Source organism: Magnolia sinica, chromosome 10 (genome assembly GCF_029962835.1).
Source record: "Magnolia sinica isolate HGM2019 chromosome 10, MsV1, whole genome shotgun sequence".
Classification (NCBI taxonomy): domain Eukaryota; kingdom Viridiplantae; phylum Streptophyta; class Magnoliopsida; order Magnoliales; family Magnoliaceae; genus Magnolia; species Magnolia sinica.
Window position 1 is genome coordinate 23,595,048 of NC_080582.1, and position 72,089 is coordinate 23,667,136.

A 72,089-nucleotide genomic window follows, 5' to 3' on the forward strand; every position below is an offset into this window, starting at 1 on the left:
GATCATCGGTGGTCTGTGGGCCCCACCATGATGTATGCTTTTCATCCATGCCATCCATATATTTTTCGAGATCATTTTATGGTATGAGACCAAAAATGAGGCATATCCAAATCTCAAGTGTACCACATTACAGGAAACAGTGTTGAATGAGCGTCAACCATTAGAAATCCTCCCCCGTCTAAGTTGGGGCCCACTGTGATGTTTGTGAGAAATCCTCCCTGTATAAGTTCATTCATAGGGTCACAAAGACCTAGATGAAGAGGAAAAACAAATTTCATAATGATCGAAAACTTTTGTAATCCCTAAAAGGGTTTCAATGGTAAACGTTCAATTCCCCACTGCCTAGTACAGTGTAGTCCACTTGATAGTTAGATCTATCTTATTTTTCGTATCAAGCCTTAATATGAGCTCACCAAATAGATGGACGGTTTGGATATAACAAAGACCTCTTGATGGGATCCACAAAAGAAACACAGAAAAAAACAAAAATAAAAAACACAGACTGCGGTGGCACTATGCAGTGGCAGTTTTTTTTTTTTTTTTTTTTTAATTTTTACAGGGAGAACTTTTTCTCCCTTACATTTTTCTCTAATACATAATTATGTAAATATGTATATATAAGTATATAAAAATATTTTTCTATCTTTTAATTCATTTCTTTACTAATGTATTTAACAAGCATATCTCCTAAATTAGAATGATTTTTTTTTTTTTACACATTCACACACACCCCCACACACTCACACTAGTGGAATTTCACCACCTATGGATACTCGAATGCTTAACTGGGTGTTGAAACTCCTAAGAGTCTACCACCCGAGCAAGAGTAAGGATCCAAACTAGAATGATTTACTCAACGTACCACATGATTTTGGGGTAGGAGAAGCTAATTTAGCCAACCAACCTAGTTATTTTCCAAGATTTCATCGGGTGGATGGTCAAAAATCCATTTCAGCGGGGTAAATAAGAAATTGAGTGGGGCAAACTAGAAATTGAGCGGGGCTAGCATGAAAAAGAGCTGGACAAGCATGAAAATGAGTGGGGCAAACACGAAAAAGAGCGGGACAAGCATGAAAATGAGCAGGGCAAACTAGGAAATGAGCGGGGCAAACTAGGAAAATCAGCGGGGCAAACTAGGAAATCAGCGAGGTCAAATAGAAAATCAGCGAGGCAAACTAGAAAATCAGCGGGGCAAACTAGGAAATCAGTAGAGGAAACATGAAAATCAGCGGGGCAAACTAGAAAATCGGCGGGATAAACCAAGAAATCAATGGGGCAAACATGAAATTGAGTGGGGCAAACATGAAATTCAGCGGGGTAAACTAGACAATCAGCGGGGCAAACTTAACAGATAATTTCATGGCTTAAGCTGATAAATCTAAACATATCCAATGTTCAAATGGACTACACTAAATGAAATTTTGAATTGAACTTCTAATGTTGATCATTTCTTAGGGGCTACAGAAGTTTTAGATCAAGCTTATAATTGTTTTTTCTATTAATCCATGTCTGTATAATCTTATGAATGGGTTTTATAACAAACAAACATCACTGTTGGGCCCACTATGGTTTCAACGGTGGAAATCATTATGCCCACTATTTCCCATGGTATGATCCACTTGATCTTTTGATACGCTTCAATTTGGGGCTAAACCGTTAAAATTAGATGGAAAAATGGATGGACGGCGTGGATATACTACAAACATTCAATGTGGGCCCAACTGAGTTTACTTAATACAATGGGGGCGTACTGACTAACTCAGTTGGGCCCACATTGAATGTATGTAGTATATCCACGCCGCCCATCCATTTTTTCATCTAATTTTAGCGGTTTAGCCCCAAATTAAAGCATATCAAAAGATCAAGTGCATCATACCATGGGAAACAGTGGGCATAATGATTTCCACTGTTGAAACCATAGTGGGCTCAACAGTGATGTTTGTTTGTTATAAAACCTATTCATAAGATTATACAGACATGAATTAATAGAAAAAACAATTATAAGCTTGATCTAAAACTTCTGTAGCCCCTAAGAAATTATCAACATTAGAAGTTCAATTCAAAATTTCATTTGGTGTGGTCCATTTAAACATTGGATACCTTTAGATTTATCGGCTCAAGTCATAAAATTATCTGTTAAGTTTGCCCTGCTGATTGTCTAGTTTACCCCGCTGAATTTCATGTTTGCCCCGCTGATTTCCTAGTTTGCCCTGTTGATTTTCTAGTTTGTATCGCTGATTTTTTAGTTTACCTCATTGATTTTCTAGTTTGCCCCACTGATTTTCTAGTTTCCCCCGCTCAATTTCATATTTGCCCCGCAGATTTTTATGTTTCCTCCGCTGATTTCCTAGTTTGCCTCGCTAATTTTCTAGTTTCCCCCGCTGATTTCCTAGTTTGCCCTGCTGATTTTCTAGTTTGCCCTGCTCAATTTCATGTTTACCCCGTTGATTTTCATGTTTGTCCCGCTCAATTTCATGTTTGCCCCATTAAATTTTTAGTTTGCCCCGCTCAATTTCATGTACGACTGAAAGTTTGGCGGGTTCAACCCGATCGACGCATGACCAACCCGACATTAGGTTGGGCTCGAGCAGGATATATTGGGTCTGATCTCAAGCTTGGGCTATACAAACACTAACCCGATAAAACTTAGGTTGAGGTCTCAGGTTGCCCGACCCAACCCGTCCATCTATTTGGCGAGCTCATATTAAGGCTTGAGACAAAAAATAAGACAAATCAAACTATCAAATGGACCACACTGTAAAATGCAGTGGGGAATTGAACGTCTACTATTGAAACCCTTTTAGGGGTGACTGAAGTTTTAGATTATTATGAAATTTGTTTTTCCTCTTCATCCAGGTCTTTGTGACCCTATGAATGAACTTAGACAGGGAGGATTTCTCACAAACATCACAGTAGGCCCCAACTTAGATGGGGAGGATTTCTAATGGTTGACGCTCATTCAACACTGTTTCCTGTAATGAAAATCAGTGGGGCAAACTAGGAAATCAGCGGAGCAAACATGAAATTGAGCGGGGGAAACTAGAAAAATCAGTGGGGCAAACATGTTCAATATCCCTCCGTTGAAAATGGATGGGTACTGAACATGATGTATTACAAATAAAACATCATTGTGAGGCGTAGCAAGCGTAGTCGGATTGCGTACTGAGTTAGTTAGTATGCTCCCATTGTACTAAGTAAACTCAGTTGGGCCTACCTTGAATGTATGTAGTATATCCACGCCGTCCATCCGTTTCTCCATCTAATTTTAGCGGTTTAGCCCCAAATTGAAGCATATCAAAAGATCAAGTGGATCATACCACATAAAACAGTGGGCATAATAATTTTCACCGTTGAAAACATAGTGGGCCCAACAGTGATGTTTGTTTGTTATCAAACCTATTCATAAGATCATACAGACATGGATTAATAGAAAACACAATTATAAGCTTGATCCAAAACTTCTATGGCCCCTAAGAAATGATCAACATTAGAAGCTTAATTCAAAATTTCATTTGGTGTGGTCCATTTGAACATTGGCTACGTTTAGATTTATCGGCTTAAGCCATGAAATTATCTGTTAAGTTTGCCCCGCTGATTGTCTAGTTTGCCTGCTGAATTTCATGTTTGCCCCGCTCAATTTCATGTTTGCCCCACTGATTTCCTAGTTTGCCACGCTGATTTTCTAGTTTGTCCCGCTCAATTTTATGTTTTCCCTGCTGATTTCCTAGTTTGCCTCACTGATTTTCTAGTTTGTCCTGCTGATTTTCTAGTTTTCCTCGCTCAATTTCATGTTTGTCCCGCTGATTTTCTAATTTCCCCCGCTCAATTTCATGTTTGCCTCGCTGATTTCCTAGTTTGCCCCCACTGATTTTTTAGTTTGCCCCGCTGATTTTTTAGTTTCCGCCGCTCAATTTCATGTTTGCCCCGCTGATTTCCTAGTTTACCCTGTTGATTTTCTAGTTTCCCCCGCTGAATTTCATGTTTGCCCTGCTGATTTCAGTCCTATTTTTTTCACCCATTTCCACTGCGTTGCTTTCACTATTGCAGTTTTCACCTCGTTTCTTTCACCCCTTTCCACTGGGTTGCTTTCACTGTTGCAGTTTTCACCCCCTTTCTTCACTCTGTTCCAGTAAGGGCCTGTTTGGCCGGGTGAATCCCATGGGATTAGGAGGGATGGGATGGATTTTAAGGTAATGATGGTGATGTTAGTGGATTGGAAAAAGATCCATGGGATTGCTAAATCCCAGGACAAGTTCACTGAGTCTGTTTGGCACGCCCGGCATATCCCGGGATTTTACCTTCCAATTCGTCCAACCAAGGGATGGGATCAATTTTAAGGTAATAATGGTGATGTTAGTGGATTGTTTTAAGATCCATGGGATTGCTGATACATGTCCTTTTAAATGTAGACCTATGTTTGCCTCGCTCAACTTCATGTTTGCCCTGCTGAATTTCCACTTTGACCGCGAAGTGATTGAAATTGACCACGAACTGAATGAAATGGATTTTCGACCATCAACCCGATGGAATCTTGGAAAATAACTAGCTTGGTTGGCTAAATTAGCTTCTCCTACTCCAAAATCATATGTGGTAAGTTAAGTAAATCATTCTAGTTTAGGAGATATGCTTGTTAAATAAATAGACAAAGAAATGAATTAAAATATAGAAAAATATTTTTATATACTTATATATACATATTTACATAATTATGTATTATAGAAAAATGTAAGGGAGAAAAATTTCTCCCTGTATATATAAAAATAATAATTTTCCAGACGGCTGCAGCACTACCGCCAGTTCCGCAGCAATGCGGTACACCCACGGCAGTGTGTAGATTTTTTTCTATGTTGCTTTTGTGGGTCCCATCATGAGGTCCGGGTTATATCCAACCCGTCCATCTATTTGGCGAGCTCATATTAAGGCTTGAGACGAAAAATAAGATAGATCTAACTATCAAGTGGACCACACTGTAAAAGGCAGTGGGGAATTGAACGTCTACCATTGAAACCCTTTTAGGGGTTACAGAAGTTTTGGATCATTATGAAATTTATTTTACCCCTTTAACCAGATCCTTGTGACTCTATGAAAGAACTCAGACGGAGAGGATTTCTCACAAACAACACAGTGGGCCCCACCTGAGTTCCCATCGCCGGACCGTCCGTCAGCGCTCGTCTCTGCACGCCAGCCAGAGGAAGGCAGGGGTATTTTCGTCCTCAACTTCGGTGACCGTACGAGGAGGTCCAAGTGCGTACGTTAAGTTTGTAGTGCTTCGTAAAAACCACCAGATAAAAGGTAGTGCCCACAGTAGTAAATTTCTCTTAACCAACTAACGTTTTAGCGGGTGGTACTCTTACCGTGTCGGGGGCATACCTTGATCATTTTTTCTTATATCCATGCCGTCCATTCATTTTTCAGCTCATTATAGGACCTGCCAGCATAACTTAAGAAAATCCAAATCTCAAGTGGACCCACCACTGAAAACAATGGTGAATGACTATTAAAAACCTATTGGGCCTAAAAAGAAATCTGTGAAGGGTATAGATGGAAAATTAATATTATTGTTTGCATTACAGTCCGGTGGACCTTATCAACAGGTTGGATGGCAAATAAATATTACTGTCTGCATTACAGTGGGCCTTAAGGAAGACTGAGTGAAGGATACCTCGTTTCAACAATGACGTCTTGGTAATGATTCCCTGGTGGGGGTGGCTAACTGTGAACTGACAATGGAGTGTACTAACAAGCTAACAAACAAAAAAATAAACAGTGGGTACGAAGATTTTAACTGTAAGCGTCCAATCCTGATGGTTTCCTAATGGTGTGGTTCACCTAAGATTCGAATCTACGTAATTTTTACCTAATTTTTTATACCATATTCTAAAATGGGCTGGAAAAATAATGGACCGCATAAATTTACATAACATCATCAAGGTGGACCCTAAGGGTAAGGGTAATATATGGTTTTGTCACCGACGACTTTTCCGACTGCTAAAAGCTGTCAAGGAAACCACCACGATTTTCAGTGTCCAGTCATCCATCTGGGCTGTCCATTAAGTGCGGAACACTTCCATGGGGGCTATCATCCAAAAATTAGACCGATTGGGTGTTCCAATCCATCCTTTCCGTGTAAAAGATCCTGACCGTTAATATTAAATGCAAGGATCAGTGACAAGGCGTCTATCTTGACGTGGACGGTCAAGATCATACGCCTACGTCTATAAATGACTCGCGCTTACATTGTGACTTACTCACTCATATCTCTCAAGGAAAATGACTAAAGCATCGACCGTGCTTGCTTTGATGAAATTTGTCCTGATCATGCTCCTACTGCTTGGGCGACCAGCCCAAGCACAACGACCACCCCGTCCGCCACCCCGTCCGCCGCCTAGTCCGAGACCATTGCCTAGTCCGAGACCACCACCATGCTGTAGCCCAAAAGAAAAAGGCGAGTAGAGTAGAGAGAGAGAGGGAGTGAGGTGGGGAATGAAGACTCTAGGTTTTGTGTGGTTTTTTATTTTCTTTTCTTTATGTTCTTGTAAGAAAATATATTAGTTAAATGTTTGCAATGAAAACTCATTTTCCCTCTCAATCTCTCTTCTTTATCTACTTCTCTATTATTATTATTATTTTTTTTTAAAAGAATGAGATAATGTTTACCACCAATTATGAGAAAAATGGGTCAACCAATAAAAGGTCAGGTCGGAGGGGCTAAGCAAATCCAATCAAACAGTTGACTCGGTTTAAGACCACTTCCAAGTTCCGACCAAAGAACCAGCTCGAACTCGGCTCCACGACCACCATCAAGGGTGAGTCGGGGAGCCTAAGGTCGACTAAGCAACGCCCACCCTTCGCAAAGCAACCAAGTCGGCACAATATCGTCCTCAAAGGTTTCGACCTTACTCCAACTGACCTTACCTGACATCCTAACTGAAGATCTCGGGAGACTATCGCAACACAGATCTCTCTGAGATCTTAGAGAATATCTACGACGTACTCGGGATTCGAATCCCTCTACAGTACGTCCCTACTAAATAGGGAGATCTCCTCCACATCACCGTCTCTCCTCAACTATAAATAGGAGCATCTCTAATGGTGAAAAGTACATACTATTTCTAATCCAAAACTCCTCAGTCAACCAGACCCAGATTCCTTATCTAACTTAGGCATCGGAGGTCCCGTGCACTAGCAAGGGTATCCTTTGTCTATCTCTCGTGCAGGTACACGAAGGTCCAAAGAATGCTACTCAGATTTTTGCATCAACACTATCATCCCATGTTTTTGTATCCTATCACTGTCAAGATTTCTAGAGTTTACAGGAGCATTATGTTATAGTTGTGATCAGACAAATAACGGAAATCCCAAACAAGAAAACTAATATACCACGTACGATCTTGTCAGAACGCCATAGCATTATAACAAAGCAGAAATGAAAATCGTTGTTATTTTCCCCGCATCTTTTCAGAAAGTAGAATCATCTACAAAACAGTGCTCTGTCCACTTTTTGATATGTAGTGTATTCGTTTTCCAGTTGCACTACCTGCAGTAAGCACACTTGTTTTTTTAAATTTTGAGAGAAAATCACCCATTACTACTTATGTGTTGATCCGATGGGGTAAACACATGGGGCTTACAATGGTGTTTGTGAGAAATGCACGTGTATGTGTTTTATCCATGCGGTTCATCTATTTTTCTAGATAATTTTAGAACATGAGCCCAAAAATGTGTCAGATCCAAATCTCGGGCAGACCACACCACAGGAAAACAGTGGTGATTGAATGTCAACCATTAAAGACTTCCTATAGCCCATATTTTTATCAATCCAACCTGTTGATCAGTTCACACGGACCTGGAGGAAGGGAAAATACATGTTAATAAAAACTTTTGTAGCCCCCAAGAAGTTTTTAATGGTGGGCATTCAATCACCACTGTTTCCTATTGTGTGGTCCACAGATTTGGATCTGCCTCATTTTTGGGCCCATTCCCTAAAATGATCTGGAATATGGATGGACGGAATACTTAAAACACATACATCATGGTGGGCCCCACAGAGCACATGCTTTGATCCAAGCCATTCTTCAAGTATGATACACTCTGCATGCATGGGACAATGCACGTGTGCCACACTTGATCATCGTACTACCATGCTTTTTAGTATATGTTCACTATCCCCAACCTGACGAATGGCCCAGATCTCTAACTAGGGCAGTTCACGAGTCAAGCTAGCTCGAAAAGCTCGATCAATTCGGCCCGAGCCAGCTCGGATTGACTCGGCTTGAAAGGTCGACTTGGGGCAAGTCGAGCTTATTTTCTAAAGCTCGAGTTGAGTTCGAGCCGAGTTCAACCATGGTGCATTTCAACTCAACTCGACTAGACTCGAAGAATATATTTTAATAGTGAAATGACAAAAATGCCATTAAAGGCTGCACACATCCCATTTGCAAGGGTAAAATTAGAGCTGTACATGAGCCGAATTGAGCTTGGCCCAGCTCGGCTAGCAGGCTAACCCAAAATTCAGGCCGGTTGCTCATCAATTGGGCATGCGCCTGTGTGAGAAATGCCGTGAGAAAAATGGCACACCATCCATGTTCAACACTAAAAACAGACCTGATTACTGAAGCAGCCTGATTTTCAGGCCATTTGTGATGGGGTCCACAATCATTTGGGATCTCAAACGTACTCCATGGGCACCTGTGCAACAATCATCTTGAAATTTCCCACTTATAATAGGCTCACATGCACATGTCACTCCTATGCTTCCATCACAGAGATACTTATGATAGAAAACAGAGAGAAATGCATGATGAGTGGGCCAGCCTAACATTTTTTAGCCTGGTATATACACATCACGGACCACCTGATGAACAGCTAAGATCTTGCACATGTGCACTGCACTGGCATGTGACCTCAAGTAACCTCTGCATTCCTCCACAACAGATTTCTTGAAAGGAATGGAAGATTTAAAAGAATAAATACATGAGCATGGAAATTCAATGTCTTAAACAGTCCATATCTTCATGTGTACAGACAATAATTACAGCTGCATCTCCTGATGTCAAAGCCTTGTAATTAACAAAAATAGCCATATAGCTCTGGCCCATCTACAAAGGGTTTGCACATAACATCTTCAGTTTCACTTCCCCAAAATAGCTGAGAATTCATTCTAGTGGTAGTCTAAAGATATTTAGGTGCATTTTTTTCAGTCTCCCAGAAGCAACACTCATGTGAAAACTCTGTAAACAAAGTCATTCTCGTGGTATGTGGGAAGCTAAAGCCCAGACATGGGCAGTTGTAAAGAGCTACTAGCGCACCGGATGAATCGTCTGGTCCACATGATCGATGGCTCAATCTCGTCTTGATGAAAATATCCTCAGCAGTAGCATTGTTTTGTTCAGGTAGACCAATCTGTGAGCCAAAGTGCTATGTATCAATATCGCACCATGTATCGCATAACGAAGTGTAGTCAGAGGGGAAGGATAGGGGAAATGTTAAGAAAATTGTGGAATTTTTCAATGCAACTTGAGAGATGTTAAAAGACATTGATTACACACTTAAAACATAAAGAAAAATAAACTAAGGTGTAGTAGTTTTCCATTTTTTTAAGGGACAAAACTCAGCGTTATCTGCCATAAGTGATGCAATTACATCAAAATAATTAATATTTTTAATAACACAAATATGTAATGGTCTCCCCATTACATATTTATCGTATTAATGAGAATTATTAATATTCTCAATTTTTTTCAAAAATATTTTTAATTAATAAATATGTGCACTATTTTTTAACAAATAAAAATATTCAATTATTTAAGAAAATGATATGACTGCATCATTGTGATCATCATCGTCTAAGCCTTATCCCAACTAATTGCGGTTGCAAAAAACTTGTTCATTCCACTCTATCAAGGACCATGTCCTTGGCAAAACCATTGGCCAGCCATCAAGTCTTTTCTTACTACCTCTCCCTAGACTTTTCTTAATAATTTATTCACTTCATATATCTATTTAAGTATAAAAATATTTTAAATACATTTTAATTGAAAGATAAATTATTATTTTTTTCCAAAAAAGGGAGTAGTGAACATGATATGCCTAAACGGCCGTTACAATGTCGTAAAGGCCATTACGTAAAGGCAACAGCGGCAACCGTTACATGTTATGGGGTTGTAACGGCCATAACAACCATTTCGGAAAAAAAAAAAAGACCCGTAACAACCTGTTACGCCTTCCATAAAGGCCGTAACGGCCCCATAATGGTCCATTACGGAACCGGTATAGGTTTTTTGGATTTTTTCTTTAAAAAAAAAAAAAAAAAAAAAAAACTGTAATGGCCCGTTACAAGCCGTATCGTAAAGGTAATGGTAGTAGCCGTTAAGGCCGCCATTACCATTATGGAATACCTTGGTAATGAATCTGTATATGACTCATCAACATATATCTTTTCTACACCAATATTATAATTTAAAGAATGAAAAGCGAGGAAATTCAGATTTCCCCAATTCCTCCATTTTCCTTATTCAAAATTGAAATTTCTTGCTTCAAATCCATGTCAATGCATGAAACTCATGCATATATATGGATTTACACTTCTTTTTTTCTTAATATATATTCAAAAAATGAATTTAAACAACTAAAATAAAATAAAAAATCACCTATTGGGTTCTGACCAGATTCTGCTCTTGGATCACAATTTCTCCACCAAAATCATGTTATGATGAAAAACAACTCACCTGAGTGGAGTTCTCAAGACATGCCCAGAAACAATTTCCACCAAAAAATCTGACATTTTTCTTCAATTTCCCACAATATAAGTGTGTATCAGTTTGGACTTTTATAAAGGTGAGATGAACAATACATATGTTACATGCAATATGTGTGAGAAAGCATGTGATGCATGCAATACATTGACCAACTTGGGGGACTTCTGTGAATATACCTGAGTTTTGAATCACACCTGATATTGATAACATCAGTGGATATATCAGCCAATGTCATTGAAACATTGATCATGGGTTGACCATGCATGTAGTAGGGCTTAGCATTCTCTGCGAGTGTCACTTTTAGCCTTACAGGAGAAAGGTAGATGTTCCACCAAGGCATCCAAAACTGGGTCCACCCAATCTCCAGCATCCATGAGAGAACAGAATCCATTGTGGATTGACTGATTGGATCACCCTTTCAATCTGACCCATTGCACTACAAATGATGGTTGAAAGAAAAGAGACCTGGTTGGTTATAATTATTTGTTGCATGATACCACCGAGGTTAGGATCATACAACTAGTATGAATTTTGCAATGTGACCAATGGACAGTGAGGCACACCAGATGGGAAATTGGATAATTGGACCATTCACCCACATGCAATGCTGATGGACAAACAGATTATGTGTCTTACTGGGACGGTAGATATAAAGAAGAGGAATTATAGGATCCTTGCGAATCTAAATGGGAATGGTGTCAAAATGAGATTCCCCAAAAATCTCCCTAATCAAAGGTTCTAGGAAAATGGCCAAGGATTGGAGGTCATCATCCATTTGCTGCAGGTCCCACAAGACCCGCAGCCCGAATTGCTAAACCATGAAAATTGCTTGGCACAAAACGAGTGCACCATGAAATTATTCACTTTTTCATGCATCAACAGTATAAAATCCCTCTAAAAAACGTATCCAAGACTCCTGTTAACTATCTCAGTCAGTTAAGCTGCAGAGTATCCATGACTCAAGAGCCTTAATTTTGCAAACTGCCCCCGGCTCATTGATATAAAATGTTAATAGTGTTTTCTGTTACAGTTTTCGAAACGTAGCATAATTTAAATAATTTTCAAATTTTCCAGATTTTAATTAATCCTAATTCTACGAATCCCCAACTAGAAATCATCTAGTTTCTATGAAGAAAAAACAAAAATAAAGGCTACAATTTGGTTGTAGATTGCCACCAGTCACTTTTGTGTAAATTGTTGCAGTCGATCCTTTAATCAAGAAGGCTTTCACCCAGATCTATCCTAGATAAGAGAGAAGAAGAGCCAACACCCCACTCCCTAGAGCAGGGCTAGGGCAGCACACGAGAGCTGTCCAAAATGGACCCTGCGCATGGATGTGTGGATGGAATCAAAAGTAGAGAGAACATTGATTCTCTCTCTTCACTTTCTCTTTCTCACTTTTCACTCTCAATGCTCTATACCATGAGGTTGGAACATCAAGAGCTCTCTCTCCAATCCCCTCTAGCATAGAAGCTGTTTATAAGAAGGAATTTGACTTACAGGTAGAGACACCAGTACGGTGCTCCACCACCATGTAGACTTTGGAATGCCCTATGCCCTATTGCATATAAAGTTTATAATCTTGCCTAACAATGTACCTAAATTGACCCAATCCCTCCACTTATCATCGTCATCCACCCTTGATCTAATACCCATGCAAACCAAGTGGTGGACCATAAGATCTCAACTGTAGGAATTACCATAAAGTGCGATTAAGCTTTTTAGTAGTTAAAACAAATTATCAACGGTTAAAAACATTTTAAAAACCATTTAAAACCTTTTTGAGTGCTGGCACCAATGAAAAACCACTCAATGGATGGTCCGATCTACCAAATCTTAGTCATAAGAATGTTCCTAGGTACAATGGATCCCTTATTGGATAATATGGTCATTAACCGTATCCTAATGCATGAACCCAACAACACCCACATATGAGCCACTACAATTGACTCCCAAAGGTGGGCCAAAGTACATTACATCAGGAACTTGAACTCCAAATACGTCCTTACGTCTAAGGATTAGCCAAAGCTAGTACATACATGAGTCAATCTAGACCAAGCATAATGGGTCTCCCAATCCAGAGACTTGAAGTGATCCTCCAATGCAACTATCCAACAGGTCTAATAACAAGATCCCATATCCAAGAATACTAACACTCCCAAGTGGGATTGGACAACGGCACCAACTCGTCGTTAAACCAAATGGTAGAGACCTTCCATCCCGATTGACATTGGTTACCTCACACAGGATGACCACATAAAACAACCATAGGTTCGTCCTAAAACCTGCTAGGTAGTTACAGAACACATCTCTCCCTTGACCAATGGTCGTCGTGCCCAAACTGAAGTTGTAAAGTATAATAGAAGAAACCCGCTCCATTAACCCATCCATATACACATGATTAAGATGTACCCACACATTAGCTATGAAATTAATACCATGTCCACATAGGAACCATGGTCACCATGATCTATGATCAAGATCATCAATTCAATGGATAAGATGATCAAATTGGCTTTTCAAGGCACAACAAACATTTTCCTTGCGTCCAACTCTGGTTCATCAACATGATGATGTCGGTATGAGTTTGATCCACTTCAATTGTCTCATTTACAGTTTGATGAAATGTATGCTCTTTACATCATAGTTCAAAACCCAAAAAACTTGACTCGAGTCAATATTTAATAATTATGATCTACAAATATTAGTAATAGTAACATATGTTTAACATAGATTAGAATTTCTACTAATAATATAAAATAGAAAAATTGCTTGCTTGAAGATGCACTGATTAAGTGCGTCTCTTCCTTTACGTAAGGTTGAGGGTTTGATTCCATCCCTCGCGTCTTCACATTTTATTACACAGACTCACTAAGTGACTCAATTTGAGTCACCACGAGTGATGTTGATTTAACGAAGTGGTTGAGTCAACTCAACAAATCTTCTCGAGTCCCAATTGAGTCCAATATAATTCTAACTTTCCCAACGATTTGACTCAAAATCTCTCTAGTTCGAGTTGACTCAGCCAAGTTTCATGTCAACTTAGCGAGTTTTACAATAATGTCGCTCATAGCTACACCATTAACGATCGATGCATTTGTGAAGTATGAATGTATTATGAGACATTATTTTAGGAGGTAATATATCATGCTCCCTGTGTCAGCATTACAGCGAGTTTTCAGCAATCCAAGACTTTGATGCAATTGGCCCCACAGTGGATGGAAATCTCATTGATGGAAAAATCCTAACCAAGGCATTCAATAACAGTAATGGAGGACATAACAGCCAGCCTTATGGTCGTAACGGTACCTAACGTAATGGCCATTATGGCCCTGTAACAGTCAACATTTTTAAAGAAAGAAAATGCATCGACCCCATATGAGCCCTTCATGGTCTTGTAATGGAGTTATTGGGCCTTCAGAATGGCCATTACAGCCCCATATCGCATAATGGCTCCCACCATTCCCATTACATAATGGCCGTTATGTAACCAATTTTTACTACCATAATCCTAACCCTTCAATAGGTGGCTGACAAATCGGTTAGTGAAAAAATACAACAATGGTTCAAAACAAACAAAAGAAAAGGCCAAAGATTCAATCACTAGGACCTTATGATTTTAGTGTCTGGGTGATCATCCATGTTGGCACCATCATATCAACAGCATGGATCACTAAACCATGGTTTCCACTTGTACAAACTTAAATCATGAGCATACTACAGAAACTCACAGGCCGAGCGTTATATTATAGCACGTGTATGACTTTTAAGATAGATTTGTCATTTGAAGAGGCTAGAACCACAGAAATCCTTTTCTATAAAACGATCTAGAGATCTCATATTTGTGTAGCACTTCATGAGCAGACCAGCCTAACTCTGGGGCAAGAGCATCTACTGATGCGGGACATGAAAATTAAATATGATATGCAAGATTTCAAGCTTTAGATCATACTAATTTAGAAACAATCACATAAAAATTTCACATCCCACACAAAAGTTCGAGCACTCAAAAAACAAGGGGAATCTTATGCAGATCCAGGCCTACACATGCTAGGGCCGGATCAATCAAAATTATAGACCAAATGAGAATCAAAGGAAGGTAAATTCATCCACACATGCACAGAAATAATTCTCTCAATCCAATGGATTCAAAAATTTCAATTCGGGGAACCCTAAGGTTGAAGAAATGGCATAAAATTGGAGATTTGAGTAATTTAGGGTTAGGTTTAGGGATTTGGGTGAAAGAGGAGTAAAAGAGAGGAGAAAGACGAACCAAAGAAGTACCGCATGTGTGGACAGCAGCAACGGCCCAGAAGCACGTGCGTGTGATCCCGACCGCACATGTGTGGGGCCCACTATTTAGAAAAAGGCCACCTTGGCCCTAGTCGTACAGGGATGGACTCCAAAACTCTCAAATCTCAACTCGATCCGACGTATGGTTTGTGCATGGTGCTCTACCGAAGTTTCAGCCCTCCTGCAGGGCCAGATTCTGAAAATCTACTGTAGAAAGAAAAACGCCAGCAAATATTAATGGATTTGCACATGGAATGCTTGTAGGAGGAGAAATATGGATGGAAGAAGGTGGAGGCAAATCGGAATAGGTGTGGCTTCGCACCACGGTAGTCAGCCCTTCGAGGAAGGGAGAGATTCGCACCCAATTGAATCTCCGGAACCCAGAAATTTAGAGGAGAAGAAAAACGCAGCAATTTTATTAATCTTCATTGATTTAAAAAGACTACAAAGGGTGCCTATTTATAATAAAACCCTATATCCCAAAACTCGCGCCATGTGCGCAACCTATTACTTGGAAACGAAGTAATAATCAAAGTAATCTAAACCGTCCATGATACTCCTAATAACAATAATAAGCAAAACCCAAAGTACTAAATTAATTAGAATAGTAGGCAACGATCATGAGAACCCATGGTGGGATTCATATAACTATCGGGTCCACTCCAATTAACCAAAACGCAGCCCTCTAACTAGGAGGCCCTCCATGGACGTCGTTATCGATCCAGATCAATGGTGGGGCCCTCCTCCTCCTTGCATACGTGCGTAGGGGGGGCGTGCGTGTGCACGTGATGTCCCCATCATCTACACAATGAGGTCCATTGGATGGACAGATTGAATCTCACACATGAGTCACATTAGCACGTAAGGTGTGTGGATATCCACCATTGAATTGGATTGCAATAACTGCTCTCATGAAGTGGAAATTACCGAAAAGTAATGACTTCTCACACAGAACTAGGCTTCAAGTTGGAGACGAAAGTAATGCTACTACAATTAGGGGTGCAACTCAGGCAGGTTAGGTGACCTAGAAGCCAAGCCAAGCCAAGCCAATCCCAACCTCAAGAGGACCGAACCCGCAACCCAACCCGACCGAAATTCCAACCAAGCATCCGCAACCCAAAGTCCTCCATACTTGACCTATAGCTGCACGAAGCGTGAGGCGAAGCAACAACGAATTCAAATGCAGGAGTGGGGAAGCGTCTCTTTCAAAATGTAAACCAATAAAATAGGTGGAAAGCAAGAACAACAACGAGAGTCCAGAATGGGGATTTGAAGCGGGAGTGAGTGGCACCTAATGAGAAGGATCATGCAACTAAGACCTGACCCAAACCAATCGGTTTCAAACCAACCTGACCCAAATGACCAAACCTGAACCGAATTTGCTCAATCAAACCCAACCTGAATTTGAATCAGGTTGGAGATTTCCAACCCTAACCCAACCAAGAACCTTGACAACACAACACGACCCGTCCCAAACTCGAATTGCATCAATCAGGTTCAGGTTAACCCAAACTCAAGTTGCAGGCCTAACTGCAATTTGAGAGCTACTAATAAATTTGTAATGAATACTCGGGGATATCACTAATTTTGGTTACTACCTCTTACTAAACCAAGCGATCGCAATTGAATTCACTTGTTCATCCAAAGGCAACCTTAAGTGAATTCTCGAATGAAGATGGTCAGGCAATTCAAATGTAACAATAAAATCATATGCAAAAAACACTATGAATAAGAATTGAGAACTACCTGTAGTCAGAATTGGTTGCACATACAAAAATAAGATCTCAGGACTTCTTTCACCACTCCCACTGATCTCTAGGCTGATTGCAAGATCTTTCTCTCTTCCAGTGTGAGTCTTTTGTGGAGGCCCTGTAGATGCTGACAGAACTCCATGAACAATTCACTTAACTGCTTCCCCTTCTCATACTCAATAGTTCCCTTATGCACAACCTTTATTTTGTCAGCATGGTCTTCGTTTTTGTTCTGTGGTTTCTTCTGCATGTACCACACAAGATTTAGTCATGATTTCATCAATAGTAGACTATTAACGCTGACCAGTCAAAGGTTCCAAGTCTGACTGATCATAAGCGGACTTCAGGCCTTAATTTTTAGGGCCGTGGGTGGGGGCCAGTCCTGAATTTCATCCCTAATTGGCAGATGTGTGGGTCCAGGCCAAATTTTGAAAACCATTTTCAATTGACGCCCACTCTAGACCAGGCCCACGCCTACTTATAATAGATTTAGGTCAGCCAAGACCCTAAATTCAGGTCCAGTTAATAGTGGGCATGGCCCAAATCTAACTCTTGGGCCTGATTAGTAAATTATTTGATCTAGCTTCGCATTACAAATCCGAGGATAGACCAACAATATTGTGCTCTAATTTCAATTAGAGGATGGACGGTTGAGATAAAAGCTCATATGCTGACACCAGGCAGGGATCAAAAGCATGTCTAACTCCAACTCCACTCACCTCAAAAAAAAAAAAATTAAAAAAAATAAAATAAAAAGAAAGAAGAAGAAGAAGAAGAAGAAGAAGAAGAAGAAGTAGAAGAAGAAGAAGAAGAAGAATGCTGACCCCAGGCAGGGATCAAAAGCATGTCTAACTCCAACTCCAACTCCACTCACCTTAAAGAAGAAGGGGGGCATGAATAGTACGTAAAGAAAAAGGGGGGCATGAAATAACCACAGTTGAAGCATTGGATGGACACCAAATGGTTGATATTATACCTCCAGGACCAGAACTAATTGTTTCAGAGGGTGGATCTATCAAGCTTGATCAACCATTAATGTGTAATCCCAATGTGGGTGGATTTGGTCAGGGAGATGCAGAAAGTTTTTTTTTTTCCTTTTGGTTTTGTTTTTTATACCTACAAATAGTTCGATATCAGAATGCAGCCATGAAAACTAATGTAAGACCCGTATCCTAGCCCGTATCATTCCATAAACTTCCGCGGTCCTCCCAATCGAATTCCGACGACCCGCGACGGGTAGATAGCATTGGCGCACGCTCTTGAGTCACATCCTGTAAACCCGAGCCGACTCAAACCGAGACCTATGTCATTGCGACCGCGCCGTCGTCGCGGTTCCGACGACGCGTCTTGTGCGTCAATGCGACGCTCAGATTATGAGATCCGGCCCGTGCATTATCTAGGTCATTGATCACTTGATCGTGGGACCCACCTACCCTTATTGTTGTACTTCCCTATAAAAAAATAATTACTATGATGTCACCCTAAGGGTGACATCACCCTACCCTACCCTAGCCATAACCCCTTACAAGCAACCATCCCTTCTCCTTTTCCCCAAAAGTCAAAAATCATTAATTGCCTAGAAACCTTCACCCCTCTCTCTCCTATCTCTCTCCCTCACTCGTTCTTCCTCATTCTCCTTGGCAAAAACCATGGACGTCCAACCATCTCCCACCTTATATCCCCACCAATCCAACTTCTAGATCGTCACCTTCACCATTGATAGAGCTTCCTAGAGGCATTGGAGTATATGGGAAGAAGAAGAGTAAGGTGGGTGCTTCTTTTTCTCTCTCTCTCTCCATTTTTTTTAGCGATGATATGGTTGTGTGGCCGCCCTGATGAACCCCACCTTGGTGCATGTTTTATCCACACCCTCCATGCCTATGGTGACCCACCTAAACAGCATGTCTGAAGGTGGGGCCCACCTTAATTTGTATGTTGTATCCAAAACCGTCGAGCGTCTAGGGACGCTGGACGTCAGTGAAGGAAGAGCTGACAGTGAGTGTACAAGCGTCCATAAAAAAAAAGAAAAAGAAAAGAAAAGGGGGTTTTGGGTGGGTTGCTTATGCAGGCCCCACCTTGATATATATTTTTAATCCAAGCGGTCCATCCCCTTTCCTACCCCATTTTAAGCGTTGACCCGAAAAAAATGGAGCCAATCCAAGGTTCTTGCAGGTCATAGCGTAGCAAATGGTGTTTTTCACCGTTAAAACTCACCCTGATATTTTGGTACACTAAAACATATTGGATATTGGACTCTTTTAGACGGTCTCAAGGTAGAGAGTCCAATGGATGGGTTGGATTTTCCGGAGATGGGCCCTACCTAAGAAAAACCGCGAGAATACGGTGTTTTTCAAAAAAAAAAAAAAAAAACATCAAAGCAGCAGGCGCTGCTGCTGTGCACATTGCACAGCAACGTCCTGCGCTGTTGCGACGTCCAGAGGGCCAGGAACGTGGGTCCCTTCCGTACACTCCACCATGATGTGGTAGAACATCCACACCGTGCATTGGGTAGACCCCTTAGGGCAGTGGGTCCCCACAAAAAATCAGCAATATATGGAGCTCGGGTGGCCCACGTCATAAGAAACAGTGGGATTGGATGGGTGCCATTGAAATCTTTTTTTGGGTTATCTAAGACGTATTGGACCGTTATGAAATTTGTTTTTCCCCCTTTATTCTGGTCTTTGTGACCTTATTAACAGTTTGGATGGAAGATAAATGTTATGGTGGGCCCCACATGGGACCCACTTGCATGGAAATGGATTGGATAGTGTACCGCACGCAGCTATATATAGCTGCTGTATTGACGTCAGCACCCATGTGGTCCACACAATATATGCATTGTATCCAACGTCCAGATGCTGGACGGTGGTGCACACAATGATGTATTTGCCATCCAAATGTCCGTCCATCTTTGGGCTGCCGTGAGACCCACTCCACACGTGCTGCACGTGTGGAGGTGGAGCCCACAGATGTATGCCTGTATGTGGCTGGGAGGATGTACTGTACATCCCAGCCGTCCGCCCACCACACCTGGACGCTGGAACTTATAAAATTTAAATAATATTATATATGTTATATATAAATATATGATATATACATATATCTTGTATTTGGTGGGCATGCACATGGGACCCACCAGAGGGATTGACTGACATACCTCTGATGTAATGACGTCACCATGGTCCGTGGGCCACACCAGATAGATGTGTTTTATTCCTGCCCCGTTGCAGCCGTGGGACCCACACACGTGTGGACTCCACCATGCTGTATGTATCTTATCCACACCATCCAAACACACGGTCCAAACGGCAAACCACACCTTGATAAATTTTGTGGCCATCTGTGAGGCCCACCTTGATGTACTTTGTGGCCCATCCGTCGTGCCCACTTCGATGTATTTTGTGGCCTAATCGAGAGGCCCACTTTGACATACATGAGATTCATCGTGGTGTATCTGTGAGCGAGGCCAACCTGTTGCGTCTTTTGAGGCCCAGGTGCAGGGCCCACCCGTTATGTATTTGAGGCCCATATGATGTGGCCCATTGTGATGTAATAGGGCCCATGGGTTGAGGCCCATTGTGATATATTTTCGGCCCATTTGGTAAAGCCCATTGTAGTGTATTTGGGGCTCGTGAGTTGAGGCTCATTGTAATGTATTTGGAACCCGTGAGCAGAGCCCACCTCATATGTTCCATCCTAACTGTCCAGGTCATATAGGGCCAGCCTCAATGTATGTTTTATTCACGATGTCTGTGGGATGTGTGACCCACTAGATGTATGCCTTCTATATCCACAATAACCATCTGGTGGGGCCCATCTGTTGCATGTGCAGGGCCTACCCATTGTGCATTTGTGCGGCCCATTGATGTAACCTACTTGATGTGTATGACGCCCATTAATGCGGCCCATTGATGTAACCCACTTGATGTGTGTGAGACCCATTAGTGCGCCCATTGCTATATATTGAGTTCCACGAGTCGTAGCCAATTATGGTGTATATATGGCCAGGTGGTAAGGCCCATGCAATGTATTATGGCCCTTTACAATGTATACTAGGCCTTTGTGTGAAGCTATGGGCCCACTATATATTTGGCTTTATGTGGATCATTCCTTGGGAGTAATGATCGTTAAATGTCAACATTGTTGGGTAGTGATGGTTACTACATTGTGACTTTTCCTTAGACCTGATAAGGCCCATCCTCATCATTCTCTAGTGGGTTAACCCAACAAATGAACCCCATTGATATTGCTTGGTCCATCATTGGTCGTCTACATATGGGCCCCGCCTTGCGATTGAGGTCGATTATCATGACCGATTTGTCGATTCTGATTATCGATCGATTTCGATTATCATGACCGATTTGTTGATTCTGATTATCGATCGATTTCGATTATCATGACCGATTGTTGATTCTGAGTATCGAGGCAGATTACCGATCGATGTCGTTTATCATGACCGATTGTTGATTTCGATTGACATGACCGATTTGCCGATTCCGACTATTGATCGACCCTGATTGTCGTGACCAATTGCTGATCCGATCGTCGTGACCGATTTGCCGACTCTGATTATCGATCGATCCCGATTATCGTGACTGATTTGCCGAGTCTGATTATCAATCGATCCCGATTGTCGTCACCGATTTACCGACTCTGATTATCGACTGATCCCGATTGTCGTGACCGATTTGCCGACTCTGATTATCGACTGATCCCGATTGTCGTGACCGATTTGCCGACTCTGATTATCGATCGATCCCGATTGTCGTGACCGATTTGCCGACTCTGATTATCGATCGATCTCGATTGTCGTGACCGATTTGCCGACTCTGATTATCGATCGATCCCGATTGTCGTGACCGATTTGCCGACTCTGATTATCAATCGATCCCGATTGTCGTCACCGATTTGTCATTTCTGATTATCGATCGATTCGATTGTCATGACCGATTTGCCAATTCTGATTATCGATCGATCCGATTGTCGTGACCGATTTGTCAATTCTGATTATTGATCGATCCCGATTGTCGAGGCCAAGTATCGAGACCGACTCCGATTGTCAAGGCCGACTCCGATTGTTGAGTCCGAGTGTCAATTTTAATTATCGAGGTCGATGGTCGGGACCTATATGGTGTATATATGACTCGTAGTCGAGGCCCATGGTATTGTATATTTAGCCCTTGTGTGAGGTCATAGGCTCACTATATGAAGGATCTATGAGGATCATTCTTCGGGGGCAATGTTGGTTAAATGTCCACATTGTCGAGGTCGATTGTCGATGCCGATTATTGATACCGATTATGAGTATGTACAGCATAACATCATGATACATGTCACACGCATCATCTGCATGTTTGTTATGAGATGTGGTTGATCATTGCATATGTCATTAAGTATATTGTTATGAGACTCCTTGATAGACGGAGATTATCTCACATGAGCACACGGTATGCACAGGATTGATGCATGACTAGATTGTATGACTCATGCATCTCGCATTATGATTACTGTATGCCCTAGCGACATCAGGGCCGTAGCCTCCACAGGCATATCGTGGATGGCCAAATAGGACACCGGAAATGTTTGGTTCTAGCATACGGGCGCCATAGATGTCCCTGGGTGAAAATCCCTAAACCTCCGTGGCCAGGAGACGCCCCAACGTCAAGACCGAGTGGATACACGAGCGCCCGAGTGCCGAATACCAGGAGGCCGCGTCTCCCACTGTGTCGTGGTCGGTTGGGAGGGGGTGTAGCCTTACCCACCCGAGGGTAGGGGGCAACACTAGGCTGAGTTTGACCAGCTCGTGAATGGGTCCGCTATCGACGTGCCGGATAGGTATTGGCAGACTATTGGCCAGGCGGATAGTGAGGTTTCTTACGCTCACTTGGACTGTGCGGCTAGGAGAGCGGCAGTGCCATTTGGAGTGTACTAAACCCCGGTGATGATCCCAGAGATGAACCGTACTGATATGTGGACTTAGTGAGTAGGAGTTGCATACTCATTCATTCATTCATCATTCACTATCCACTCGGGCTGGTGGTGCGCAACTATTTGTTACGTGTACCTTCGCAATGGCTAGGATTTCGGTTGGGGCGCGCGACTAACCTGAGATCAGGAGTTTACCACATTGGGTCTGACCATCCAAATTAGGTATGGGACTAGTTTGGATAGAAGTCCATTGTGATGGACCCCATAGCCTGTGATACTACGTACTACCATACCGACTTCACACTCCAGCATGGTCATTCCCTTTGCACTGCATATTGTATTACATCCGCAGCATATGGTATGGTTGACGTTATTCATTTACTTATCAGGAATGTATATTGCATTGTATCCTCTGCATCTGATATTTGGCTCTTTACGACTCTTCATTTGCATACTGATTTGTATTGTGTATTTTAATATTGTATGATTTATGCACTTACCAATATTTCCGCTTACTCTGTTATCGTGTGATTTATGACTTTGTCAGTATTTCTGTTTACTCTGATAATTCTTGCTCTTGTCAGTATTTCTGCTTACTCTGATAATTCATGATCTTATTCATATATCTGTTTATTTTGATATTGTACGATTTATGGATCACCAGTATTTCCGGTCTTGTATGATGATGGCATTATATTGAATACTTGGCACTTATCTTGTGCACACACTTACACCACCCTCTAAGCTTTCTATAAGCTTATGCACGATAAATGCATGCAGGAGATGTTAGGTTGCAGCATTATCAAGCTTGGAGCGTGCAGCGGTCTTCTGGAACTTGATTTTCGATTTATGTATTTCCTTATAGCATTGTACTCAACTGATTATATTAGTGGATATGTGATGTTGGTGTTGCTTTTCTGAATTGGGTAATCTTGTGGTTGTGCTTATTACGAGTTAAATGTACAAAAAAAAAAAAATTCCTCCTTGTAGGATCCCAGGATCGGAATCTGGCGTATGGACGCTGGGAGCCAAGAATGGGGTACTACAGAGGCTGTCGGCACCGGATTCGGCAATCGGGAATTTTGTGAATCCGATTTCCGGGTTTGGGGCGTGACAACTAACCTTGGGTTGGCGCATCAAGCCTTCAAATGTGCCTAGTCTCCATTCCTTCTCAACTATCACCTATGGTCTACAAACAATGAAAACAAGTTGTTTTTACAATCAAAATATGAACATTAAAAACTTGCAAACATTTTTTTAAGGCACTTGTAGTTGCCAAATTGCAAATGAGATACAAAATGCTACTTAATGTTACAGGTACATTTGGAAATTGATAGGAATTTTCAAAACCAAACACAGTTTTGGGATTATCTATCAAAATATGGACCTACCTTCAAAGTTGTTTTCAAACTACTACTTTTTATAAATTGAAAAAGCATTTCCGACCAAAACTTTCCAATTGGCATAGTGGCTAGGAAAGGGGTTTCTACTGCCAAAGATCATTCAGGTCTCAAACTCTCAATGGGTTATAGTGCTGCTCGGGAACCTTTGGCGCACTTCGCACTTGGTTTACAAATTCCACCAACCTCTCTCTCATTGAAAGTTTTGTTTTCAAATGCCCCAATTTTGCTCACATTTCCTAACGCCATTTTCATTATTTTGAGGCTTTTTTTTGTCCATGTAGAAATATAATAATCATATCATTTTCTAATCTCGTTCGTTGTTAGAAGTGTTTGGGTCAATTAACCAACACTGCATGCTAAAGATCAATGACCGAGATGGGCTCTAGCGTTTCATGGGTATGAATTGCTAGTGACCCAAATCGCATACTCGAAATTTCACCCATGGTGGAGGCTAGCAGCGTGGGAACCAATGGTAGTTGGAATATTTTCCACTAATGAAACTAATATTTCATTTCCATTGTAAATACTAGTCATGTACGCTAGAGTGTGAGACCACATTTGAGCTGAAAGTTTAGGGGTTTGATAGATCTTGATTTTAGAGGATTTGTCATTATTTTTTTAAAATTTTTGAGACCTTTTTTTTGGTGTTTTGGCCAAAATAGAGAGATTAAAAAACCGGGCCCCCAATCAGATTTTCTTTGATTTATCTCAAATCGGTAAGTTTTTCTCCAGTTTGTTTTCTCAAGATGGATTGAAATTTTCCTCCCAAGCTAATCATGGAGTTTTTAGTTAGGATTGATGTTTGAGTGGGTTTTACCCCCAAATAGACATGCGGCCATGCCGTTTTTGGCTTGTTTGAGTCAAATCTGACTGCATTGTGTGTTGGTTTAGAGGATTGTTTTTTGTTTGGGGTTTGTTTTCCATTTCCTTAAAGGATTGAGTGAGACGGAGTTAGTTAAAGAGTTTTTTTTTTTTAAATTGGAGCCCGCCTGTGGATGACAATGAGCACTCGTCTCTTGGCATGGGCTCTCCTGAATCCAACCCCCTACATATCACTTCCATTAAGTTGAATGGTGACAACTATCTTCAATGGCCGCAATCTGTAAAAGTGTTCTTGGGAGCCCGTGAGAAACTGTCGCATATTTTGGATGATCCTCCAAGCTCTACAGATGCCACCTACAAGTATTGAACAAATAAGAACAATAAAGTTATTGCATGGTTGCTGAATAGTATGGATTCTTCAGTTAGTCACTCAGTGAAGTTTTTATACACAACTAAAGACATTTGGGATACACTTCATGAAATGTTCTTCGAGTCTCAAAAATTTTCACAGGTATTCCAACTTATTCAAGAAATTGGTCGATTCCAACAAGACTCAAAATCATTAAAAGATTACTATTCGACACTTCGAGGCATGTGGGATGAGCTGGAACTATATCAACCTCTTCCTTCCAAATGTAAATGCAGTCATGAACATGCACGTAAGCAGCGGGATGACACTCGCATCATGCAGTTCCTAGTCGGGTTGAACTCTAATTACCTCAGTGTTCGAAGTCTAGTTGTTGTGAAGGATCCTCTTCTCCCGTTGACGACAGTCTATGCCATGTACCAGCGCGCTACTATCTCCGCTCTTCCTTCACATTCATTTGTGCCACCAGAGCGTTCGGTGCACCTTGTTGGTGATCAATCTTATCTTCTTCCTGGCCTTCGGTCACCATCTTTGAGTTCGGAGCGCACTTTTGGTTATAGTGGTCGTGGTTGAGGTCGCAAGGGAGATCACAGTCGAGGCGGTCATAATCTTCGTGGTCGTGATGGACATGGATGAGGAGGTGATGGTTCCTGCATTTATTCGCATCACAGTGGAACCAATCACAGTATTGACTATTGTTGGCAGCTCCAACGTCGTCCAATGTGTACCGCCACTTCTGTTATTGTCATAACTGCTCCTGAGGGACAACCTTCCACCCTTGCATTTAAGTAGCCTTCCTCAGGGGAGTTTCTTATCATTTCTCGAGCTACATATGATGCACTAATGCGGCTTCATGTTCGTGATGTTGCTGAGCCTTCTCATGCAGCTTCAACTCAGTCAAGTACCGCTCTTCTTGCATCTTCCTCTCCTACCTCTTGAGCCATAAACTCTGGAGCATACTCTCATATGACTAGTGAGTCACAACTTTTTTTCCTCTTATTTCCTTCTCACAACTCTCAGTATGTCACTATTGCAGATGGAACCCAAACTCCCATTTGCGGAATTGGTTCCATCTCTATCCTTCCTTGCCATTATCCCCAGTCTTGCATGTGCCTCATTTTCCATTAAACTTATTGTATGTTAGCTCTCTTAGTAAATCATTGAATTGTTCCATTACCTTCTTCCATTCTCATTGTCTTTTTCAGGATCTACAGACGAAGAGAATGATTGGTGGGGGCATGAGTGAGGAGGCGTTTATCTTCTCAATGATACACCTATTATCGCTTCTACTACCCTTTCTCTAGATCGAGAGTCCATAACACGATGGCACTATCACTTAAGCCATCCATCATTAGCTAGATTGAGACTTTTGTTTCCCTCCTTTGTCACTAAACCTTTATGTTGTGATATTTGTGAATTGTCTAAACATCATCGCACTATGTTTTCTCATAGCTCTCCTGAGTGGAAACCACACCCTTTTGAACTGGTACACTCGGATGTCTAGGGACCAGCCCTAGTTACTTCCACTTTTGGATTTAATTATTTTGCCATCTTTATTGATGATTATTAACGCATGACTTGGGTTTATCTTTTAAAACCTAAGAGTTAAGTGTCTGATATGTTTAATGTGTTTTATCATGAAGTGTGCACTCAATTTCAAAGCTCAATCAAAACCCTCCATTCTGATAATTGAAGAGGGGGGGGGGGGGGAATACATGTCCACTGCTTTTGTGTCCTTCTTGCAAGAGCATGATATTTTCTCTCAGACATCGTATGTTCACACCTCAACAAAATAGTATCACAGAATGAAAGAATTTTCATCTTCTTGAAGTTGCTCATACTCTTCTCCTTGGTATGCATCTACCTAAATATTTTTTGGGTGATGCTCTTCTAACTGCCACTTTCCTTATTAATTGTATACCCTTACGTATCTTGTCTTATAAATCTTCATTTACTATGTTGTATTCTCATAACAATCCATTTCCTCTACCTCCTAAAGTTTTTTGTTACACATGCTTCGTTCAAATTTTGGATGGTAGTAATGATAAACTTAGCCTTAGGGCAACTACATGTACCATCTTAGGGTACACTCTTTGTCAGAAAGGATATAAGTGTTATGACCCCTCGACTCATAAGAAATATGTCTCTGTTGATGTTCTTTGAGGATGTTTCATTTTTCTCAACACAAGGTCGATCCCTCTGTGATCCCCTTGCGAGTCAAGTGGAACATAGCAATTATCCTCATCCTCTTACCACTAGTGATTACGGGGAGACATCTCCCCACCGTTCCACATCCTATAGGTGATTTGAGTGACCCTAAGCCTCTGCAAGTGCATCATCGTTAAGATAAATCTTCGCACACTCAATCGTCCACCCTTCCACTTACTTTGGATGTTGGCTCAAGTGATTCTCCTACCTTGAGCCTAGATCTCCTCATTGCCTTGCGCAAAAGGGTCACGATGTTGTACTCGGCACCCCATTAGCAATTTCGTTTCATATGTTCATCTTTCATCATCCTTTCAGTCGTTCGCAGCTTCCATTTCGTCACAGCCTATTCCTCAATCTTTCTCGCATGCTCTTCAAAGTCCTGACTGGACAAAGGCGATGATGGAAAAAATGTCTGCTCTTGAGAAGATTCATACTTGGGAGCTAGTTTCTCTTCCTCCGGGGCACGAACATGTTGGATGTCGATGGGCTTACACGATCAAGTTCCTTCCAAATGGCTCCATTGATCATTATAAAGCCTGGCTTGTTGTTAAGGGCTACACGCAGACTCATGGCGTGGATTACTTCGAGACATTCTCTCCGGCAGCTAAGCTTAATTCCTTTCGTGTTATGATCTCCTTGACCGTCAATTGATCATGGCCCTTGTTTCAACTCGATGTTAAGAATGCATTTCTTCATAGGGATCTCGCAGAGGAAGTCTACATGCATCAACCCCCTAGTTTTGTTGCTTCTCACAATCTTACACTTGTATGTCGATTGAAGAATGCTCTTTATGGACTCAAACCGTCCTCGTGTGCATGGTTTGTAAACAAACCATCCCCGTGTGCATGGTTTGTAAAATTTAATCAGGCTCTTATAAAATTTGGCTTTATTCATAGTCATGATGACCATTCCTCTTTATATGTCATCGATCGACAGGCATCATGGTTCTCATTGTGTATGTGGATGACATTTTACTGTCCAGCAGTGATTCGATTGGAATGGGGGATGTGGGGGATGTCAAAGAATTTTTGAAGACCAAGTTTGAGATCAAGGATCTTGGTCCTCTTCGCTACTTCCTAGGAATTAAGGTTGGTTGATCCACATCTGGGGTAGTCTTGTCATAACGAAAATATGCTCTTGATCTTCTCAAGAAGATGAGCATGTTAGGATGCAAACTTGCTACCACCCCTATGAATACTTCATAGAAGCTTCAGCCAGATGATGGTACTCTCCTTTCTAATCATGGGATGTATCAACGCCTTGTAGGTCGGCTCATTTACTTGACTATTACTCAACCAGATCTCTCCTTTGCGGTGGGCGTTGTTAGCCAATTCATGCAAGCTCCCCATTCTTCACAACTCATGACTATTCTACCGCATACTCTGGTATCTTAAATCAGCCCCAGGTCTTGGCCTCCGCTTTCAGTCTCATGGTCATCTTCATCTTTGTAGCTATTTCGATGCCGATTGTTCAGGTAGTATCTATAATCATCACTCTATGTTCAGCTTATGTACCTTCTTAGGTGGCAATCTTGTCACATGGAAGAGCAAGAAGCAACCGGTTGTTGCTTGGTCCTCGATTGAAGCAGAATATTGTGATATGGCTCATGCGACATGTGAGCTCATAACCCTGTTTTCCATGAGCACACCAAACATATTGAGGTTGACTGTCACTTTATTCGGGAGAAAGTTGTCTCTAAGGAAATCATCACCCCTTTTGTTCAAACCAGGGATCAACTCGTTGATGTTCTTACAAAGTGTTTAAGTCGAGATGCTCTTCATCGTGTTCGTGACAAGTTGGGCATGATCGACATCTATGTTCCAACTTGAGGGGGAGTCTAAAGAGTGTTAGTGTATAGTGTATGTGTGTGTGTGTGTGTGTGTGTGTGTGTGTGTTAAGTGGCTCATTTAATGGTAAGTGCATGTGCACAACATTTTCCCAAAACTTCCTTCTCGTCTTCTCTCTCTCTCTTCTCCACACCCTAGTCATCAAATCATCTCCTACTTTCATACTATCTCTCTGGACATCATGAAGAATGCTCCTTTGCCGACAGGCAACAGGTACTAATAGTGTTCTTACTCGTTTGCCTACTTATACTAATCCATATTTAGACTCTTCCTTAGATGTACCTGTTATTGATAAAAAATCGAAAAGACCATGTACTTTCTCATCACATTCAATGTTTTCTTTCCTATTACTCTATCTCCTCAACACAGGTCATTTGTTTCTACTATTGAGTGTTCTTCCTCCACTTCCTAAAGATATTAAGGAAATTCTTATTTCTCCTCTACGGCAACATGCTATGAAGGAAAATATGGTAAGTTTTGAAAAAGAATAAAAATCATGCATGTGAGATAACTGAGTTACCAGCTGGGAAGAATCTTGTGACTTGTCGTTGGGTATATACTCTAAAGTAAAATCCTAATGGCAGTAAAGCTCGACATAAAGCCTGCGTTGTGGCTAAGGGATTTATACAACTTTAGATGAGGATTACTCTGAGACATTTACTCATGTTGCTAAGATGAACTTTGCATGTGTGATCATTTCTCTTCCTACCAATCTACATTGGCCCCCATATCAGTTAGATATTAAGAATGTTATTTTAAATTGTTATTTTACTAACGAGATCTATATGCTTCCTTCTCCTGGATTTGCTCGAAAGCGAAAGTATATGACGGTATGTCATCTTAAAAAGGTAATATATGGATTGAAGCAGGCCCCTCGGACTTAGTTTGAGGAGTTTAATGGGGCCTTGATTCGTGTTGGATACATTCGTATTCACTCCGATCATTTTGTTTTTTGAAGTGTGTGCAAAGGACCATTTTTAAGAGGCATGTGTAGATGATATCTTTGTTATAGGAGATGATGTTGATAGTATTTCTACGGTAAAATTATATCTGAGCAAGGTGTTTGACATCAAAGATTTAAAACCACTCAAATCTTTTCTTAGAAATGAAGTCTTTCATCCTAAGAAGGGCATTAGTTTTGTTTTAACGAAAATATGCAATTGATTTGTTAACTTCAACTGGTAATCTTGGCGTCAAACCTATTAATTCCCCATTGAAAGTTAATAAGAAGCTCAGAACAAATTATGGGAACTTCTTGATGATCCTCGCATGTACCAACGGTTGGTTGGAAGATTGATATATTTGACGATTACTCGCTCGGATCTATCTCATGTAGTGAGTTTTATTAGTTAGTCTGCAAGCTCCCCGTTATGGTCACCTTGAAGCAGTTCGTTGCATTATGCACTTCATTAAAACATCTCCGACACGTGGCATTTTATTTAGTTGTCATAATAATCTTGATATTGAAGGATACTCTTATGTAGATTGGGCAAGTTCACAAGACGATTGACGATCTACAATAGGCTATTATACTTTTTTCCTCGGTAATTTAGTTACCTGGAACACTAAGAAGCAAATACTTGTTGTTTGATTCAGTGTTAAGGCAAAGTACCGTGCTATAGCAAATATATTACATGAAATTATGTGGTTGAAAAGCTTTGTTATTGAATTGGGATTTCCTATGGTGATACATAGGCCAATATATTGCAACAATTAAGATGTCATTCACATAACTTCTAATCCAGTTTTTTATGAGAGAAAAAACCATATTGACACTAATTGTCACTTTTTTCATAAGAAGGTTGTTGTTGACATTAATTCAACTCCTTCTGTTCCATCTTCTACACAAATGGCGGATATCTTCACTAAGGCTCTTATTGTTGAAGTTAGACCAAGTGTTCTTGGCAAGCTAGGCATGATCAATATCTATGCCTTAGCATGAGGGGAGCATAGGTGTGTGTGCGTGTGGGCCCTATTAAGCCTATGAGCTATCTGTTATAGTCCTTGTCTTTTAGGCTTTAATAGTTTATTTCTTATTTCCTTATTTGCCCTCTCGTCTCTCTTTAACCTCTCGTCTTAAGGGCATAGATGTAATTGTACCACGGATGTCCAACCCTAGGTACTCTTTTCTTCTCTCTCAAATTCTTTACTTCTTTAAGAAAGAAAAAGCCAGAAAACCCTCATTCTCTTTTTCTTTCACAAATACCATCTCCTTTTGGTTCCATAAGAATTGCCCTAATTACCTTCTTTAAAAGAGTAAGTGTGTCCCTATTCTCTATAGTCATAATATGTAACGTCTCGGAAAAATCCGTACAGGGACCCGAGTGCCACCTCAGACAGAAATCACCCAGGACCAAAACCTTTAGAAATTAGGTTAATATTAGCAAGTGCTAAACTAGAGTGCTAGTGAAATTAGCACTAACCACTTTAAATATGATTTGCAAGACCCAAAATGTGCAGGATCATTGACGCTACATTACCCTGAAATCTAGAATCCATCCTTAAATCCGGTTGCTCTCGGGAGCACACCAAAACTCCATATTAGACCTGGACCGCACGTTGAAAGTCCGATTACCCTGAAACTATACGGATATGACCGCATTACTGGACTTGACAACCCCCTCGAAAATCAGGTCCTAATTGTGTCTAGAAATGCACAACTTGAGCCTGGAGCGAAGTGTGTGAGAAACGTGAAAATATTTAGAAATAAAATTCGAATTTAAGTAATCTGAGTTGTGTCGCTTGCGGGCCAAATATAAGGATTCAGACCATCAAAATCTCACCCAAATACACCATCGGATCAGGAGAAATGTCCCACACATGTCGATGTACTTGTAGCCCTGATCGAGTGACCGTGACCGTTGAACTGAAACTGGTCCGCCACCGTCGATCTGTGAATCCGATCGGAACGAAAACTCAGCCTGACCTAGATCCATGGCCAGAGAGCTTTAGTCCAACCACACGTGGAAAATGGGCCACCAGAAGTGCTCCGTTGGACCGGAACAGTCCGTATTTAGATATAACCTAAGTATACCTTGGCCCTGGGGCCATTTCCATCAAACCTGGGCCTATATAAGGACCTTAAACCCCCTCTCTCATATCCCATACGAATTTGAGAAACCCTAGGAGAGAGAAGAGAAGAGAGAGGAAAAGAGAAAGTGAGAGTGAGAGTTGGAGATTCTTCCTAGGATTCGATCCCGTCGCTCCACGCACTTAACCACCCCCTCTGTATCGCAAATCAGGCGATTCCGACTCCGTACTTGGGTAAGAAAACCTAACCCTAATCTGTTTTAGGGTTTCTAATAGTGTAGATTATGAAATAGCTAACCTAATTTGTGCTATAGGTTGCCAATCTGCCGTAGACAAAGACTTGGCTTTAAAACTGAGTTCGCTACAAGTCTACCGGCAAAAGGTGCGGACTATAAACGTACATGTTATGGTTTTCAAGGCTTTCAATGTCAGTTAATGGTTTATTATTGATGTGGGTGCAATTTCACATGCCAAATGCGATGTTTGTATCGCGTTTCTGATATATATGAACTATATTGAGTTTAGTGTATTCCATGTATATGTATAAAGTATCGTATACGTATGAAATTTGAACATGTGTTTGCCATGATTAATTGTCGTATGTTTATACTAGTTGTATGTGTAACAACTCCTTGGCGAAAGGATTTGCCCTAATACGTGCTATACCCAACATACATAATATAGGTTGGGATATGTAGTCTAAGTGTTTGTAAAAATGTCTTAATGATTAGGCATGTAGTAAATTGTACTTTAGACGGGCGTTGAGAAGAGATTCTCAACTACCATAACGATGTGTATGATTTCCTCCATGCAACTTATATTCATTATCTGTTTTACTTAGACACTGCATATGTGTGAATTCATGTTTAAGTTGAAATCCATCAAGTGCTCACATGCTGGTATGATTGAAATTGTTGATCCATTACTGTTCTGATTAGCATGTACGATTATCTGTATAATCGAATGTGTTTGGGACTACGGAATAGTCCAGGCAATCGGTAACAAGCATTGAATAGGTGGCTGAGGTTGATTTCGCCACATAGGACATGTTCGATGAACTCGAGTCGTACCTTGGTTGTCGGCAGTGATTAGGCCACACGGAGTGCTTACGCATTTCATGTCGATTAATTTAACATGCGCTCGTGCTAGTCGAGCCCATCAAGTAATCCGATTGACCCGATGTATGTTCACCATGTATGGACGCTACTGCTTGAATCTAGGGTACCAAACTCACCAGCGAAAATCCTTTTAAACCTTGGTACCTCGATCCGCTAAGACTCATGAGCGGGGCATGGTAGTATGGGACACCGTGATCGAGCTGTCGGCCTACGTTAGGGTGACGAGCCTCCCCGTAGTGACCAGTGAACAACCCAGACTTGTGAACCGAATACGGTGGTATGGGACACTGTATTCGAGCTGTCGGCCTACACTGATCAGGTGAGAGCCCTTTGTAGTGACCTCGAGCGTACTCTGAAGCTGCGTAGAGGCGACGAGCCTTTCCGTAACAATAAGAGTACAAACTAGGCCTGCACTGATCAGATGACGAGCCCTTTGCAGCAACCTAAAACCGTAACATCGTATGAGATTCACTAGGACTGACGACCCTAGAATAGATCATCATTTGGGAATTGATATAAGGGAGGTACCTTGGCTTCCCAATCCTGCTGTATGAAGAGGACTAATAAAAACTTGGTAATCACGCTCATGCACCGCATTGCATGTGCCGTTTGGCGATGTGTAGAGTGCACGAGGGAGTGACTGACATGCGTGACCGTTAGATGAAGATCGCTGGGAGAGTGCAAGCGAGTGCATGCATCATTTATACATACCATTCCTGCATTAATCAGAGTACTTAGGGATGTTCGATTGTATTGCTTTATCATTACTGTTTGACTGAATTGATAACATGTTAACCTTTGCTTTATTGTTCCACTGAGTTGATCACTCACTCCCACGTTACGGGACGGTGTTTTAAACACCAACCAGACCCTGTTGTAGGTTCAGACGATGGCGCAGCCTGCGAGGCGGAGCCGGACTTTGAGGATGATGAGGAGGCATTCTCATACATGCAGTATTCAGGCGGGTTTACATAGACCGCTCTGATCGGCGGGGCTTCAGGGTCATACTTGTAGTGGACTATTACACTTTTGATATTTTGTATTTTGAAATAATAAATGTAATTATTGACCTGGTAGAGCACACATACTTTGGGGACTTATACTGATTTGTAAACCTATATATATTCGTTTCAGTCTTCCGCTTGCGTATTACAACTGTCCCTGGATTATGTTTTGCTGATTTGGCTTAATCTTATTCATGTTTTATGCACTAATACAGACAACATTTAATCATCATTACATATGTTGCATAAGTGATGCGTTGGAACTCGGGAGTTGGACTTTTACTCGACCCCCGATTTTCAGGGCGTTACATAATATCATGGGTTAAATCATGTAAAGAGGTGTGTCTGTGCATGAGTTTTATAGTCATATAGAGTACAACGCTCATGACTACAGAAACTCATGGGCGCACACATAACGCATATACCTATGTACACTCCCATGCATGTTATAACCGAACTTGGAGCATTTAATTGCATTAGCCCTTGAGAGAAAATCTTATAAAAGCCTAATAGTCATCTCCATATTGAAAGGTTACTGGGCTGCAGATTGGGCTAGATCTCCATCTGAAATGTGATCTAAAATTCAATGCGGTACATTTGTGGGTGGAATTAGCCACATGGAAAAGTCAAAAAAAAAGATAAGTATTGTGGAGTGGTCTTATGCAGAAGAAAAGTACAAGACGTCAAGGCCATGGCACTATTTGTGAGCTAGAGTGGTTGAGAATCATGTGGCATCAGATATTTCCAATATAAGTGAAAGAAACAACCATAACGAGGTTGACTTTCACTTCATCGACAAGGTCTCCAACAACAAAATTTCGACTCATATCTTACATCTCAAGATCAACTTGTAGATATGTTCACCAAAGAACTTGGATGCAAATCAATTTAATCAAGTTTACTACAAGCAGGACATCTATGATATCTACACACCAGCTTTAGCGTAAGTGTTAAAGTTGATGTATTATGGGTCATACAGCTATATGACAAGTTTGGTGAGCAATGGGGAACATATGGTCCACACTATGTATACCCGAGCATTTTGTATTATGGGGGAAGTTCTGCCATTATGTATTTTATTAATAAAGCATGGGAGTGGGAGCATGTGACCTAACTATCACACTTTCCCTTCTTTTCGTCTCACTTTCTTCCTTTCTCTTCCCTTTCTCTATGCCATGATCTCTATAGACTACTAGCAATTGATCATTTCCATTGGATGGCTAGGATCATCTGATAAGGGAGGTATATAGTATGCTTCATTCGGTCATGGGCCCAGCCAAATCAGCAACTTATTCCCTCACAAGGTGAGTCCCACTTGTACCATTACAAAAAAATAAAAAGAAATTTTTTTTTGCTGTTTCCTTCAACCCAATCATATAAATTTGCTGTTTCCTTCTACCCAATCATATAGTAACTCATTATTAATACTGCAAAGGAAACCTTAGGCAGAACAAGATAATACCTTCCTCTTGAGGACATGATGAGATGAGCGGGATTGTGTAAAAACCTAGATAACTTCTCAAGCTTTTCTTGACCATCCAAAAAGATAGTTCCCCGTGTATATGATTCTGATAATAAGCTGGGGGTTACATAGGCGTGTGATGAAACAGAAGTTTGTTGATATATGAAATCCACAATGACTGACAATGGTAAATCTGTTTCCATGTTCTCAATCAAGATATAATGGTAATTTCTGGTTTCGTTGAGACTCTTTGTGAAAAAATATTCACCACCTCCCAAGTCCATATCCTGTCCAATCTTTTTCCGAACATTCCTATACCCTGCATTGTGAAAATTTAAACAGGAAAAAAAAAAAAAAAAGGGCCCGTTAGGACAGATCTTGCCTTCTTGACAAATTTAACTGCAAATAGAAGATAACCTTTAAATGTTTGTGTTACATGGCCCTGCCTAGGATTCTTCTTTTCCTACAAAGACATAAGAGACCGCATGAGGCAATTATCAGTTGATTGCATGAAGAAACTCCAGAAACTGAATACTCAAGCTGCTAGACAAAGACAACCATATGATGTGCCATTTAATTCTAGACTAGACAACTATGTGTTACCTCCCGCCATTTTCTAAATGGTGGTGACTCATCCAACATACATGCAGTGCATGTGCAAGTCAATACCAACCATCCAAATCATATGCCCCACTGTGCATGGACCATATCCAGTATCTTGACAATTTAGTATCAGGCTTACAATTTGGACAGTGACCATTATCTTGTAACTCTTCATTTGAGGCCACCAATTGGATAGCGAGGATCACTCGATTAGTAAGTCGTCCCCAGTTAAGAAATGGTGCAAAACCAAGTATTCCCATCTTATTTCCAGATATATCTACATTATTCTGGCAAAATGCAGAAGAATAAGTCCATGATTGTGTGGAAATTCTAGAGAAACCTACCTTAGAATTGAATGTTTGAGGTTTATAAGGCATGTTGGGCTCACATTTGACAGCAGATCCACAGGTTTCATTAAAACATGCAGCACATGCATTTGCTGAAATTTCATGTTCAGTGACGAAAGAAGCACGATGTGAACGCAATTCAAGTTTCTTTCTTGATATTTCCAAAAAGAAATCCAGATTTGGATCATTTTCTGCACTTCCAGGCTGTATTAGGCAAATGTGTTCAATACCCGTTAACGTCTTTGTCCCCGCAATTGGACCATGTTGCCAGAAAAGAACAAACTCGCACAAACACTGTTCTTCTCCTTTGTCAAATGTATGTTCTGAAGAGTATACCTGAGATAACAGACCCATCAGAACAGTTGAGTATCCAGCACAGAGAAGCTAGATATGGCCACCATATATAGAAGAATTCTTCTAAGCCCACATGCACCAGTACACATGCCCACACATGTCAACAAGGCAAATGTGGCATGGGAGTGCTCAGCAGGTGGGCCAACCATATAGATAACCTTGACCAGAAATCAGACCTGCCAACTCATCTGGTGGGCCACATCTGTACATTGACTATGGAGAGTTGGCTCTTCTTTTTTTTTCTAAATGTCCCTTGTCTTCATAAACATGAGGCTCACCTGATGAGCTGACTGGCCTTATTTTTCACGCCAGGTCATCCACACATTTCAGCCCATCTGATCGACAGATTGTTTGTCTGCCAAACATTCCAGAGCCACAAATAGAGGCACATGCAGGCTTAGCAAGGTTCTCTGAATAAAGACTTTTATGCCTATCAGAATCATCCAGTAATGTCCAGAAAGATGACAAAGAAAATTGAAAAGCACTCAACTTTGCCAAGCCAAGCCAATTATCAATGTAGCAGAATGAAGGATGTGTTTGTAGAGGGAGAAGGCAGCCATTTTCAAAAAATTGGAAGTGCATGTGCATGTGTTAATAGTTTTTGTGACCATTTTTTAATGTTTACAAGGAGGTTGAACATTAATGTTGTCATAAAAAAAAAAATTTATATATATATATATAAAAACCTTTCTCCACCAGACAATCTTAATTGCTGCAATTCCAAACATTGGTACTGTTACAGGTGATGCAGGTAATGGGGATAGAAGAACCCATTTACCAAAGTCAAATATGCAGATATGATTGTTTGTACCGCTTGTAACATGTTATTTAGGTTGACTTTTAAACTTGAATGATTTTACTCAAAATAATATGTCAATATTATTATGTTTTAGTTTTATTAATGTTTTTTCAGGTCGTTCTAGGAGGATATATTTTTATAATCATCAAGGCCTCATCCCAACTAATTGGGATCAGCTACACAAATCCTGTTTCACCATTCCACTCTATCAAAGACCATATCCTCAATTAAACCATGAGTCCTTGAGTATTTTCTTACATACCTCCACACACGTCCTTTTGGGCCTTCCCTTTGCCCTTCTAGAGCCCTCAACTTGAGCCAACTCACTTCGAGGTGGCCCCATGCGGCTCGTCCAAGCTTGAGCCAACTCACTATTTCTAACCGGTGCAGTTATTGGTCTCCATTGAATATGGACAAACCATCTAAAGCTATGTTCCCTCATCTTATTACCTATTTGTGATACTCCTAAGTTCCCTCAAATGCATTCATTCCAAATTCCATCCGTCTTTGTCTTACCAATCATCCATCTCAGCATCCTCATTTCCACTTCACTCATACTGTGAACATGTTGTTCCTTGGCTGCCCAACATTTTGTCCTATAAAGCATAGCTGGTATTATAGCCATCCTATAAAATTGTCTTCAATTTTATTGGTATGCAGCGATTACATAAAACTCCAGAGGCACATCTCCACTTCAGCCACCCAGCTTTAATTCTATGATCAACATCTGGTAGAGACAGTGTAGTGTGTGTGACTGATCCAAGGTCCACCATCTCTTGTATAGCATTGACACTGGTACGCTGAGCATATGAGAGTGTCTAGACCACTGTTTTCAGGCTAGCGTAGCATAGTGAAAATGCTACATAACGTACGCGAGTAGCGTAATTCCCTAGTAGCGTAAGCTACAGTGCATGTAACGTACGCTACATGTAGTGTAGTGTGTAGCGTGTATAGCGTAAGCTACCTAAAATCTCTTCTTCTTTTTTTAAGTGTTTTTTCTATGTTAGTTTAACACGTATTTTAAAATGGTGATGACTTATACCGATGACACATGGCACTACATTAAACTAATCCGGACCATCCAAATTGTGGTCCATATCATAGATAGAGCACTTGGATCAATCCAGACCATCCAAATTGTGGTCTATATCATGAATTTGTGGTGTTTCAATAAATAAATAAAAAGAAGTCACACTTAGAAATGTCTAAAGGCAGAGAGAGAGAGAGAGAGAGAGAGAGAGAGAGAGAGAGAGAGAGATTTTGCATGGAATAAGTGGTTGATGATCCAGATTCGTGGTCAAGAACTCATAGAAATTATGCATTTTGTAAAATTTATCATATTTTCTATTATTTTAATTAAAAATATTAAGGATTGTGTAGCTTACGCTACACGCTATAGAGGGCCAAATGCCACACTATATGCTACACGCTATTTAAAACACTAGTCCATAAAAGACCCACCGAGAAAACAGATCTAATAACATATATGGATATGATTCTCTCAGTGAGGTCATCTCCTACAATCCTTCCAAAATGGGAGATCTTCCCAAAGACGTTCGAAGAACCAACAATATTCAAGAAGATTCCAAATACCAGGAGATCGGACCAATGTTCAACCCAATCCGACTTTGGTTCGAACCCCAAGTCAGGAGGGACGAACACATTGGCTCAAGCAGGTCTAGCCTTCCGTACATTAATCGGAATTAAAAGAATGGGAGAGCTGGATGAGAAGGCACGTCCGTCACCATCCTACGCCGCAGAGATCAAAAGAGACAGAAGGATTACCCAGACATCCCAAGGCAAGCTTTGATCAGGATTAAGATATTGCGAGATCAGGATCTGGTGATCCGGTGCATCTATCCCCACCAGCATTCCAAACCATCAAGGAACAGGACCTCTTAAAGTCAACAAGGTGGGCCGTTAAGAGACTTTGAGTGGCCATGATCGACCTAGATCAACCCTTGAGGTTCCCAGATCTTTAGCCTGGTTGTCTTCATTACAGGAATCTTTGGCAGTCCCAAGCTAGATCTTACCAGCATTCCAAACCATCAAGGAACAGGACCTCTTAAAGTCAACAAGGTGGGCCGTTAAGAGACTTTGAGTGGCCATGATCGACCTAGATCAACCCTTGAGGTTCCCAGATCTTTAGCCTGGTTGTCTTCATTACAGGAATCTTTGGCGGTCCCAAGCTAGATCTTTTGTGGGCCACGAACATCTCTATAGTGGGACTAGCTAATGGAAGAAGATCCGAGAAGCCAACAAGCCCGGATCTAACTGGAGTCGTTCCTTTCCAATGTAAGTTGGCAGTTCTAGATCAATCAAGGAAATACCCATATTCGTAAATGCAATGTGAGTGAGAAGGACCTAGAAGCAGCAAGGAAGCCTAGCGAGGGGTTTTCACCGCCTCAGCAAGCTATAAAAGGAGCACACAAAGATGAGATCGAGACCCCACGCCAAACACATCTATCTACATTTTATCTTTCTTTTATCTTAGTTTAGCCTAGCCTAGTTCTAACATAGATAGCTACTGCATAGCGACTCCCGCTACAGTACCATAGGAGTAGAGCAAATATCATCAACCTCAAGTCTTAGGATCATGATCTTCTAAGTTCTGATTTAGTTGAGCATACCAATCTGGTCATATCCTGTTGACCACCCGCCTTGATCATCTGTTCTGATATACGCATCAAGTATTTATCTTTCCTATTTTTGGTTATTTTTTTGGTTATTAATTATTCTGTCGATTGTAATGGGCCATACATTCAAACATTAATAAAGTCGGCAGTTTTTAGCCTTTCTTTCAATTTATCTGTACACTCTTATTCATTTGAGATATACACAAACCTAAAGATTGGTGGAAGAAAAAGTCCTTAAGGTTGTAGACTCACGTCTATTGTCACAAGGCAAAAGGAACTTATTCGGTAGGGCTAACCCCTACCCTTTCACAAATCGCTTGAACGGGGAGCAATACCAGTGGTCGAGAGGACTCTGGATCCTGTCCAGTCTCCAATCTGTCCGTCTTGGCACGGGGGACACAAGCAATTCAGTCAAACCCTTGAATCGAGTAGGCTCTGGCACACCCAAGCAATCATACCCACACACGACTTCCAAATACAAGCCCTCAATCACACGTGTGGCCTTGTTTGATTGAATTGGCAGCAAGAACGACGTAATGGGTATTTTTGCTTTTGTTATTAATGGTGTTCTTGTAAATATTGACAATTGTGTTAATAGACTCAAGAGAAGTGAGGACGTGTGACCCTAATCCTCATTCTCTCTCCTCTTCTATGTCTTCTCTTTCCTCCTTTCTCAATCTATCCACAGATAAAAAGATTAAATAAGTTTTAATATCCTACCCCTTTAGATTTTCATAACATGTTGGCTCATATGGATTAAAAGGAACATATCGGGTTATGCATCATTGTAATGGATAGTATCAGTCAATGCATCCAATGGTCTAAGGGGCAAATGCTCAACACACAAAAGCACCAACATGACCTTAAAGCAAGTAGAGATAGAACCATCCATACATGCTGACATATAGCACTTTGTTAAAAACTTAGTTAAATTGTATGAACTAGGAAACTATAGACTATGCAAACAAATAAATAAATAATGTGTAGGGTATCAACTGTCTACACTCCAAATCCTGGATTCACACAATCCGCCAAAATGTCTGGCTTACTCTGCTATGCAAAAAGAGAAATACAGCCACGAGAGAACCTCACAATGTAGAAACTGATGATTGGGCTCAACCCATTTGGAGCAATGGCATATGCAATGCGGGGCTAGCCAATCATAAGTTTTTAAAATTGGTAACCAGCTAATCCCACCAAACAAAGTTCAAGGGATCGATTGGCACAAATTTTCAAATTTTCAAATGAAACATTGGTATGTGTGAAGAGAGTAGCCATCCAAATACGCTGCTTTGTATTGCCCATGTCTCCCAAATAATTACCAATCTCAGTTTATGACCACTGAACAGACAATCCTAGATCAGTTGTAACAGCAGAGGTCTAACCATCCATCTAAATTGTTCATCTTGTGTGCCCCACAATGTCTCTCAGGAATCACATTGACCAGCCAATGCTAATCATTCAGTAAATGGCAGCAAAACCCAACCATGATTGAAACTAGCTTCGACGCAATCCACAATTTGCAAATTCCCAAATCTGTACTTTGCAACTGAGAGAGCGCTGTGCATTTCCAAACAAAACTGCAAAAGGGAATCTATTAAGTTTGCACATCAAATAGAGTAAAATGAAGTTGAAAATCCATCCAAGCAATAAATGCCTAAAAATGAGTTCATCTCCTATTAGTTAATCATAACTATGTATTAGAGATCATGATTGTTGGTTATCAAGAGTATTTTCAATCTTTACCAAAAAGAAAAATCATCTCTAATCCAATAAACCGAATTCTCTTAACAATTAGGTAGTGGCTATTCGAATAGAGATGTATTCTGCAAAGTAATGATTACCCTTACGCAGAATCATGATTCTTGTGTGTTGGGGGACCGCAGAAGCAAACTCTGAATTTGAATCCAAGATGCAAAAGACAAACACAACAAAGCATGCACAGGAACACACGAATTTTACGTGGAAAACCTTCACGGGAAAAAACCATGGTACAAAGCGATAGCAAAATCCACTATGAAACGATATTACAAGAGATAAATCTACTTACAGATATGAAACCCTTCAAAAAACCCTAGTTTCCCTTCAAAACCGTTTTAGAAATGCTTAAGCTATTCCCTCGTTACTCTAACCTCGTATTACACCCATATTTATAGTAAAACACCCAGAATAAAAAATTAATCACGTGATTATGCAAAATTGCGCGCGTTATTGATCTAAGCATCGATCGATTGACATCAATCAAGCAACCCTCGATCGATCGACGGCCAAATGTTCCGTCAAACATGCTTAAAAGTGTCCAAAGAGTTGACAAGTATTTTCCAAATTTCCTTGATCAATCAACCTAACCTATCGATCAATCGATCATGTCCAAAATTGTCCAGAAACCAATCTATATAATCTGGGGCTCACTCATTCGATCGATCAACCTGGTCGATTGCTCGAGACCCCTATTTCATGTACAGATTGAAAACATCAGACAACATTGTGTTTATTGTTAGGTAATTAATCTGAGATTTCCACTTGCTATATAAAATGGAATCCATTTTTCTACAATTTTGACAAGCATAATAATTAAATAATAATTACCTTTTCCATATCCGCACCTTAGATTCCCTATATTCAAATATGATGGAGAAAGCTCATGTGCTACCCGAGTGCTTTTAAACAAGAGCACAATCAATGATCTAGGCCATCTAATAAGTTCCCACACCATTCATGGACTGCCGCGAATAACTCATGTTGATTAGAGGATGCTTACCTTCCAAACAACTCCTTTTTTTTTTCATAATTGTTGATTTTCCAAGCATGATAAGCCAAACAGTTACATAACAGCCATAATGGTAATGGCGAAATCATTACAAGTTACAGGGCCAAAATACAGTTATAGAAAAAATGGCCCATACAGTCCCATAACGGTCTGAAACCATTTTTTTGAAAGGCAATAACTGCCATGCAACCGTTATGGAACAACTAGTTTCCAAGACACGGATGGTATGGTCACGGTCATGCTACCAAAATGGTAGCTTGGTTATTCAAAGTGTAATCTCTCGAATGATCTATTTAAAATGATTTTCAGAACTTTGATCCAACCGTCCATATTTATATGGCACTGATCAGAGGGAAAAATTCCTCTAATCGATGAGAATCATTTTGGGGTGCCCCATGAAAAACGGGGCCAACCTAATGGATGGTTCAGGTTGACCATTTGACAGTACAAGTATCTAAAAACATATGGCAAGGTAAAAAAATAAGGGAAAATAAGATGCTGACACCAATCAAAACAATACCATTTTCTTATTCTTCCTTTCTCAACCAAAGTGAGAAGAGGTATCAATGCATGTGCTCGAGTAGCGCAATCTAGATCGAATGGATCAATCCAGACCGTCCATATGATGGACCCATGGTGGATGAGGCATACTGCCAGAAAAGCATATCTGTCCTTTACGTGGCCATCAAACGGCAAAATAGGAAAAATTTATTAAAGGTACAATTTCTACCAGTCGAATTCAACTGCAAGAATCATTGTGCTTTTGGGGCCATCCAGAATAGGACCCTGACTTGGATGGTATGGATCTACTACTGTTATGCCAAACCGCATCATTGGACGGCACAAGCATATCATCCAACCTAATCCGCGGAGTATGGTACCATATTATCCCATTTTGAAACGAGAAATTTGCGACTGTACGACCCATTTACGAGACCAAGCCCACCTTATTTTACCTTGCAAAAATAAGCCCCAGCTGTACGGATGGTTTGCCAAAGGTCGAAAATGCCCCCTGCTTTTTCCTTCAAGTGGATCGGTGGTGCTCAAATACGAGCGCTGACACTCCTCGAACTCCGAGTTGTACGATGGGTTCAAAAGATATCAAAGTTACATGGGCCCCACAGTTACGTATTTATTATATCCACAACGTTCATCCATATTTCGAGATCATTTGGGAGCATTATCTAACCAAAAAAATCATATCCAAAGATCAATTGGACCACAACACAAAGAGCAATGGGAAAAATTGATTTTCACCGTTAAAAATTTTGTAGGGCCCACCATAACATTTATTTTCCATCCAATCTATTCATAAGGTCACAAAGACCTGGATGAAGAGGAAAAACAAATTTCATAATAATCCAAAACTTCTGTGACCCCTAGAAGGGTTTCAATGGTAGACGTTCAATCTGCCACAGCCGTTTACAGTGTGGTCCACTTGATAGCTAGATCTGTCTTATTTTTCGTCTCAAGCCTTAATACAAGTTCGTCGAATATATGGACGGTTTGGATATAACACATACCTCATAATAGGACCCACAAAAAACGATGTGAATTGCAACAGTAAAAAATAAAATAATAATAAATAAATACGCTAGGAACTTATGGCTACGGTGTTTTCTATAGCTACGGATTATAACCGTAGCTATAGCCGTAGCCCCCGCCGTTTCGATATGTCCTTTTATATGTATCGAAGGTCTTTCGATATGTCTTTCGATATGTATCGAAGGTCTTTCGATTAATCGAAAAAGGTCCAGAACTGTCCAGCGAGTTTGTCTCAAAAATCCTGCAATTTTCGATACATATCGAAAAGTATTCGATATGAATCGAAGGTGATGTGACCAACAGCTATGGATTATAACCGTAGCCAAAACTATAGTCTGTGCCAATTTATTAATTTTTTTATTTTTTATTTTTTTACATGGATAAATTTATTCTACCTACAATTTTCTCTAATACATATTTATATAAATATGTATATATAAGCATATAAAAAAAAATTCTCTCTTTTTTTCATTTATTTCTTTATTCATTTAACAAGAATATCTTCTAAACCAAAATTAGTTACTTGACATACCCTATATGATTTTGGGGTAGGAGAAGCTACTTTAGCCAACCAACCTGGTTATTTTTCAAGATTCCATCAGATCTATGGTCGAAAATCCATTTCATTCACTTCGCGGTCAATTTCAATCAGTTCGTGGTCAATTTCATTCATTTCATTTACTTCGTGATCAATTCCATGCATTTCACGGTCAATCCCAGCGATTCTGTTTTGATTCACGGTCATTTCCATGCATTTCACGGTCAATTCCCTTCACTTCACGGTCATTTCCATGCATTTCACGGTCAATCGCTTCACTTCACGGTCATTTCCATGCATACCATGGTCATTTCCGCCTATTCCGTGTTGATTCACGGTCATTTCGGCGCATTTCACGATCATGCCCCTTCACTTCACGGTCATCTCGGCACATTTCACGATCCAATCGCCTCACTTCAAGGTCATTTCGGCACATTTCACGATCCAATCGCCTTACTTCACGGTCATTTCCATTCATATCACGGTCATTCCCGCCTATTCCGTGTTGATTCATGGTCATTTCGGCGCATTTCACGGTCATGCCCCTTCACTTCACGGTCATTTCCGCGCATTTCACGGTCCAATTGCTTCACTTCACAGTCATTTCCATGCATATCATGGTCATTTCCGCCTATTCCGTGTTGATTCACGGTCCTTTCGGCGCATTTCACGGTCATGCCCCTTCACTTCACGGTCATTTCCATGCATTTCGCAGTACAATCGCCTCACTTCACGGTCATTTCCATGCATATCACGGTCATTCCTGCCTATTCCGTGTTGATTCACAGTCATGCCCCTTCACTTCACGGTCATTTTCATGCATATCACGGTCATTCCCGCCTATTTCATGTTGATTCACGGTCATTTCAACGCATTTCACAGTCATGCCCCTTCATTTCACGGTCATTTCCATGCATTTCACGGTCCAATCGCTTCACTTCACGGTCATTTCCATGCATATCACGGTCATTCCCGCCTATTCCGTGTTGATTCACGGTCATTTCGGCGCATTTCACGGTCATATCCCTTCACTTCACGGTCATTTCCGCGCATTTCACGGTCCAATCGCTTCACTTCACGGTCATTTCCATGCATACCACGGTCATTCCCGCCTATTCCGTATTGATTCACGGTCCTTTCGGTGCATTTTACGGTCATGCCCCTTCACTTCACGGTCATTTCCACGCATTTCACGGTACAATCGCCTCACTTCATGGTCATTTCCATGCATATCACGGTCATTCCCGCCTATTCCGTGTTGATTCACGGTCCTTTCCGCGCATTTCACGGTCATGCCCCTTCACTTCATGGTCATTTCCACGCATTTCGCGGTACAATCGCCTCACTTCACGGTCATTTCCATGCATATCACGGTCATTCCCGCCTATTCCGTGTTGATTCACGGTCATTTCGGCGCATTTCACGGTCATGCCCCTTCACTTCAAGGTCATTTCCGCGCATTTCACGGTCCAATCGCCTCACTTCACGGTCATTTCCATGCATACCACGGTCATTCCCGCCTATTCCATGTTGATTCACGGTCATTTCGGCGCATTTCACGATCATGCCCCTTCACTTCACGGACATTTCCGCGCATTTCACGGTCCAATCGCCTCACTTCACGGTCATTCCCGCCTATTCCGTGTTGATTCACGGTCATTTCGGCGCATTTCACGGTCATGCCCCTTCACTTCAAGAACATTTCCGCACATTTCACGGTCCAATTGCCTCACTTCACGGTCATTTCCATACATACCATGGTCATTCCCGCCTATTCCGTGTTGATTCACGGTCACTTCGGTGCATTTCACGGTCATGCCCCTTCACTTCACGGACATTTCCACGCATTTCACGGTCCAATCGCCTTACTTCACGGTCATTTCCATGCACACCACGGTCATTCCCACCTATTCCGTGTTGATTCACGGTCATTTCGATGCATTTCACGGTCATGCCCCTTCACTTCACGGTCATTTCCGCGCATTTCACGGTCCAATCGTAGCTACGGTTATGGCTACGGTTATAGCTACAGTTATGGCTACGGTTATAATCCGTAGCTATTGGTCATATCACCTACTCTTCAATATGTATCGAAAATTGCAGGATTTTTTAGGCAAACTCGTTGAACGGTTCTAGACCTTTTTCGATTAATCGAAAGACCTTCGATACATATAAAAGGACACATCGAAACGGCCAGGGCTACGGTTATAATCTGTAGCTATAGAAAACACCGTAGCCATAAGTTCCTAGCGTATTTATTTATTATTATTTTATTTTTTTTACTGTTGTAATCCCACCGCTTTTTGTGGGTCCTATTATGAGGTATGTGTTATATCCAAACCGTTCATATATTCGACAACCTCGTATTAAAGCTTGAGACGAAAAATAAGACAGATCTAGCTATAAAATAGACCACACTGTAAAAGGTTGTGGAGGATTGAACGTCTACCATTGGAACCCTTTTAGGGCCACAGAAGTTTTGGATTATTATGAAATTTGTTTTTCCTCTTCATCCAGGTCTTTGTGACCTTATAAATAGATTGGATGGAAAAAAAATGTTATGGTGGGCCCTACAAAATTTTTAACGGTGAAAATCAATTTTCCCGTTGCTCTTCGTGGTGTGGTCCAGTTGATCTTTGGATATGATTTTTTTTTATATATATAATGCTCCCAAATGATCTCGAAATATGGATGAACGTTGTGGATATAATAAATACGTAACTGTGGGGCCCATGTAGCTTTGATATCTTTTTGAACCGTTCGTACAACTCCTAACTGTGGAGTTAGGAGTGTCGGCGCTCGTCTTCGAGCACTACCGATCCGCTGGAAGGAAAAAGCAGGGGCATTTTCGACCTTTGGCAAGCCATCCGTACAGCTGGGGCTTATTTTTGCAAAGTAAAATAAGGTTGGCTTGGTCTCCTAGATGGGCCATAAATGGGTCGTACGGTGGCAAATTTCTCAAAAAAGAGGGACGCGGATTGCACGGGATCTGCAGCCATAAGCTCTGTGGGGTCCACCGCAATGTACGTGTTATATCCCCTCCGCTCATTTTTTGCACGTGGGAAGGCCGGTTTGGCTGGTGACCCCGACACCAGCCAGCTAGCTGGTGTCAAAGCTGTGGGCCCCACCATGATGAGTTTGTTTTATCCACTGCGTGGATACATATTACCAGCTCGTGCATATTTGCCAACATCAGGTGGACGACATTCCATGAAACAGTGGTGATTGAATTCCCACCATTAAAAACATCCTAGGGCCCACTGTAATGTTTAATCCAACGCATTGATTAGGTGGGATGAGGGGAAAACACAGATATAAGCTTGATCCAAAACTTCCGTGGCCCCAAGAAGTTTTCAATGCTAAGCGTTCAATCCCACTATAACATATGGTGTGGTCCACATGAGCTTTGAATCTACCTGATTTTGTGCCTATGCCCTAAAATGAGCTGGCAAAATGGACGGACGGCGTGGATAAAACACATACATCATGGTGTGGCCCACAGAGCTTTGACACCAGCTAGGTTGCTGGTGATCCCGCATCCATGGGGAAGATACAAAGCTCAAGTGGACCCACCAACAGTGAGAATTGAACGCCCACCATTAAAAGCTTCTTTGAGGCCACATAGGTTTTGAATCGAGCTTATACATGTGTTTTCCCTTCATCCAGATCAGAATCATCTTACCAATGAGTTGGATTGTATATAAAAATTACGGTGGGCCCTTACGACAGTTTCAACGGTGGGCGTCTTTATATCCGACTCTTTCCGCCAAGGGCTTTCGCATACAGTTCCTGGGCAAGGACGCTGGTGGGGCCTACTACCATGTTTGTGAGAAATCTACCCCGTTCATCCGCTTTGCGAGCTCATTTTAGGCTATTCGACCAAAAATGAGGTGGATACAAAACTCAAGTGGGCCACACGAGAGGAAACAGTGGGGATTCAGTGAGAACCGTTGAAACATATAAAAGCTCTGTGTTTTTACGTATTTTCACTTCGTCCTTCGGTAATGACCTTATAAACGGTTTATATGGCACATAAACATCAAGGTAGAGCCTAAGAAGATTTCAACGGTAATTATTTCTTTCCCCAATTTTTCCTCTCGTGTAGCCCACTTGAGTTTTGGATCCACCTCATTTTTACTGGCTAGTCCTAAAATGAGCTCGCCAAACGGATGAACGGGGTAGATTTCCCACAAACATGGCGGTGGGCCCCACCCAGCATCCTTGCGAATGAAATCCGCATCCTCTTTCCGGTATGTAGTCACGTGAGCTTTGAATCTGCCCCGTGCGAAATGAGCTAATGAAACAGATGGACGGAGGGGATATAACACATATATCACAGTGGCCCCACAGAGCTTAGGGCCGCATGAATCCGCGACCGAAAAAAGCAGCTGTCATTTCAGAAATTCAAATTTCCAAAAAAAGAAAAAAAAAGAAGAAGAAGAAGAAACGGAAAACTCGCCGTTTCAACGACGGCGTCGTAGAACCTAACGTCGTTATCTCCGAACGTGTGCGAAGCGCAGACGGTCTTCCCTTCGGTCAGTCTCCGGCACTCCCCGTCCTGTAACTGTACAGATGTTGGCCGAAACCGTTCCGCGAAATCGTCCAGCGCTTTCGGGTCCTCGAAATCGGACGGCCCCAATCGCTTGTCGGACTCGTCTCCGAAGTCTAAGAACTTCACCGTCAGCGTCTCGCCCTCCAGGACGAGACGGACGCCGTACCATGCGTCGTCGTCGTACTCTCGGAAATCCAGAACGGAGGGAGGGAGATCGGCGGTAATATCGGGCGGTTTGGAGGACATTTTCTGGTGTTTGAAGAAGAAGATGAGGGGTTTCGGGCGGGAAGGGTTGCATTGATTGGACGAAAGAAGAGTAATTATTTGGAGAAATACTATGATACTCTGGCGGACTGTGATGGATGATACACAGGCAGTTAGAAACTAAAATTGCATGGTTCAAACTGAACCGTCCAGATTATAGGCTCCGGTTTAGATGTACTATGAACTGAAATCTACGCGTATTTGATTATCCCACTATTAGATCGCTGGACGTTTATTGGACGGTTAAAAATGAACAATAACCAAGACCCAACGAGAGACGGCTGATCTTGTCAGGGGACGCGGATGAGCTACTGACAAGTTAGAGTAGCGAGTCTCGCTACTGAAGTGAGCCCCACCACGTACATTCGACGAGATCCAGCAAGATCCAAAAGAAAGGGTTAAATCCAAAGCTCCATTGGACTAGTGGACTCCAGCAGAAAAAAAAATACGGCCAGTGACGCCACTATTAAAAACTTCTAAAAGTTTTAGATCATGACTTTTCCCTTCTCCTGTGTCTTTTTTAACTTTTGAATCGGTAGAATTTCAAATAAACATCGTGGCTCACCGTAGGATAGTTTCAACGGTGGAAATCACTCTCCCCAGTGAGAGTCCACTGCATATTTTTATCTACTTCGTTATTTGTATAATGCCCTAAAATAATATTTTAAAATAGATGGACAGCGTGGATACAACACATACTAGCTAATCCACGTCCCTTGTGTGTGCTCTGTGCGGTCCGACGCAGATCAGCGACCCACAGGTTGAGCAGCGAAAATAGTGGAGAGAGTGAGGCCTACCGTTAAAAACTCCGAAGGGCTATAAAAGTTTTAATCAAGCTGATATTTGTTAATATAAGGTTAAGAAAGTTTCAACAGCGGGTGTTATCCTCTCCGCTTTTTTTTTGTTTTTTAACAGGGAGTCTATTATGAACGTGGATCTGTCTCGTTTTTTTTAATCATGTCCTAAAGTAATCTTAACAAGTGTTTAAACGGGGTAGATACAACAAATTAGTCATAGTGGGACCTATAGAACTTGGTGAGGTAACTTCAATAGATGGCTAGTCAACCTATCGGTAGCTAATCCGCGTAGCTTACCATGATGCATACATTTTTCCACGCAATTGAAGGCACAATGTAGAAAGCGGAGTTTTGTATTAAAGTTATATTTAAATATTATAATGAGCTTAAGAAGTTTTTAAGAGTGAAATGTACAACCACCAATGTCTCCTCTAACATGTCCCATCTAACATTGGGATATGCTAAGTTAATGACCAGAAAAAACGTATAACCATCATAGATACACAATAAATACTTCGCTGGCGGCACCGTAAGAGCCGTACCAAAGTCACCGGCCCTGTGCCTCTGCGACGTACGTTCGTATCACGCGATATTAATATTTTTGTAAGATGAAAGAGCTTTTTTGAAAGGCAGACGATCATGCAGTGCGCTGCTCAGTCACGGAGACGTCCACGTGTAGCGTAGTCAGGCTGCGGTGTACTTATATCTACTCAGATTTGGCACGTATCATGCAAGTGGCTGACGTGACTTCTAGGCTTGAGAGACGTTACGATAGACTATCCTCCCACTGCCATCCACGTGGCTTGATATGTATGGAATTAAGAACGTTCATCCGATGAAAACAACCGTAGATGGCCATGTTCGGAGATAATAACCATTGGACCTGGCCATATATTATTGGTTTCTATCCGGTACCTTCAGTTTGAAGGCCACTGATCAAATGGCTAGAATTAGCCGGTCAAGGTAATTTCCAAACATCGGTAATCCGATACATTGGTCTCTTGGGCCCCGCCGTCAATGGACCATGCCCCTGGAACTAAATGATCCAACCCAAATATTTGGGTTCTTTTCAGTTTAACGTCGACGGTTGCTGTATCTCTCTTCCTAACCGTCTATTTGTAGGCCATAGAGCGAAAGGTCCGATGGTCCTTTGGTCGAGAAATTTCGAAAATGGTTCGCCCTCAGTGGTGCAGGCATGGATTTGCTGTTGACCCCTGCATCAGCCAACTAGTTGCTGGATAAGCTCCGTAGCCCCACCGTGACGTGTATTTTATCCATTCCGTTGCGTCCATCCGTTTCACCAATTCATTTCAGTCATGATCTGACCAGTGAAGCAGACTCAAAAGTAAAAGTAGACCACACCGCCAAACCTCATGAAACAGTGAGAATTGAAGGACTACAACTTATCATGGGCCACGAAAGTTCTGGATAAGCCTATATTTTGTCTAGGGTAAGGTGACTTTATGAACTGATTGCATGGCAAATAAACATTGGGTGGGCTCCAATGAGTTCAAACGTGTAAGCGTTCAATGAGGCCCACTTAAGCTTTTGATCTCCCCCATTTTTTATCCTCGTGTTCTAAAATAAGTTGCCAAAATAACGGTGGGAGCCCACACAGCTTTTCCACGAGCCAATCCTCATTCCAATGGCGTGCAACATACCAATGATATGGAAGTAGATTGGTTGGTGTACCACACACCTAGGGCTGTACACGAACCGAGTTAGCTTGGTTGGTTCGCTCAACTCGACTCAAAAAAGCTCAATTTGGCTCAGTTCAAAATTGTGTTAGAGTTGAGTCAAGTTGATTTTTTAAGCTTGAAAAAATTTCGAACGGAGTTCGAGCTTGCCCGAGCACAACTCAAACCCCAACTCGGATCGAACTAGTTCGATGACTTCGGTTACTTTGATATTGATGTTGCTCACCAAGTATTTGATGAAATGACTCAACGAAGTGTCGGCTGGTTGCAAGGAAGGTATGTATATGAAACAAATATATATTTTTCTTGATTTTGATGTTTCCTACATGACATTTGATGAAAACCTATAAAACTGTTGTTGTAGTTTTACCTGCAATGAGAATTTGAATGTGCATTTCATATGTTTGTGAAAATGCTACATAGGCAAACTTGGCTCGATCTTGGCTCGATCTCGAGTTGAACTGGCTCGAGCTGTTAATCGAATTCAGCCGAGTTAGTCAGTCAAGCTCGAGGATCGAGCCAAGTTCAAGCTAAGGTCAGCTAGTGGTCGGGCCGAGTTGAGCTGTGCCAAGCTCGACTTAATTCGACTTGTGTACGCCTCTACACACACCAGCAAACTAGCCAGTGTGAGTACATGTCGTGCGAAGAGGAGTGATGACGGTCCTCGAGATCTGAGTTGTACAAACGATGACTCAAAGGAGATCAAAGTTACATTGACCCATAATGATGTATTTATCATATCTACACCGTTCTTCCATTCGGCAAGATTATTTTAGATCTTTATCAAAAAATGAGTAAATTCCAAAGTTCAATTGGATCACACCACAAATAGTAATAGGATAATTATTCTCACCGGTAAAACATTCGTAGGACCACCATAACTCATACTTTCCATCTAATTTGATTATTTGATTATCTAACTATTAGATCGCTAGACGTTTATTGGACAGTTAAAAATGAACAATAGCCAAGACCCAACTAGAGATGCTTGATCTTGTCAGGGGGCGCGTATTAGCTACTGACAGGTTGAGTAGCAAGAATCGCTACTGAAGTAGGCTCCATCACGATGTATGCTCAGTCCATACATTCGAAGAGATCCAGCGAGATCCAAAGAAAGAGTTAGATCCAAAGCTCCAGTGGACTAGTAGGCTCCTGCAGAGAAAACAGTGAGGACAGTAACGCAATTATTAAAAACTTCTAAAAGCTATAAAAGTTTTAGAATATTTGTATTTTCCCTTCTCCTGTCTTTTTTTAGCTTTTGAATTGGTTGGATTTCAAATAAACATCATGGCTCACCTTAGGATAGTTTCAACGGTGGAAATCACTCTCCCCATTGTTTTTGTGGGAGTCCACTGTAGATTTTAATCTGCCTCATTATTTGTATAATGCCCTAAAATAATATTTTAAAATGGGTGGACAATGTGGATACAACACATACAGCTAATCCACGTCCCTTGTGTGGGCTCCGACGCAGATCAGCGACTCACAGGTGAGTAGCAAGAGTCGCTGCCCAGGTGAAGTCACCGTATTCTTGGAGTCTCATCATGATATATGTTCTGTATCACACCACCCATTTATTTAGAGAGACCATTTTAAGGTATGATTCACAGAATAGGTCAAAACTCCAATGAACCCACCAAAGAAAACAATAGTGAGAGTGAGGCCTATCATTAATAACTTCCAAGGGTAAAATAGTGGAGAGAGTGAGGCCTACCATAAAAAACTTTCAAGGGTTATAAAAGGTTTCAATCAAGCTGGTATTTGTTAACTTATGAACAGGTTAGATGTCAAATAAACATCATGGTGGGTATTAAGAAAGTTTCAATGGTGAGCGTCATTCTCTCTGCTATTTTTTGTTACAGAGTCTATTATGACTTGGATCTGCCTTGCTTTTTTTTATTATGTCCTAAAATAATCTTAACAAATGTATAGATGGTGTGGATACAACAAATAGGTCATGGTGAGACCCATGCAACTTGGTGAGGTTACTTCGGTGGATAGCTGCTCAACCTATCCGTAGCTAATCGGCTTAGCTTACCATGATGTATATATTTTCCCACACAATAAAGGGCAAACTGTAGAAAGCAGAGTTTTGTATTAAAGTTATATTTAAAATATTATAGCAGAGCTTAAGAAGTTTTTAAGGGTGGAATGTTTAACCACCATTGTCTCCTTCCATCTGACATTTGGATCTGCTTCGTTAATGATCTTAAAAAACCGTATAAACATCGTAAATATACAATAGATTCTTCGGTGGGCGTCACCGTTAGATCCGCACCGCGTTGGGTCAAGAACCGGCTGTACCAAAGTCATCCGGCCCTGTGCCTCCGCAACGTACGTTCATATCACGCAATATTGATAATTTCGTCCCATGGAAGAGCTTTTTTGGAAGGCAGACGACCGTGCAGTGCGCTGCTCAGTCACGCAGACGTCCACGTGTAGCGTAGTCAGGCTGCGGTGTACTTAAATCTCTTATGATTTGACATGTGTTATGCAACGTGGCTATACACTAAGCATAACATGTCTGCTAGGCTTGAGAGACGATACGATAGACGATCCTCCCACTGCCATCCACGTGGCTCGATATGCATGGAATTAGGGACGTTCATCCGATGAGAACAACCGTGGATGGTCCATGGTCAGATATAATAACTGTTGGATCTGATCATATATTACTGGTTTATATCTAGTACCTTCAGTTTGAAGGCCATTGATCAAATAGTTAAAATTAGCCAATAGGAGTAATTTCCGAAGATCAGTAATCCGATACATTGGTCTCTTGGGCCCCACCATCAATGGGCATAATCTCTTGGGCCCCACCATCAATGGACTATGCCCGTATAATCAGATGATCCAACTGTAATATCTGGGTTCTTTTCAGTTTAACGTTGACGGTTGCTTTATCTCTCTTCTTAACCGTCTATTTGTAGGCCATAAAACGAAAGGTTAGGTGGTCCTTTGGACGAGAAATTTCAAAAAAAGTTCACCCTCGGTGGTACGGACATGAATTTGCTGGTGACCCCTGTATCAGCCAACTAGTTGCTGGATAGGCTCCGTGGCCCCACCACGGTGTGTGTTTTATCCATTCCGTTGCGTTCATCCGTTTCACCACCGCATGATCTGAAAAGTGAGGCAGATCCAAAGTAAATGTAGACCACACCACCGAATCACAGGAAACAGTGGGAATTGATCGAGTACGGTTGAAAACTTAACATGGGGCCACGAAAGTTCTGGATAAGCATATATTCGGCCTACGGTTAGGTGAATTTATGAACTGATTGCATGGCAAATAGGTGAATTTATGAACTGATTGCATGGCAAATAAACATTGCGTGGGCTTCAATAAGTTTCAACGTATAAGCGTTAAAGGGGGCCTCCATAAGCTTTTATCTGCCTCATTTTTATCCTCGTGTTATAAAATAAGGTGCCAAAATAATGGTGGGAGCCCACGTAGCTTTTACACTAGCCAATCCTCGTTCCAGTGGCGTGCAACATACCAATGATATGAAAGCGGATTGGCTGGTGTACCACACACCTAGGGCTGTACACGAACTGAGTTAACTCAGTTAGCTTGCCCGACTCAACTCGAAAAAGCTCAATTAGGCTCGGTTCAAAATTGAGTTCGAGTCAAGTCAAGTTGATTTTTTTAGCTTGAAAAAATTTCAAACCGAGTTCGAACTTACTCGAGCTCGACTCGAACCCCAACTTGGATCAAACTAGCTCAGTGACTCGATTACTTTGATATTGATGTTGCTCACCAAGTGTTTAATGAAATGACTCAACGAAGTGTCGGCTGGTGGCAAGAAAGGTATGTATATGAAACAAATATATTTTTTTCTTGATTTTGATGTTGGCTACAAGGCATTTGATGAAAACCTATAAAACCGTTGCTGTAGTTTTACATGCAGTAAGAATTTGAAGGTGCAATCTATGTGTTTGTGAAAATGCTACATAGGCGAACTCGACTTGATCTTGGCTCGAACTGGCCCGAGCTGCTGACCGAATTCAGTCAAGCTGGCCAGTCAAGTTCGAGGACCGAGCCGAGTTCGAGCTGGGGTCGGCTAGTGGTCGGGCTGAGTTGAGCTGTGCCAAGGTCGACTCGTGTACACCTCTACACACACCAGCAAACTAGCCAGTGTGAGTACATGTTGTGCGAAGAGGAGTGATGACGGTCCTCGAGATCTGAGTTGTACAAATGACGACTTAAAGGAGATTAAAGTTACGTCAACCCATAATGATGTACTTATCATATCTACACCGTTCTTCCATTCGGCGAGATTATTTTAGATCTTTATCTAAAAAATGAGTAATTTCCAAGGTTCAATTGGATCACACCACAAATAGCAATAGGACAATTATTCTCACCGGTAAAACATTCATAGGACCACCGTAACTCGTACTTTCCATCCAATCTGTTCATAAGGTCACACAGACTTGGATGAAGAGAAAAAACAAATATCATATTGATCTAAAATTTCCGTGACCCCTAGAAGGGTTTAAATGATAGGCGTTCAATCCTCCCCTATAAAATACAGTGTGGTCCACTTGATTTTTGGATCATTCTTACTTTTCGGCTCAAGCCTTACTATAAGCTCACCAAGTGGATTGACCATTTGGATATAACTCATACCTCATGATGGGACCCACAGAACTTGGTGACATCAACGAAAACTCGATTATCCTCTTCCTGTCACTTGGAGACAAATATTTTCCAATGCATACTTCCCGAGTATTCTTGGGGGTTCTAAGGTTGCCCACTTCAAAATCATCATGTGCAATGTTGACTTTTGAATCAAACTCATTGAGGAGATCCTCAAGTTTGGGAGTCGGGTCATCATTTCCCTCATCCTGAACTTCTTCCAAATGCATAAGTTCGAAGTCTAGTTCTATATCAAAGTCATAAATGTCGATTTCAGCTTCATGGATCTCTTTATATGAGTCTGGCACTTTATTGCATGTGGTTTTTGAAAAGTTTTCTAATTTTTGGGTATTTTGATTTTTATTTTTTATTTTTTTTTAATGTTGTTGGTTTTTGTAGGTTTTATTCTATTTTGGGTTTTATGGATTTTTTTTTTTTTTTTTTTTTTTTTTGTTTTGAGGATTTTCTATTGTTTTTAAGTTTTGAGAATTTTCTATTTTTTAGGGGTTTTGATAGTTTTCAATTGTTTTTGGTTTTTGAAGGTTTTTTAGATTTTTTGTAATAACCTAAATTAATCTTGACCATCCAATTTTAACCATTGATCGACATTCCAAACTAATCCAATATGACCATTGATTTGCATGATCAACCTATCCAATCTTAACTGTTGATTTGAACAAATCCAAATCCAACCTTCCATTAATTAATAAATTCAACCATGCATCTGACCATCCATCAAATGATACACCCATCTAACCATCTACATGCTTAGAACATCCACCCATCCATACATCCCACCACCAAATTGACCGTCCATCTTGCTAAGTTGTATGGCCACCTATAATCCTACTGCTTTATTTAACCACATACCTAACATGGGGTCCATACTAAAGATGTGCACACCACTTCTTTTAAAAATGACCATTCATCACCATTTTTGTTTAACCTATCCTCATACTACCCCTCCATCTCACCACCAATCAACATATATATCATAAAATCTAGCCCTTGATCACACACGAGCCCATCTAACCGTATATCTATCCATCCATCTATTTGTACATCCATCTGTCCATGCATGCATCATAGCTAACACACCATGTATAACCATCACATGCACACACCTTTCACGCATGTGGCAGGCGCGCGCCATATGCATACACCTCATGTCCACACACATGGCACACACATATGGCACACGTGTAGTGCACAACATGTTCATGAAAAACAAAGCCATGTGGAGCATGTGATCTAAATGGAATGAAAAATGTAACATATGAAAAAGGAAACATAAGAGGTGCCTATTTCACATGTGCTACATATGAAAGTAGCTTATAAAAGAGAGAGAAGAAAGAGAGAGAAATAAAAAGAAAAAAGAAAAATTCTGGTTACTCACATGAGAAAGAGAGGAAGAGAGAGAGAGAGAGAGAGAGAGAGAGAGAGAGAGAGAGAGGAGTGGACAGACAAAAGGGAAGAATGAAAAGGAGGAGAGAGAAAAGGAAAGAGAGAAGAAGAAAAGAAAAGAAAAATAAGAGGAAAGAGAAAAAGGATGAGAGAAGAAAAAAAAACAAGAGTTTTTCTTTTATAAGATGAGTTTTCTCTTAATTAAATTTTTTTTATTTATTTAAATTATTTATTTGTTTGTTTATTTATTTTTTAGAATTAAATTCATTTGATTACCTTTAAATTTTCTTTTATTTTTATATGAATGATTCAATATCTTGTTTATTTATTTACTCATATTAGTTATAATTATTTATCTGTTTGATTTTTTTTATTTGTGTTTATATACCAAATTTTTAATTATGTCATTTGGATTTTATTATTTGTTTAGTTGTCTTTATTTTAAGTAACATACTTTAATTCAACATTAAATTTGGATTATTCTTAACCATGCATTGATAATTAAAAAATAAAATAAAAATATATAGTATTAGTTTTTTTCTATTGCGGAAAATTCATATAGAATTGTTTTCAAACTCTTCAATCTAATGGATTATATTGCATTTTATTTTTCTTTATGGGATTTTGATTATGTATGAACGATTTACACTGATTAGAAATTTTATTTTATAAATTATGTACACCATGTATCATAGATTCAATCGAGGAATAAAAATCATGAAATGTTATTTATTTATTTTTTCTGAAATATTTGGTCCATGAAATTATTAAAATTATACACCATCAAAATAGTTTTTGGAACACAAGAAAATAGGTGGGGGGGGTCAAGTCCTCTAGGTTAAAAATTCCTAGAGCATAAATAGGTAGGGAAATCAAGACCCTTGTGTTGAAAGTCTCAAAAACCTAACTGGTACCTCTTGGAACCTCTACCATACGCTTTGGGTAGGTGAGCATGTCAGGATTATAAAAGGTTCATTGCTGTCAGGTTCGGTAGGATATTAGCATGACCAGTTAACATACAAATGGGTCCCTTAACAAGTGCCCTTTAGATGGTGAGCATGTCACACAAGAGGTTCTCATTGTCAGGCTAGGTAATATTGTATTGCCGCAGGTATTGGCCAACCGGTGTAAACTGTGGCCTAAACTAGTGACTAGTAGTTCCTTAGCGGAGTCGGCATTCTGTGAACGCCTCCTCCCATACAAGCACGACGGTGACCTCACTTCCTTCGCCTTAGTATTGATTTGTTAGTGTAGCCAAAGTATGTTATTGACTCGGGTGTAAAAAATACATTTGATTCAAAGTCACCACTATCTAAATGAAGCTTAAAATATACGGTTGGCTAACAATTGTAGAATCACTTAGGGGTTTGGGAATCTCACGATTCCCTAACTCAAAGTGACTCTCACGGTTGGTTTGCAACTGTAAATTCTGAGTAAGCGCCTTAGTGACGGAAAAGGAAGGGATTAAGCACCATTTTCTGCCCGCACAATGTGCGGTCTCTAATTCACAAGATTTTTTAGTTTTGGGAGATTCAACAGAATTTTGACATTTTTATATTTGGTCGTGCTTCGAATAACCCATAAAGTTGGGTAAGCGAAAATAAGAAAAAAAATATTTATCCTTACTTCACAGAGCCAAATGGCCCTAAGTAGGCAAATAAAGTAAAAATAAAATGAGTAAAATGAAATGTCAACTAGCCTTTCTTCATATGATTTAAGATCCTGGGAGGGAAAATAAAGTATGAGAAAATTGAAGAGGGAAAATAATGCAGAATAAAATAGAAAGAAATATGAATATAGTTGATGCACTTAGAATGTGTGGAATGAAATGTGAGTTAAATAGAGGTAGATAAACTCCTAGCTGCAATAACTTCTTTAATGGGCTTTTTTGTCTCATATGTCGGGTAGCATATCTGGATGTTGGAAATCTTTAAGGTACCTTCGGCAACACCTCCGGGTGAACTCCAACCCTCAGACCCTTTTTGTAATTTCCTCTCTCTCTCTCTCTCTCTCTCTCTCTCTCTCTCTCTTTCTATTTTGCTGTCTGTTTCTTTCTCACTTTCCTTTCTTCATCTCTATCTCACTTTTCTTTCTTGGCCTCGTTTTCCTTCCATCTCTTCTCTTGGTAATGGGTTCCTAATATAAGCGTTGGTAGCCATAACTAATTGAGTTTCGTTGTGGGCGCCCATCATTTAAATCGTAAAATTTTATATTTATATATATATATATATATATATATATATATATATATATATATATATATATATATGAAACATAATGATTAGTTTTTGCTTTTTCTAGAAATTGTTTAAATGGTTGTATCTTGTTCGTTATCTGTTCATTTTCAGTTATCTTAGTCTTATTGGAAATATAACCAGATAAGCTTATTAAAAAGACTAAAATCATTTCGATCGGACCTCGCTTGACTCGTCGAAAGTACAACGTCAGTGTATAAAATCAGTTGCCTGTAAATTGACCAATTGTCTTTTTTCGATGATCTTAGGCTCATTGGAAATGTCGCTTGATGAGCTTTTTAATTGAACTGAAATTACTTCAATTAGATCACGCTTAATTAGTCTAAAGTGCGGCCATAGTTGTTACAGTTTTTGCCGCTTAGCAATGTGTGGTCTTGCTAAACGAGCCGGGTCTTCTTAATAATAACCCGGATTGGAGGAAACTTAAGTTCGTTAGGAGAATCATTTGAACACTTTTCCAATGAAGCATAAATCATCTTGATTAGTCAAATTTTTCTCTCAATAATACCATGGCTATTGTGTGTATAAGGACGACTGTACTTTTCTCAATCTTAAAGATATGACTTCTCATGTCTTAACACAACATTATTTGGGAAGATTAAGTAGTACAGAGAGTGATCCTTGGATAGTGGGACGTACCAAGTATACTCCCAGTTCGACCCGTTTGGATTTTCAATAATTTTTAAATTAGTATAAGATAATTTATTAAAGTCAAGTTAAAGCTCAAAGAATGACTTATCCTTATTTTAGATAGGGTGTCTACAATATCATATTTGTATATATTTTTTTTGGTTAGCTTGTTAATACACACCCATGTCAGTACACACACTCCATGTTAGCCACCCCCACTAGGGATCGATACCAAGACCTCAAGTGTTGAAACGAGGTATCTCCACTCAGTCTACCAGTTGAGCTATGGATCTAGGTGTGATGGGTCTGTGTGACTTTATAAATAGGTTAGATGGCATGGTGGGCCCTATAAAGCTTTTAATAGTGGCCATTCAATCACCACTATTTTCTGTAGTGTGGTTTAGTTGAGACTTGGATTTGACTCATTTTTGAGCTCATGTCCTAAAATGGTCTGAAAAAAATAAATGGATAGTGTGGATATAATACATACTTCATGGTCGAGACCACAGATGTTGTATTTTCCGTATATATAGGTCTGTGTGACTTTATAAACAGGTTAGATGGCATGGTGGGCCCTATAAAGCTTTTAATAGTGGTCATTCAATCACCACTATTTTCTATAGTGTGGTTTAGTTGAGACTTGGATTTAACTCATTTTTGAGCTCATGTCCTAAAATGGTCTTAAAAAAATAAATGGATAGTGTGGATATAATACATACTTAATGGTTAAGACCACAGATGTTTGCCATGTCAACATAGTTAGGAGAGATTAAATACGTATGCAAACAAGAAATATATATATGCATTTCGAGTTGATTTTTTTAAATTGGGCATATGCCTTGAAGCGATAATAAAATGATTGGATGGTAGAGATATAACACATACTTCATGGGAGCTCATAGAAGTTTGTCACATCCACATAGTGAGGAATTAAAAAGAAACACACATACTTCATGGTCGAGCCCATAGATGTTTGCCATATCAACATAGTTAGGAAAGAATAAATACGTACATGACCAAACATAAAATATGTATGCATTTCAGGTTGATTTTCTTAAACTGGGTTCATGCCCTAAAACGGTCCGAAAAATAAATGGACGGTGTGGATATAACACACGAAGTTCATGGGAGCCGACAAAAGTTTTCCACATCGGCATATTAGGGACTAAAAAACAATATAGGTAAATGACCAAACAAGAAATATGTATACATTTCGAGTTGATCTTCTTAAATTGGGCTCATGCTCTAAAATGATCTAAAACAAATGAATGCACATGAATGGTGTGAATATAAAACAAACTTCGTTTGTGGAGCCAACGGAAGGTTACTACCTCAACATAGTCAAAGTAAGATGAAATAGTATACAAGGAAACAAGGGGACGCGGATTTCCTGCTAAAGCCCTTCGCATTAAGTTTCTGCGCGAGAAACTTAGGTGGGGCCCACCGTGATGTTTGTGAGAAATTTATCCTGTCCATCCATTGTGTGGGCTCATTTTAGGACTTGAGACCAATAGTGAGCAAGATCTACGACTCAAGTGGGCCACACTAAAAGAAAAGGTGAGTAGGAAAATTCCTACCATTTAAATCTCCCTGGGTTGACAGTGATGTTTCATGCCATCCATTTCATTCATAACATCATTCCTATTGGGATGAACTGAAAAAACAAATATTAGCCATATTCAAAACTTTTGTGGCCCTGCAAATATTTCAAGGACGTTCAATCCTCACATTTTCAGCCCACATGAGTCTTGGAACCGGCTAATTTTTGGCCCATGTCCTAAAATGATTTAAAAAATGGATGGATAGGGTGGATCTCTCACAAACATCATGTTGGGCCCTACCTAAGTTTGAGGGCAAGAACGCATCCACATTTTAGGGTACCTTTGATATAGTGTCTTCTCGAGTGGATACGCACCCACCCGTAGTTCAGTGAAAGTGTTAGATGGCATTTAAACATGAAGTTGAAGCCTAGGAAAGTTTCAAGGGTAGCATTTCTTTTCCCAAAATTTCCTCACACATGGCCCACTTGAGTTTTGTATCCAGTTCATTTTTTGTTTTTTTGTCCTAAAATGGGATGCGCATTGCGTCCTACCCCCACCTGTCTCTAGCTATAGACGGGCAAGAACTTTGAGTGGCCACCATGATGTATGGGTCTTATCCACGCTGTCCATCCGTTTTTCCCTATCATTTTAGGGCATAAGCCCAAAAATAAGTATGATACAAGGCCCAAGTGGACTACACAGTGGAGATTAAACTCTTACTGTTGAAAACTTCTTGGGGGCACGGAAGTTTTAGATGGAGCTGATATTTGTATATGTAACTTTATGAATGGGTTGAATGGTGTTCACTCCCCAAGTATAAGGTTGTGATGTAGTAATAAACTAGGTGAGACCGAGGTCGAATCCCAAGGGACTAAAACATGTACGTAATTTAAAACTAAATAGAACTAGAATTAGACTAAGATGAAATCTAAATCGAATGAATTTGAGGGAATAATGGTGAAATATTAATCTAAAACTTAAAGAATTCAGAGGTAGGAAACTAGGGATTCAGAGGATCCACTTGTAGAGATCAGGGAGATCTACGGTTGATTCATGAACTCAACTGGACTTCGAGTCCCATCTTCATCCAGTTGGAAGATATAACCTGAAAATCAATTCTTAACTTTCTTTAATCTAGTTTTCAAGAGATCAGATGGGTGTAAATTAGAATGGATTCCATCACAAAACCACGCCCATGAGACAAAGCAAACAACAGAATTAAACCAATTCACAGCCAATCTGAGTGATGTATGAATGTTAGGAAGAGTTCCGTCATCCAACCATGCCCAGGAGACGATGGTGAACAACAGGGTTCCCAAATTCATAAACCCTATAATGCTAAGAACATGCTCAAAGCTATCGCAGATCTATTGTAATTTCAGTCACAACAAACCATTAAAAACTGGAAGCATTCCTATTAATCAAACTAAATCAACATCAATTTAGTCTAGCATGAATCAAAGCCATAACATGAATCAAAACCATAGAATCGTTCCCATCACACCACAAGCTTCACCTCTTAGCCCTAGCTAAGAGGTTTAGCCTACCATGATTAGGCTATCCTCAAATTAAAAAAATAAAAAATAAAAACAGAAAATAAAAACTAAGAAAAAGAAAAACTCTCTTAGTCCTGGAATTGTGCTTCACGTCCAGCCTCCTCTCTCTGCTCCACATCCAAGCACTCGATCCCCATCTTCTCTCTTTCCTCTTTCTTTTATAGGCTGCTACCATCGTTGGAGAGCTCTCACGCACAAGAGGAAAGAGCTGGAGTCGGTGGAAATTGGATGAAAGCTGTTTACGCAGTAGAGTTCGCATGCGCAGTGAAAGCACAAAAACGTCATGCGTTTGGAGCATATTTGCGGCACGATATCAACCTATCTGTCAATTTTGAAATCTTGGCTAGGGTATTGACCTCCCTGTGGACACATTGGACGGTCTGGATCACTCAAACGATTAACGATCGTGACCCACTACTCCCTGCAAATCCCGGACTTGTTTGGACGCGGAAAACAGGGCCTGCGCAAGATGGGTTCGCTGTTGAAGTCGGTGGGGCCCACTTCGATTTTGTTTTAGAAATCCATTCCGTCCACCGGATTCCTCTTGAAATTTTGGATGGGAAGGGACAGTTTTAGATCAGATTCAGTGTGACCCATGGAAGAAATCATGTCGCCATAGGTTTGGACGAAGCAGAACGGGCTTTTTGTGACCGCTGTGACCTGCACGTGCGCTTGCATTGATGTACGAGGTAAACATGAGTTCGACTGTCCCAAGCTCCTCTACAAGATGGACGACTTAGATCGAACAGATGGTCCATGATGGTGGCCCACCAGCTTTCGAAAAATGCCACTGCGCAACTGTCTGCGGAAGAACAAAACAACAGTTGCCGTTTTTAAGTTAGTCACGGGACCAACCCGTTTTAGAAAGAGATACAGTTGCCGTGCACATCTGGTGCACTTGTGTACTATGCACACCCTAACTCAGTTGGAGTCCACGGTGATGTTTCTGAGAGATCCACTCCATCCATACATTTTATCACCTCATTTAATGGGTTGAACCCAAGTTTGAAGCATATCCAAAAATCAAATGGACCCAAAATCAATGGTTTATGGGCTGATCTGTCCGTTGGGCCACTTCCAAAGGGATCCACTGGCTGAAATTTGACGTGTACGGTTAATTTAGAGTCCTCAGGCCTTGTATAAAGTTTTGAGTCAATCAGATGGTGGGAACCCTGTAATCTTGCATTCTAGACGTCTTTTAGGCCTGTTTAAGGTGAATGGCTGGAATTTCTCTGATCTCTGGTGTATAAACCGTCGATCTTGGTCCCTTGGAGTCCTTCTCTTACCTTGGTGACATCAGAGCGTTAAATCCACACTCTTAACATCCTTTTCAGTCACATGCTCGTAAATTCACCCTACAGCACAAACACGATTTAAATAGGCCTTTACACATTTTCATGGTCGTAAATCCATGTAATAACTAAGGTCTAATATGCAATATTCGACCCTCAACACAACCCCCAACCAGCATTTTGCTAGTCCCGAGCAAAGTATGCAAAAAATAAATTGAGAATTACAGGACAATTTCTATAAACTCAAGTGATTTTTGAAAACAATCTAGAAATAGGAGTTTAAGATTCATGATTGTTGGCATTACTTTCTGTCACACCCCAAACTCGGAAACCGGGCTCACAAAATTTTCGATCGCCGAATCCGGTGCCGACAGCCCCTGTAGTACCCCATTCTCCGCTCCCAGCGCGCATGCGTCGAATTCCGATCCTGGGATCCTACAAGGAGGATTTTTCAACGTGCATTTGTCTTATAAGAAGCATAACCACAAGTATACCAAAATCACAAGAACAACATCATCATCACATATCCACTAATATAAACATTTGAATACAATGCTGAAAGGGAAATACATATGTCAAAAATCAAAGCTCCAGAAATCCACTGCACACTCCAAGCTCAACGCTGCTGCAACCTAACGCCACCTGCACGCATCTATCGTGCATAAGCTTATAGAAAGCTTAGTGGGTGGTGAAAGTGTGTGCACAAGGTAAGTGCCCAGTAAGCAATATCAGAGTAATCAGAGTAAGCGAAAATACTAACAAGACCATAAAGCATATAATATCAGAAATACTAGCAAGTTTATAAATCATATGATGTCAGAGTAATGCGAAGACAATAGCCCCATAAATACCATCAGCCTTATCCAGGCTATGTGATGCAAAAATATAATAAACTAATATCATATATTGATGAAGGAATATAGATCAGCTATGCAATGCGGAGGCAGTAAGCTAAATTCTATGTGTTGAGGATGCAATGCAATATGCGAAGTGAATGAAATGACCAAGCTGAACTGTGAAGTCGGGATGGTAGTACGTAGTATCGCAAGCTACGGGGTCCATCACAAGGGACTTCTATCCAAACCAGTCCCATACCTAAATTTGGATAGTCAGACTCAATGTGGTAAACTCCTGGTCTCAGGTTAGTCGCGCGCCCAACCGAAATCCTGGCCATGCGAAGATACACGTAACAAATAGTTACGCACCACCAGCCCGAGTGGATAGTGAATGAATAAATGAATGAATATGCAATTTATGCTCAATAAGTCCACATATCAGTACGGTTCCTCTCTGGGAAATCACCGGGGTCTATTACATTCCAAACCAGATTGCCGCCACATCCCTCGCAACAAGGTGAGTGGAAGAGACCTCACTATCCGCCTGCCAATATCGTGTCCGGCTCGTAGATAGCGGACCCATTCCTCGAGCTGGTCAGACTCAGCCTAGCATTGCCCCCTCCTCTCGGGCAGGTAAGGTCGTACCCCCTTCCAACAGACCACGACACAGTGGGAGACGCGGCCTAACGGTATACGGCCCTCATGCGCTCATGCATCCACTCTGTCTAGACGTTAGAGCAACCCTGGAACTAAGAGGGTTTAGGGACTTTCACCCAGGGATATCTATAGCACCCCATGTAGAACAGATTTTCAGTGTCCCATCTGGCCATCCACAAAATACCTGTGGAGGCTATGGCCCTGATGTCGCTAGGGCGTACGGTGGTCATGTCACACAAATGCGAGATGCATGAGTTACATAGTCCAATCATGCATCAATCCTGCACATGTCGTGTTCTCATGTGGGGCAACTCCGCCTATCAGGAAGCCCTATGAACAACCTACCCTAAAGCATATGCAATGGTCAATCACATCTCATAACAAACATGCAGATGATGCGTATGGGCATGTATCATGATGCTATACTGTCATATACTCATAATCGGTATCGAGAACCGGCATCGACAATCGATCTCGACAATGTGGACATTTAACCAGCATTACCCTCAAGGAATGACCCACATAAAGCCTAATATATAGTAGACTCCTGGCCTCACATAAGGACCTAGTATATAACACCATAGGCCTTACTTAAGGGCCACATATACACAACAGGTGGGCCTTGCTCATGGGCTTTAAATACATGAAATGTGAGCCCTACACATGGGTCACGAATACATCAAATGCATCATACATCATGGGCCTAATACATATCATAATGGCCTTGCCTATAGGCCACGAATACACCACAATGGGCCTTGCCCATGGGCCATGAATACATCACAGTAGGCCTCGACTACAGTTCGCATATACATCATATAGGTCTCGACAATCGGAATTGACACTCGGAATCGGCCTCAGCAATCGGAGTCGGTCTATACAATCGACCTTGACAATCGAAATCGGCTTCAATACTCGGCCTCGACAATCGGGATCGATCGATAATCAAAATAGATAAATCGATCACGATAATCAGCCTCGATCGCTAATCAGACTCGGTAAATCAGTCACGACAATCGGATCGATCGATAATCAGAATCGGCAAATCGGTCATGACAATCGGGATCGATCGATAATCAGAATTGACAAATCGGTCACGATAATCGGATCGATCGATAATAATCAGAGTCGGCAAATCGGTCACGACAATCGGGATCGATCGATAATCAGAGTCGGCAAATCGGTCACGACAATCGGGATCGATCAATAATCAGAGTCGTCAAATCGGTCACGATAATTGGATCGATCGATACTCAGAATCGGCAAATCGGACACGACAATCGGATCGATCGATAATCAGAATCGGTAAATCGGTCACGATAATCGGATCGATCAATAATCAGAATCGATAAATCGGTCACGACAATCGGATCGATCGATAATCAGAATCGGCAGATTGGTCACGACAATCGGGATCGATCGATAATCAGAGTCGGCAAATCGGACACGATAATCGGATCGATCGATAATCAGAATCGGTAAATAGGTCACGACAATCGGATCGATCGATAATCAGAATCGGCAAATCGGTCACGACAATCGGGATCGATCGATAATCAGAGTCGTCAAATCAATCACGATAATCGGATCGGTTGATAATCAAAATCGGTAAATCGGTCACGACAATCGAAATCAGTAAAAATGGGCTTAACAAGGCCTAAGGGAAGGTCACAATGAGGATATCTAACCATTATTGCCCATCAATGTGGACATCTAACCAACATTGCTCCCAAGGAGTGGCCCCACATAAGGGATTTATACGCAGCGTAACAGCCACACATATATCACATCGGGCCTCACCCATGGGCTCAAATACATCACAATGGGCCACAACCCATGGGCCTTGAATACACAAAAGGTGGGCCTTACACATGGGTCTCGAATACATCAAATGAGCAACGCGTCATGGGCTTAATACACGTCATAATGGGCCACATGATAAGGGCCTAATACACATCATAATGGGCCTTGTGTACATCAAGTCAGGCTGCATCAATGGGCCGCACTAATGGGCCTCATATAAATTAAATGGGCTACATCAATGGGCTATACTAATGCGCCTCATACACATTAAGTGGGCTTGACAGATGGGTCACAAAATACATCAAGGTGGGCCTCACAGATGGGAGCTTGGTTTACATCTAAAATCATTTCAATAGTTGCAGGTGCAACATGTGTATCACTGTACACATCATTCTTCGGGGCACATGGCACCCTAATGATGATCATCAGCGCCGAACAATGGACAATAAATCAGTACCGTCCAGACATTATCCATGTAAATCAGCATTGTCCAACATTGGGCATGTAAATCACAACCGTCCTAACATTATCTAGCACCGTCCAACACAATCTAGACTGTGCGGATGAAATATATACATCGCGGTGGATCCATGGTCCAGATGGGACCCACAGAACTTACTGACATCGATGCAGCAACTGCTGTTGCTGCCTATTAGCCCACCGTCCAGAAAGTGGACAGCGGGGATTAAAACACATTTCATGGTGGGCCTCTATACAGCACCGTCCAGCAATAGATGGTGCGGAAAATACATGCATCACAAAGAGGTCAGCACAGCACCGTCCAGATGGACGGTGCAGATGACACATACATTACGGAGGGGGTCCCACGTGGCAGGTGGGTCCACATGTGCGGGACCCACAAGCAAAATGGATGGACGAGCGTGGATAACACGGATGGACAGCTTTGATACAACGCATGCTTCTCGTGGATTCCACACACACATGGGTTCCATGGCTGCTGTTGTAGCAGGGTAAAAACACATATATCACGGTTGACTCCACCCGTCCAGACGATGAATGGACGGCGTGGATACAAACGTACATCAACGGTGGGTCTCACGCACGTGGCCCACCTTACATGCGCGCACACGCGCACACACACACACACGTATATATAATGTAATATATTATATCATATTATAATATAATATAATATAATATATATAAACTGCAGAGAGCCACCGTCCAGACTCCTGATGTTCGAGACGGTGTAGATCTCACGTCATGCATATTACATGGTGGGTCCCATGTGTGGCCCACCTCATATCATAATAATATATATTATATTAATATATATAGATATATAACATATAACATATATATTATAAAATACCTGTCCAGCGTGTCCAGCGTCCAGACGTTGGACATTTGGATGGACGGTTTTGATAAAACGCTGGTGGACGGTGTGGATCAAACCGACACATCACGTGGGGTCCTCTGCTCATGCAAAGCTCTGTCAAGCACCGTCTAGACTTTCTGGACGGTGTGGATGAATTACATACAACACGGTGGGGCCCACAACACATGCATCAGGATGGGGTGCTAGTCCAAAAGGACAGACGACGCTGATGAGATCCATACATTGATGAAAGGGCCCCACCGTCCAGATGTTGGACGGTGGAGATGAAGTAAATCAGGTGGGTCCCACATGGGCCACCACATACATACATGCAGTATAATATAATATAATATTGATATTATTTTACTTTATTTGAAAGCAAACTTTCAGCGTCCAGACATTGGACGCTGGACAGATGGCACGTATAAAACTTATGCATCATGCATCCTCAGGGGCCCCCCCGTCCTGGGCAAATGGACGGTGAGGATACATAATAGATATATCAAGGTGGGTCCCACCCAAACGTGTCACTCGTGTGGGGTGGGCCGCACCCATATCGGATGGATGGTGGAATACAATGCATACGCCAGAGGTGGGTGGACGGTTGGGATACAACACGTACCACATGATCAGGGCCCACCACCGCTGACGACGTGCAGTGGGACCCACCATCCTGACCTGCTGGACGGTGTGGGATGAGACGCATAAATCATGGTGGCCCCACGTCTAGTAGGCCACATGTTTGGATCAAGTTGATATATATTTCCCTTCTACCAGGTCAGTCCAAGTGGACAGACAGGTGGCCCGCTGCTGGACATCCTTAAAGTAAGGTGGGCCCCACAAATGGGACAGGGTGAATACAATCATGGTGGACCACACATCAAAAGGGAGAGATAGAGAAAGAGAGAGCGAGAGAGAAAAGCACCCACCGTTAGATCTCTTCTTCATTCTTCCGCCAATGCAGGCTAGAGCTCAAATGGGTGGACTTCAACGGTTAAGATCAGACTTGGATGGTGGAGATGGAAGGTAAGAAGGTGGGCCACACTAATTTCTCTCCCATGGAAGCCATGGACGGTTGCTTGGAGAGAATGAGGGAGAGAGATGAGAGAGAGAGAGGTTGAAAGAGAGAGATGGGTGAGTGATGTGGTGGGTATACTTTGTGTAAGAGAGTTTGACTTTGGGGGGTGCTTGGGGATAGGGTTGTACTTTGACATGTGAGGTGATGTGTAATTGATTGATGAGATT

General features: G+C 41.1%; 1 protein-coding gene across 1 annotated transcript; it reads right to left on the bottom strand.

The window, feature by feature from the left end:
- Positions 1–8,920: 8,920 nt before the first annotated feature.
- Positions 8,921–50,576, bottom strand: LOC131258192 (uncharacterized). Its single transcript, XM_058259311.1, has 7 exons — positions 50,042–50,576; positions 36,938–37,276; positions 36,408–36,453; positions 35,991–36,309; positions 23,852–23,918; positions 16,797–17,045; positions 8,921–9,402 (listed from the first exon to the last, which is right to left on the bottom strand). Exons 1-5 carry the CDS (start codon positions 50,378–50,380, stop codon positions 23,912–23,914), a joined length of 1,050 nt encoding a protein of 349 aa, XP_058115294.1. The 5' UTR covers positions 50,381–50,576; the 3' UTR covers positions 8,921–9,402; positions 16,797–17,045; positions 23,852–23,911.
- Between the last annotated feature and the right edge of the window lie 21,513 nt (positions 50,577–72,089).

Excerpts from the sequence above, each read along its gene's own strand:
- LOC131258192 (XM_058259311.1), bottom strand. The coding sequence starts at position 50,380 with ATGTCCTCCAAACCGCCCGATATTACCGCCGATCTCCCTCCCTCCGTT. Across the intron at positions 36,454-36,937 it reads CTCAAACATTCAATTCTAAG|GAAAAGAAGAATCCTAGGCA; the intron begins GTAGGTTTCTCT and ends ATGTCTTTGTAG. Across the intron at positions 36,310-36,407 it reads TGTAACACAAACATTTAAAG|GGTATAGGAATGTTCGGAAA; the intron begins GTTATCTTCTAT and ends TTCACAATGCAG.